The 60,948-nt window shown below is 38.7% G+C and overlaps 8 protein-coding genes across 25 annotated transcripts in view; 4 read left to right on the top strand and 4 right to left on the bottom strand.

The window, feature by feature from the left end:
- Nucleotides 1–760: 760 nt before the first annotated feature.
- Nucleotides 761–12,536, top strand: LOC113638458 (ran-binding protein 3-like). 5 transcript variants are annotated; one of them, XM_047804941.1, is made up of 15 exons: nt 761–1,309; nt 6,739–6,797; nt 6,924–6,948; nt 7,316–7,381; nt 7,531–7,593; nt 7,787–7,816; nt 8,253–8,318; nt 8,397–8,485; nt 8,591–8,688; nt 9,497–9,575; nt 9,673–9,757; nt 10,230–10,351; nt 10,443–10,563; nt 10,818–11,138; nt 11,359–12,536. In XM_047804941.1, exons 1-15 carry the CDS (start codon nt 1,153–1,155, stop codon nt 11,400–11,402), a joined length of 1,425 nt encoding a protein of 474 aa, XP_047660897.1. In that variant the 5' UTR covers nt 761–1,152; the 3' UTR covers nt 11,403–12,536. The 5 variants fall into 5 exon arrangements, with proteins under 5 accessions (XP_047660897.1, XP_026995485.1, XP_047660896.1 ...); XM_047804940.1 differs by lacking the exon at nt 761–1,309 and adding an exon at nt 4,471–5,347; XM_027139684.2 differs by lacking the exon at nt 7,787–7,816 and having other exon boundaries at nt 764–1,309.
- Nucleotides 12,537–13,484: 948 nt separating this feature from the next.
- On the bottom strand, nt 13,485–17,300 carry LOC113638304 (methylosome subunit pICln-like). Of its 5 annotated transcripts, none has more exons than XM_027139338.2 (7): nt 17,011–17,300; nt 16,395–16,531; nt 15,159–15,287; nt 14,973–15,077; nt 14,693–14,866; nt 14,449–14,518; nt 13,485–13,767 (listed from the first exon to the last, which is right to left on the bottom strand). In XM_027139338.2, the coding sequence occupies exons 1-7, from the start codon at nt 17,127–17,129 to the stop codon at nt 13,761–13,763; spliced, it is 741 nt and encodes a 246-aa protein (XP_026995139.1). In that variant the 5' UTR covers nt 17,130–17,300; the 3' UTR covers nt 13,485–13,760. The 5 variants fall into 5 exon arrangements, with proteins under 5 accessions (XP_026995139.1, XP_047660900.1, XP_047660899.1 ...); XM_047804944.1 differs by having other exon boundaries at nt 15,165–15,290; nt 17,011–17,299; XM_047804943.1 differs by having other exon boundaries at nt 13,485–13,801; nt 15,159–15,290; nt 17,011–17,296.
- Nucleotides 17,301–18,205: 905 nt separating this feature from the next.
- Nucleotides 18,206–30,951, bottom strand: rsf1b.1 (remodeling and spacing factor 1b, tandem duplicate 1). 2 transcript variants are annotated; one of them, XM_027139587.2, is made up of 16 exons: nt 30,692–30,951; nt 28,200–28,291; nt 27,517–27,609; nt 27,214–27,419; nt 26,854–26,999; nt 24,341–26,763; nt 23,654–23,932; nt 23,462–23,566; nt 23,274–23,353; nt 23,083–23,137; nt 22,891–23,003; nt 22,742–22,809; nt 22,410–22,620; nt 22,049–22,284; nt 21,689–21,868; nt 18,206–21,600 (listed from the first exon to the last, which is right to left on the bottom strand). In XM_027139587.2, exons 1-16 carry the CDS (start codon nt 30,843–30,845, stop codon nt 21,035–21,037), a joined length of 5,007 nt encoding a protein of 1,668 aa, XP_026995388.2. In that variant the 5' UTR covers nt 30,846–30,951; the 3' UTR covers nt 18,206–21,034. The 2 variants fall into 2 exon arrangements, with proteins under 2 accessions (XP_026995388.2, XP_047660820.1); XM_047804864.1 differs by lacking the exon at nt 30,692–30,951 and adding an exon at nt 29,762–30,643.
- Nucleotides 30,952–37,934: 6,983 nt separating this feature from the next.
- LOC113638407 (mitochondrial uncoupling protein 2-like) lies at nt 37,935–44,601 on the top strand. The gene is made up of 11 exons (XM_027139565.2): nt 37,935–38,089; nt 38,226–38,332; nt 38,522–38,710; nt 38,827–39,034; nt 39,434–39,631; nt 39,731–39,832; nt 39,928–40,108; nt 40,427–42,901; nt 43,038–43,188; nt 43,911–44,101; nt 44,324–44,601. The coding sequence occupies exons 3-8, from the start codon at nt 38,585–38,587 to the stop codon at nt 40,539–40,541; spliced, it is 930 nt and encodes a 309-aa protein (XP_026995366.1). The 5' UTR covers nt 37,935–38,089; nt 38,226–38,332; nt 38,522–38,584; the 3' UTR covers nt 40,542–42,901; nt 43,038–43,188; nt 43,911–44,101; nt 44,324–44,601.
- On the top strand, nt 43,965–45,784 carry ucp2 (uncoupling protein 2). The gene is made up of 6 exons (XM_027139562.2): nt 43,965–44,101; nt 44,473–44,689; nt 44,764–44,961; nt 45,042–45,143; nt 45,220–45,400; nt 45,489–45,784. Exons 1-6 carry the CDS (start codon nt 43,976–43,978, stop codon nt 45,601–45,603), a joined length of 939 nt encoding a protein of 312 aa, XP_026995363.1. The 5' UTR covers nt 43,965–43,975; the 3' UTR covers nt 45,604–45,784.
- Nucleotides 45,637–49,127, bottom strand: dnajb13 (DnaJ heat shock protein family (Hsp40) member B13). Of its 6 annotated transcripts, none has more exons than XM_027139556.2 (9): nt 48,968–49,127; nt 48,577–48,680; nt 48,038–48,199; nt 47,476–47,624; nt 47,244–47,357; nt 47,000–47,059; nt 46,445–46,582; nt 46,293–46,369; nt 45,637–46,057 (listed from the first exon to the last, which is right to left on the bottom strand). In XM_027139556.2, the coding sequence occupies exons 1-9, from the start codon at nt 49,033–49,035 to the stop codon at nt 45,904–45,906; spliced, it is 1,026 nt and encodes a 341-aa protein (XP_026995357.1). In that variant the 5' UTR covers nt 49,036–49,127; the 3' UTR covers nt 45,637–45,903. The 6 variants fall into 6 exon arrangements, with proteins under 6 accessions (XP_026995357.1, XP_026995358.1, XP_026995359.1 ...); XM_027139557.2 differs by having other exon boundaries at nt 46,445–46,558; XM_027139558.2 differs by having other exon boundaries at nt 48,577–48,638; nt 48,968–49,124.
- Nucleotides 49,128–50,802: 1,675 nt separating this feature from the next.
- On the bottom strand, nt 50,803–53,740 carry mrpl48 (mitochondrial ribosomal protein L48). Of its 3 annotated transcripts, none has more exons than XM_027139573.2 (8): nt 53,608–53,740; nt 52,330–52,382; nt 52,209–52,240; nt 52,017–52,099; nt 51,765–51,934; nt 51,517–51,619; nt 51,126–51,215; nt 50,803–50,936 (listed from the first exon to the last, which is right to left on the bottom strand). In XM_027139573.2, the coding sequence occupies exons 1-8, from the start codon at nt 53,608–53,610 to the stop codon at nt 50,862–50,864; spliced, it is 609 nt and encodes a 202-aa protein (XP_026995374.1). In that variant the 5' UTR covers nt 53,611–53,740; the 3' UTR covers nt 50,803–50,861. The 3 variants fall into 3 exon arrangements, with proteins under 3 accessions (XP_026995374.1, XP_026995375.1, XP_026995373.1); XM_027139574.2 differs by having other exon boundaries at nt 53,598–53,731; XM_027139572.2 differs by lacking the exon at nt 53,608–53,740 and adding an exon at nt 53,032–53,289.
- rab6a (RAB6A, member RAS oncogene family) overlaps nt 53,736–60,948 on the top strand; it is a 7,837-nt gene continuing 624 nt past the window's right edge. The window contains exons 1-8 of one of the 2 annotated variants that reach the window (XM_027139576.1): nt 53,736–54,054; nt 56,535–56,593; nt 56,698–56,751; nt 57,841–57,946; nt 58,513–58,624; nt 58,794–58,887; nt 59,624–59,690; nt 60,366–60,948. The exon at nt 60,366–60,948 is cut by the window's right edge and continues 624 nt beyond it. In XM_027139576.1, coding sequence (XP_026995377.1) covers nt 53,985–54,054; nt 56,535–56,593; nt 56,698–56,751; nt 57,841–57,946; nt 58,513–58,624; nt 58,794–58,887; nt 59,624–59,690; nt 60,366–60,430 — 627 coding nt within the window. In that variant the 5' untranslated portion in view covers nt 53,736–53,984 and the 3' untranslated portion in view covers nt 60,431–60,948. Of the gene's footprint in view, nt 54,055–56,534; nt 56,594–56,697; nt 56,752–57,555; nt 57,662–57,840; nt 57,947–58,512; nt 58,625–58,793; nt 58,888–59,623; nt 59,691–60,365 lie in introns of both variants that reach the window. The other variant, XM_027139575.1, reaches the window with a different exon arrangement.

Here is a 60,948-nt window from a genome sequence, read left to right as displayed (position 1 = left end):
ATATAAAAAATAAACTACGCAAATCGGTGTGCTTAAGTAAGCTAAACACACACACACACACACACACACACACACACACACACACACACACACACACACACACACACACACACACACACACACACACACACACACACACACACACACACACACACACACACACCAGTGATGGAAAATTCCGCACGGTCCCAGTGCGCGATTGCGCACGCGTCTAAAACCGGTCCATTCCGGTATGGAGTCAGTCTGCTGCGCGTCATGGCGGGGGTCGCACGGTCCTATCACGTGACTCAGTCGCGCTCCAAACTAAAACGTGATGCGCAACAGCAATGTAATACGTAACCCCAGAGATAGCATGAGTGTTATTTTTAATAGGCAAGTGCATCTGTAGACAACATTCAACTGTATGCATAAATTACAGCAGCCTTAAACTGTTTGTAAGGGGTTTTATTGTGAACAGACGACCAAGTTGGTTATTTTCTGGGAGCCATTTCAGTGTTCTGTTTTTCTGTTAGCTGACAAATAGGGGAACCTTGTCCTGCAATCTGACATGAAAAACAATAAATAAGTAAATAAGGTTAAGTAATATCCTTTCTTAGAGCTGGGTATAAACAAGCTTATATATATTATACACTTTTAGATATACAATTACAAGGAGGAAGAACATTAACTCTAAATAGGGGGGTTTATACACAAAGACAAAAAAATTAAATAATAATCAATACATACAAAGGCGTGTCACAAAAAAAGGTTGGAATAAAAGATAAAAGTCCACATTTGGTCAAACTCAGGAATGTTTTGTTTATTCTGAATTGTGTTCAGTTTCATTATTTAAACGTTTCTAATGGGTGTTAAAACGTCCGGCTGTATAATTTGAGTAAAACAAAAGTCCAAAGTTAAATGTATTTTTCCTCCATAGGAATAAGAACCTGTGGCCACGCCCCCTGGATGGGAAGCAGTATACGCGCGCGACGTGCGAATCCGTTCACATTGTGGCGCAGGATGTTCGCCGGTGTTCTGTCGTAACTGTCGGTGGATCGACCTGCCAGTGTTCAACAGTCCGACGTTTGCGAAAGAGAATTTTTCACTTTGATTGTTGTTCTGGTGCGTGGTACAGGCGCGCGTGAACTTGTGAGCGCGCTGACACGGAGAGTTATGAGAGCGTTTCCTCATGCAGAGTGTCCGGATATCATGTCTCTGTCTGCGGACCGCTCAGCACACGCACATTCGCCCTCCGATGGCGCGCGCGGATCCGTGACATCTACCGTCGCGCGCCGTCTCCAACCGGGCACTGCGCACGCGCCGCCAAAGGGTACGAACCTTTCTCTGTAATCTAAACACATATGTAATCTATATTTAGTTTTTTGATGTCGATTTGTTTTGTATAGTTTTGAAACTGGACCAAGTGGGCGTGTTTTTTTTTTTGTTTGTTTTTTTGCATGCACGAGAACACATTACCAACACAACCTGAAAATCTTATGCTGCTAAACTTATAAAGAGCAAAAGACAGAAAGAAAAAGCACCGATCTAAATGAATTCGGTAATGTTCATACCTTAACCTTTACTCTCAGAGAAAAAGTACTAAACTACTTTTCCTGCTTTCTCTTCCTCTTTAAATCCATTTCTAAACCAATCGATGGTGACAAATTGGTGATTCCTGATGCTTGTACAGCTCTAAAAGTTTCAGGCTGTATAAATTCTCATTCATTTACAAAAACAAGCTTACATACAGTAGCTGTACTGCACACGCCCAGCATAAACAGAGGTCACTGTAGCAATGCACAGATATACATTTACTATACACTGTTGTGTAATATTTGCACAGTAATTAAGTCTGCAATACAAGACATTTGGATTTATTCAGTGTATTGCAGTCACATATCACACTTGGCGGAGGTGTGTTGTCCTAGGAGGCCATGAGCTCTGAGGGGAAGTTTAAATGGCATCAGATCAAAGCAGCTTAATCCAGTTCCTCAGCAACGTCAGTATGAGCCTGTTTGCTCTAGTCTAAGACTGTTGCTGTTCCTTCCCCTCTGAAATCAACCAAGTATTGGCTTTCTCCCAGTGCTGAATCATTTCATGCTAAAATGTCCCACCCTGGTATGTCTGTAAGGCATGTGGTGACAACAAGGCTAATATAAAATGGCTTTTTTTGTTTGCTGATACAAAATATTTTTGTTGTTTGATTGCCTCAAATGGGTCCTCTGGAGTCTGTGTTCAAATAGCTATGATAGTCATACCAAAAACCAACAGTAAATAGGATAAAAAGTTCTGAGGGTCTAATTCTCTAGAACTATATTCAGTCAATATGTGTTTTAAAGAAAAGACACGCCATCAGTTTCTCATGCTAATAATATTCGAGATAGTTTAGATCCATGATTCTCAAAGTGGTTTATAAAATTCTTATATTATATTATATTATATTATATTATATTATATTATATTATATTATATTATATTAGAAAAAATTGCAACTCACCATGATCACAGTTCTTAATTTATTTTTGTGCTTTTGTGGTTTATTAATGGTTCATCTGTCTGGACAAATGAATTGAATGAGTTGCCTGTCAATTTGAATCTATTCATGAATTTAATTCAAATGTGTTCTGTGACTGGAGCAGTTTGGCAGTAAGAAGCTCTGTCCAATAAATAGCCAAAACATCACTGTGCATATTTAAATAATGAGGTAACGGTTGGATTCTATTCATAAAATGAATCTGCATTGAGAGATTTGTAGATTTTTTTTTTTTACAGTTAAACATCTGCAAAAACAATTGAGACTATCAGGGCTAGACAACCATATGGTAGAACCATTGCTTTATATTTCGTCAAGGAAAACCAATAAAGTACAACATGGTTCAATCTAAACCACTGAAAAAAACGATCAAATACTACAATAAATAATAAAGCATAATGCTGAGATGATGGTTATGCTCAGGAAGAATTCTATAACTGAAAAGAAATCTTGACCCTTATTTGGTGTACTGACAGCCTCTGTGATCAAAGTGATCAAGCCATAACCTTTGGAGAAGCCTTTACCACCTGTACGTTCATAGTGCAATAACACTGAGCTCAGCAAGACTTCACATATGTGTAGAGTGTTTAGTTTTTATAGTTGGTGTCCCCTGGACCTCTGATGTTACACAACAAAACAATCTCACAGAGTGTCCCAAAGTAAATGCAGCTGCACTGACAATACTAAAGCTGTTCTTGTTCTTGTTCTCACTTTAGACTTAGAAAATATTAAGGAAAGTGTACAGGCTTATATCCAAGTTCCCGATGAATGAAGCCTCTTGTCCACAAGGCAGTGATCTTTCAGAGCAGGGAAACCCATTGTCCAAGCATTGGCCACTGCACCCATTGCTGTGTAGTGCTCTTTTTCTCACCCTTCACTTCTCTTCTCCCTCCTTCCAGGTTTAAGAGGAACGATCTGGTTGAGGCCAGAGAGTCCCAGTCTGTATCTACAGGCAAAGTGTGCCACTCCCCCTCCCTAATCATCACACTGCTTCCAAACAGGGGGGAGTTAATCTGATGCCAAGTCAGAAGTTCGTAGATCTGAGCCACAGCTGGCATCAGAGTTTATTATGCATTCAGGGTCTGCCAGGAGAAAAGCCATTTTTTATGGGCTATGTCACCGAAGACGTGGGGAAGAAAACAAGACAGAACAAGTGAAAACTAGCTTTGACTGGAACTTTTGAGGGGAAAAAACTTTAGAGTGGTAATCAATTTACGTTACATAATGAAGGCACATACAGCTAACTCAGTGTTTTTTCTTTGGCAAATGATTTTATTCAAAGCAACATGTGGCTCAAACAGTGGGACTTAAACTCAACCTACCAGTAACTGGCATTGAAACGAACATTTTTCACATTTTTATTCTCTTCCTATTTCCATCCTGAATGATTTGTTTAAGATTTGTGAAAGATTCTGATCTGCCGCGTTTTAGTTTTAAACACCATTCAAAGATATGCTGCTCTATTTTTACTGTGGTCTACATTTTCATGTTACTTAAACTCAACTACCTGGTGATAGAAGTACTGTAGGATCTTTTTTTACCTAAAGTCTGTGAACTTCACTCATCTCCTAATCTGTACTCTCTGCTCACATAAATAAGCTTCCAAAGCTTCAACTTTCATGTTAACATCCAAGAAATTTGCACCAGAATCACTAATCAGGTGATTAGTGATCATCGTTAAATGTAGACGCAGTGATTTTTAAGCCATTACACTTGACTACACTATTTGGTGGAGTCTCTAGCAAATGTGTGCATTGAAAGAGAAAGGGATGTATTTGTTTCAATTTTGAGTTTCAAAATAACCAGCTTCAGCTAAAATTTCTGACTGTAACAGTTTGCTTATTGGTGCTTCAATATATTATATTAATCCAAAAACAGAAGAGTAAATCTGAATCTAATCTCTCCCTGTGCTTCAATGCGAACAAGCTGGCTCTGACTCAGGCACTTGTCATTTTCAGATGAAAGCTCTTAACCTTGGAGCCTGCAGCTGATATGTGGGCTTACAGAAACACGTCATGATCCACCCGCTCATGCTGCTGCTTGTACAGGGATGTTATACGTGACTGCTAGTATGACATGTACTGTATGTGTGTACTGTACTTGTGTGATTATAATATTATGAGGACACAAAAAGTTAAAAGTTATGCAAGGTTGCATATTTATTGCCCTTGTTCATTCATTCAATTACAATCAGTAGATCATGTAGCAGTAGTGCAGTGCATTCAATTGGTCAAGATTGGTTAAGTTTCACATAAAAACATCCGTGAGCTCTTGTGTCAGTCAGGATGGTTTAGGATTAGGTTTCCAGGAATTGCTAATCTCTGGAATTTTCACGCATAACATTGTCTAGCTTTTACACAGAATGGTGTGGAAAAAAAACATCATTAGAGCATTCAAGAAAGCAGTAACTTAAAAAGCAGAAGAGCAATAATCTGAGGATATAGTGGACAAGAGCTCATCAACAATAAACAGGCCAAAACTGTAAAAATAATATAAAATAGACTGGTGTGAGCCTAAACACTCTATTCCTCTGTATCTAATAGCAGTTCTGCACATGACTTGCTCGTTAAATAAGAGACTCTCAGATTATGCCATCATGTGTAGAGTTTATTGTACTGAAGCTGTTAAACGGTCACCTTTATATTTCATTAGGACTGTGCCAAACAGAGTGAATGCATTCACCATCTGCTGTCAGGTCTGCTGTTATTTATCACTTAGCACATGGACGTCAGCATGGAAATTCGCAGGGACGCTCTCTCCGGGGACAAATAGTATATTTGAAAGATGCAATATCCAAATCGAGGAAGAGCCAAGCTTTGAGCATTGCCAAAAAGGGTACGTGTGATTAGTCAGTGTTCCTCTTTGACAGAAATAGCACTTCAGTAGAGGTGGCATGAGGCCTACTGGCTGGATGGTGTGGATTTTGATTATGTAATACTATGAGAGAAGGTTAGTCATTAGTATGTAGTTTAGTTTGTTTTTAATCTTTGTTTGATATCGTGTTTATCAAAAATATATCTGTGACCAATATCTATTACATTTGGATGAACATTAAATAAATGACCCAGACAGGAGAACTGTCTCTTCATTTCCAAGTGAGACATGTAGCACCTAGACTCTGACAGCTTAAAAGTCCACGAGGAACTTTAGAGTCTATGCTCCACCTACATGTTAGGAGTCAACTTTTTTCCATATATGAGTTGAGTGACTGGAACGGTGGTGAATAAAAAGTTGCTGCATAGATAAAGGGATTTGAAAATGCGATTTGAAACCCCTAGCAGGAGGTCAGATGCAGGATAATCTCTGTGACTGGAGCACAGTGTGGCTCATGATGCGTCAGTTGGCCACGTAAAAATATTACAGCTAAGCAAAAGAGCTGTTGTGTCATTGGTGGGTTACAGAGTAACATCGCTTGGATCCAGTTCTACAAACATATATATATATCTTTTTTTTTTAAAATTTCAAGTAATCTCTGGTTACTGGAGATAGACTATACCAGAAGAATGCTGTATATTTTTAGCTGCAGACAAGTCTGTGCTGAGATTAGTTTGACCCAGGGCCAAGTTAAGTGTCAGTGTGGCTCACACCTCCAAGGCCCTTGATTCTTGTGAACATGATGATTGAGGGCTTGCGTAAGGATCACCCGAGCTGAAGGACTCCATTCATACAGTTAGTAGGCAGGGCAGGAGTATTTATAGCTTTAAAACATACACTTTTAATTTACATATAAACCTTACATATTAAAGTATGTTCCCTCATATACTTTGTATGTTTAATATATATTTAACCCATATTTATTGTACATTACATAACTTTTTAATAATATATTTTTTAACTTAAATACGATAAATAACAAGAAATGGATGTGGCCATATGATAACATATCAGTCTAAATGGAACTGGCCATTTTCTAATATTTCTAAATGGATAACTTAAAATGAGTCAGAAAGACTTGAATTTAAAAAAAAAGATAATTAGCTAAAAAGCTTAATTACAAAGCTGCAAAAGGAGGATTTTGCCTTCAGGGTAGCACTTACCGATCTAATTTCCCATTGTAGCATAGTTTCCTATTTTCAAGTGCTTTTATTTACTGTACATGTTGTTCAAAAAATATCATAAACGTGTGCCCAATTTAATTGATTTCTATGATTAATTGTTACTGGATTTGCGTGCGAAGAGTCTATGGCTATTCTTCACAGTACAGCTCTTTTGTTTTTATATTTCAGATAAACCCATACTTGCTGCTCCGATGTTCGTCTTTCAGAGGATGACATCTGCAATGAAGGTAAACGATGAACAAACGTTAGTAATCTAATAACAATCATTTACAAGCAGCTACATTTAAATGTACAGTACATTTACAAAGTTTGTATTACTGAGGCTGAATCAACTTTATGTGTGTGTTTATTAGAGGACAGTGGAGGAAGATGGGAATGGTACGTTTGTTACACAACACATAGTACACATAGTCACGAATCACTGCTGAAGGTGGAGGCAAGTGCGAATTCTTTAATTCAGTTTGCAGAAAATAATAAATTGGCAGAAGCACAAACTATGGCAAAGCAAAGCAAATGTTCCCTAGATTACAGGAACGCTCAAGAACTAGGCTAAAAGCATGCAGGTTTCTCTCACAAGTAACAAACAATAGCTAAAGACAGTGTGATAAACAGACATTTAAATAAAGTGACTAATTATCGAAACAAACACCAGATGAACCCAATGAATAGAGGAAATGGGAAATGTGTAGCCTTCTGTTTCGAGTCATTGATTTCATCATTCATTATTGCTTTCTGCTATTTTTAGGATCGTGTGTCAACAAACGCATCAGATTGCTCACCTATCCTTCTTCGAACAGTCGGAACAGAAAAGGTCAGAATTTGAAAACAAAAAATTTCTCATTTTGCACAAACACCACTTTCTGACCCCTAGGTATTTTAAGTCAGCAGAATATAAATTAAAAGATGCTGGAAAGCTAAATAAAACTATCAAAATTAAACATTTTTTTTTGCCCCAAACAGAACCCTGTGGCTTTAGCAAACGTGTACGTTCAAGTTCTCTATCCTTCCCACCGCCTTTACAGGGTAAACTATCTCTCTCCCTATCTCTCTCTCTTTCTCTTACTCTCTCTCAGTTCTTACACAAACCAAGGTGCCTCTGAGGCTCATGGTGAAGAATTTGTCATACTTACATACCTCTATTTAAACCCCTTGCTAATCCAGTTTAATGATCTACTCAGAGTTCAAGTTCCAGCCCACTCCCTGTTTTGTGTTTCAGATCCACATACAGAAATGATGCTCCCCTATAGTAAGCCTTCTCTTTCAGTTGGAGTGTGTACTCTAGGCTTGTCAAAGCTATTAAGAGTTCCATACACTGTAAAGAGCAATACCAGTATTTTAGCTCTGAATGAGTGCTCGGGGACAAAGCCAAGTATGATTAACCGCAAAACAAAGAGAGGCTGCTTGGCTGGAATGCTGTGGGTTTTTTATCACTTCCTTTCTCACAGTGTATTAATGCTTGAAGCAAATGGCTGTTTACATCATGGCTTCTCCCAGTCATTAAGGTCACGGTATCGCAGGGTGGGAAGTCTTGAGACATTATTAGATACATTTCTTAAGAACCAAAGTCATATTCCAACCGTAACAGAAATAGTGTTGCTTTAGTACATAGGACAACAATCTGAGTTTTTCCCTGAAAACAGAAATGAAGTGTAACTGTTCTCTCATTTTGTTTTTATGTGTAGTCCCCAGATCCAATGTGTTTGTGTCCTCCACCTTGCACAATCCGAACCAAGTATCTTCCCCTGCACGTTAGTATCTTAATCTTCATCTTGTAATTTAAGGAACACCACTGAATGTGTTGACTTCACTTCCGGTTGTGTTTACAGCATCCCTAGGGGGCAAGATAAAGAATACACTGTTAAGACCGGCTTCGCTGGTGGCACCTCACAGCCATGATGTGTCTTGTATTGAACAGGTATTAAATAAAATTTTATATTGTCCAGCTCTGGTTTCATTTATACATCTAACATACGTGTTTTCGAAAAGGTTCCATTTGTGTTTCTAAATTGTGTTCCTCCAGGTCAGCCTTAATGCAGATGGAAAGTTCTCCAGGGTTACGATTGAGCTCCAGTCCTCAGCCAGTGCCCTGGACCAGTGGATGTTACCGCAAATGAGCAGGTCAGCTTGATCTTAATGAGGGTTAAACAATCAGGAAAATAATCGTATAATATTACAACAAACTATAATGGATGGAAAAATGTCTTTACTAATGTAATACATGCTTGAGTACAACAAATAATAAATAATTAATACTTAATTATATAGGGAAAATGAAAACTAATGATGATAAATATTGTTTTATAATGAGTTTACAACTGTGTAAATATACAAATTCCACAGCAAGGATCAATTCTACTTTTATTTTAGATTTATATATCAATATTACTCTTTGAAACTCTCTCTCCTCTGATTGGTTGGTGGCTTTTGCCTGTCACTGAGTATTTCTGACTTCTTTTGTGTCTAAATTTGGAGCATGATGATGGTTGACATCTGAGCTGATGCTATAAGTGTGTGTTTCTGATGGACTCAACAGCAGTTCAGGAACATCACATTATGTAGCAAGGATTCTCCCTGACTGAATAATTATATCTTGTAAAATCCGTGACAAGAAAATTTCCATGCAAACTGGTATAAACTTGTATTTCTAATCTGATTAAACTATTAATAAGAATATTAATGTCACTCAGCACGGCCCAAAATGAATCAGTGGTGTTAGTTTAAAACTCTGCATACTGAAATAAACATGAATGAACAGTAAGAAATAAGCAAGTTTTTTGCCTGAATACATGTTACACGAGCGGAAAATCTGTGGAAATTTGATTTGACACCAAGTATCTCTTTAACAGCAGGTAATTTTAATTATGCTCCGGAAATGACTTCCAGAGTAATTCAGACTCTAGTCTGAATCCTGGGATTTCTTTTTCAGAAATCTCTCACAGACTAATTCTGCTGTCAGGGAAAATGCCCAGTTTGTGTTTGGGGAGAATATGAGTGAGAGGGTACTGGTAAGTCTAAAATTAGTTTTATTTAATGCAGAATATAGTTATCATGTGCTATTTTGTAAGCGGTTTGCTGGACTAATGTACATGGATTGTCTCTCAGAGTCCACCTCGTAGTGAGGACAAGTCTGAAACAGACTGCAGCTCGACTGACTCGGATTCCTCCTGCACAGAAGCCTCTAACACAAGTATGCAATTTTCTGTGGTTATGAATGAAAATTGGACAGATTGTACATAAATGCAAGTCTTTTAGGATAAAGGTGCCTTAAAGAGGATCTAACTGTTTAAGCCAAAACACTCAGTTGAATATTTCCAACTGTCAATCATTCAGTGGCATTCCAAAGCATTTGAAACCACCTAGTGGCTGAATTAGTGTACTGTTTCACCACAGAGTTATATCATGATCTAAATATCCTTATTGTCTATGGCTTAATATTACTCACATTACAAGGTTAAACAATTCTGACACTCATACATGTGTGTGTGAGGCCATTATAGGCCTGTACTTCTAACATCACGTCCCAGTGTTTATTCCTCTTTTGCCATAGCAATTAATTAATTAATTGGCCAACAATAAACAATGCTGTTTCATTTAATGTTGTAGAACGGTTTTACTGTAGTGAAATCTGAAGGAACATTTGGTGTCTGCTATGTCTGTAGTGACAGAAAACAACACACTATGGGAATCTGCTGCTGCCCACACGGCCGCCTCCAGGAGACGTTGTCTGCTCAAACAAGTGCAGATCTTCACAGGAGAGGAGAACGAGAGCAACGTCATCCAGGTCTAAAATTTTGCATTTTCATTTTGTTTGTAAATGTTAATGGTACCACCGGTGCAGGCTGTTCTGAGACTGAGACACTGAATCCTTTTAGCTGACGTGCAAACTGTTCGTTTTGGAGAGGGGAACCCAGTCATGGAGTGAGAGAGGGAGAGGGTTCTTACGACTGAACGACTTGCAGACTAAGTATAAGGGGTGTTTGCAGTCAAGGATGGGTAAGTGAGAAAACGATACTGTAAATGAAACCGTTTCTATTATTTTGTCATTTACCTTTATACTTCCTTGTGTATTTTTTTTACACATTAATGCATTTTAGATTTCAATGAAAATGATAAGAAAATAGAAATGCTTAGACAAAGGAAGTCCCCTGTAACTCTCCACATGATGCTGCCACCACCATGCTTCACTGTGGAGATTTTTTTTGTTTAACCTCGGATTTCACTGTGTGTCTGAAATTGTTTCTCCACAGTGATGAGGCACCAGGGCAGTCTGAAACTGATCCTGAACACTAAGTTGTACCCGCACACACACCTGCGGCGGCCAGCACGGAGGAACCTACAGGTGACAGCCACTGACCTGGAGACCCATAGTGTACGTGTGTTCTTGGTCCAGGCCAGTGCCCGAGACATTGCCCGCCTTTATGTGGCTATTCATCACAGACTGGTGGCACTTCGCTGTAGTACTGCCATGTACAGGGACCGCGATGGACACTGCAGCAGCGAGGAGGACAACGACAACAATGAGGAGAAGGCTAACAAGGAGGCGGTCTTAATCGCACACACCAGATCTGGTAACAACTACAGCTTCTATATCATATATATATATATATATATATATATATATATATATATATATATATATATATATATATATATATATATATATATATAATTAATTCTGTTTATCATTTATTAACCATTTTTATAGCCTCCATTATTAAAAATATAAATTACAATCACCTTTCTCATAAGTTTACTTATTATTATTATTATTATTTGTCTTCTCTCCAGGGGATTGTAATTGGAGGAACAGTCATTCCAGACTCCATCCGTGAACGTCCCATTCAGCCTTGATTGCCATAATTCAGCAAGATTGCCATCATGCTTCTAATCTCAGACATTTTATGAATATCCGGATCTTCTGAATTTCAGCAGTACAGAGGTTTTTGTTGTGTAGCTGCATGAAATTACTGCACAGTATTAAACTTGGCTTTTTACCAAGATCAGTTCTCAGGTTGTAGACAGTGATGCAATATATGTTTTTTTTAACAATCTTTTTAAATAAAAGAAAAAAGAAAAGAACCAGGCACAATCATGTTCGTTTTGTTCCACCTTCAGATCATTTAGACCTGACCAGAACAATTCTTCAGAACATAATTTCACTTTTATTTTGGTTAATTTTTACCACTAGAGCAGTAAAGTTCTTTTTGCCAGAAATCTGCACCATTAAGATCAGGTTTCAGAAGATCATACAAGACCGAATTTAAGCTCTTTGGTGACGGATCAAGATTAAACAAGGATTTATTGGCTGATTGTAAATTTACTCAGTTGCACCTTTACGTTCATACTAAACCTTCACAAGTTTAGAAACTCTTTTGGATAACTGCGAAACAATATCCAATTATATTTCTATGCAAACCTTAAAAGCAAATCCAGAGAGAATGTAAAATGGGCCAATTTTGGGACTACTACTTCTCTTATTATTTTTTTTATTCTCTGATTTCTTCCATAGCACTTTGTCAGAAAGGGGATAAATGAGCGATGCTTTCTGTTATTGAAACAATAACAATAACTTGTCTGTGCCAGTTATTTATAATGTGATTGACGGATCTCTGTGCTCTATTAACAAAGGATTTCTGTTTTCATTCTACCTCATGAACAGTATTGTAAACCTGATCTCATCTTCTGCACTGATGTTTTGGTCCTATGAAGAGCCGGTCATGTTAAGAAAAGCTTACTACCTGAAACCAGTGTTTGTATTTTATTCTCTATTGCAACCCTGAAGGTTTAAAGGAGAAATTCAAATAGTGTCTACAGCCACATTTCTGTCTGTGAATTGCATTTTTATTGGAAAATCTGCAAAAACTGATGTTATTTACTACCTATTATACTTAAACATTAAGAAGAGCATTTAAGAGTTGTATATTTTTATATGTATTTAACTGATTAAATACCTAATTGTAAGTACATTTGAGGCTGTGTCTCTTTTTATGAAATCTCTAACTTGAACCTGTGATTTACTTTTATAGTAAATTAATCAACATCTTCTGACCAATCAGATTTGAGAATTCAGCAGCCTTATGGTGAAAAGCTATTTGAATTTATTAATTCGTGAAAAAGTAGATCATAGTACTGAAGGCAGCAATTCCCTAACACCAAACATCACACCTGGTCTTTAACATTTTTAAAATTAGTTAATGAACTAACATACCATTTTTCCTGCGATGATTTCATTTCCCCTACAGAAGTAAAAAAGGCTTGGCACACCAAACCTGAGGATTCATTTCTAGAGAAGCTTTACCGTATTGCACAACTTGATCAGTGTAACATTTAAGCAAAGCAGCAAACACTGTGTTCCAACTACAATAATCTGACCTTTGCTGAGAAATCAACATTCCAACTACGGTGCTCCTCAGCACTTTCAGCTAGTAATTACTCTGGATATCTCGTGGGGGGAAAAGCTGAGCTGAGTTTCCTGGGCAGGCTACTTCACTCGTTTAAGATTGTATCTGTAAACTGTAAACCAGTGGAAAATAAGCACATACCACATACACCCTTAAGTCTTGGAAGGAAAAAAAAGTTGAAATATATTGTTCAACATGCACAAGAAAATTGTCAGATTCAGCTTGTGGCAAAACATTTAGAAAGGTGTATTTAGACAAATATGCACAGAAGAGATGAATACTCTAAGCATCCAAGCTTATTTCAGGCTCTGTGATGCAGAAAGTTGTCTATACAGCATATTAAAATGCCACAGAGAGCTTTGCTTTTCTGCCAATGCTGGCTGGGACACTAAGAGGAAATGAGTTTTTGAATATGGGGGACCCCCCTACACACACACACACACACACATACACACAAACAGAGCAGCACAGCATAAAATTGATTTCAGATAAAATTTCCACTTTAAGCCCAAGTGCAGGTTACATTTGGCTTTATTTAATACATTACTGAAATCAACATATTAGTACGCACGGGTCTTTGTCAGTAAAAAAAAAAAAGGTCAGTACAAAAGTTACATATAAAATGATGATTTGACTGTATGACAGCATTGCCAGCAAACAAAATAATGGAGGCTGGTGTTAGCTAGTAATTGTGCAACGAGTTAGAGTTTTAACATTCACAAGGCCCAGTGCTTTGGCTTCCATTCCACAATTCAGTGTCTCGGCCTGCTAGCTCGATCCGGCTCCGCTTCAAGTGCTTCTGCCCGAGAGAAAACAAGAGGCTCACTGTTCTGTTTGTAGGACAGCGAACAGAGTCGACACAGATGATTAAATACTGGCTCCACGAGCTGTGGCATCATGTACAGCATGCACACTTGGAATAAACCTACTGTACAGACCTCGATGGAAGGAACTAGATAACAACAATTTTAAGCTTGGCTCATAGACCAGATGATTAGAACTGTATTTGATGGCTTTCATTTTTCATAGTACTGATGGTGGAGTGCAAAGATTTGATCAATCCAAGGCTGCATCATCAGGAAAATATTATGACCCTCTCTGTTCCAGATTCTCATTTGAGGAAGGAAGTGTCTGACTTGCAGTTTGTACAGATATATCAGGAGAAAAGTATAAAAGAGTGTCCGGAAATACTACAAATGTGAGGATCTAGAAGCTGTTTAGAGGATATAGATAGAAGGTATTAAGGGCATACATATTATTAGCAACTTGATCCATCATATTTTAATATCGTATCATACTTACGTTGAATAAATGAACATCTGTGAAACCTACTACACTCAAAACAGATTTACTGCTGTAAATATAAATTATACTCACTTTTTTTTAGCCTTTATGGTATGCAAACTTTTGCATGGTCTCTCCAATCCCCATAAATATATCCCCATGCATTTAGTCACACCTGAACACCAAAGCTTACCAGTGGTCAACTTCAGCATCGTCAAACTGCCCTGAGATTCCAAGAGTACCTGAGTCAGTCTTTGATTCTTCTGTGAGAAGAGAAACGTTTAAAAGGAAGGTTAAAAATAACCCAAAATATTTCCACCCTTTAAAATTAAAACCGTTGGCTAATTGTAATGACTGTGTGAATGCGTGTTATTATTGCAGGCTGGAAACCAAACCATCACACAAATGTGCTTCTATGCTGTAAAAGTGCATTGAACCATTTAATGCAGCTGCTGCTGCATCCTCGGTCCTGACTCCAGCCATGCAGCACTGTGGGGCTGAGGACTGACCCTCTATCCCTTCCAACCTGTCCAGTGTGGTCTGGCCTTCCATGGTCAGCTGAGACATGCCCTCCTCAAACGAGTAAGTGGGCATGTCGATCTGGCCCTGCTCTACAGGCCAGTTATATATACATATATGGAAACAAAAATAGATGTAAGTTTCAAGCTGCAGTTGTTCAGTCCGTCATTGCAAAATTATTTTTATGAATAGCCGTACCAGCCTCCTCGACATCATACTCGTCACCATCGAAATCAGAGTCGGAGTCATCTGGATCGGGATGCAATGCTTGGCATTCAGACATGGCCACGAACATATTCTCCACTGTAGATCAGAAAAGATAGAGGTAATCAGAAAATATTGATAAAATGAATCATTCTGAAATGGGGTGTATGAAACACTTACAAGAACCTTTATCATTTGGAACAAAGCGGATCTCTGTAAACGCGCCTGTGGAGAGGTCATCATCATCCTCGTCATCATTGCCGCTGCCATCTGCTTCCTCTTTGGCTTTCACCTCATCGTCCTTGGAATCTTCTTAAAACACAAACCACAGCAATACAGCAGACGAGATCAATCGTCTAATGCTTTATAAACACAAACGATCTGCAATAGATTACATTTCCTACATCAGTAAATATATTTCAGTAGACCATTCAGTACTCTTAAAAAAAAATACAGTAGCAACTGAGTGACTCCAGGCTTTTGTAAGAGATCCTCTATTGTGGTTCATCCGGTTACAAGTGTTTAGGCAAATTATTTAGCTGAAAACAGCTCAATGCTCCAGAAATTAGATCACAATGGAGAGTGTTTTTAAGAACTTTTAAAATTTTATTTATCTTATTTGATGAACAAACAGGCAACATGGCTTATTGATCCAAAAAGACACATTTAAAGATGAATTAATGCTTAAAAAAATAACTGTTTGCAACATTCAGTCATCTTAGTAAACAGTTACTGAACATTTCTAAGCATGCAATTTCATAACTGGTCTTCATATGAAACACCTCTTTTATAAGAACCTTTCACATAAAAAGTAAAGGCCTTTCAATCCCTACTGCCTTTGAGGTCGGTATGCACTACCAAGCCATTTGTTGCCAAAGAAGAGCCTACAGATTCTTCAGATACATGCTGTCACAAAAGAGCACGAGAAAGGCATTAGAGCATGAAGATTTTCCCAAGAAACAGTTGGCTTTTTTCCATCGGAAAGACAGTTAGACCATCGTTAAGACTTAAGCATGTGGATAGGAAGTCTGCTTTCATCAAGACCACACACCAAATCTTGTCTGCATACACACACTTCTCAAATAAACGTAAAGCATGTTATTACGCTCGCACACTGTTTAGTCTAATTAAAAGTTAGGATGCATATTCCAAAGTCTAATGTCATGTTATAAGCCACAATGGGAAAAAGTGCTGCTCTTTTATTTTTAAAAACACCTAACTGAGAATGTAAGAGGTTGTCAGTCCATAAAATGTAAATCAGTAGCCATTTCTTGAGCATTTATAATAGATTTTCTCCTCCTGAAATATGTGAACCAGGCAATAAATTCTATAAATACATCTGACTCAGTTATGTTCGGTAGTGGAACAGAACAGCCCATTTTCCAGTCTTTATCTTCATTCAGTCATCATTCATACCTTCACGTTTGGAGTTGACTTGCACGTACAGATGCTCCGCAGGATATGCACTAAGGTCACGGGAGATAGCATGAAGGCTGATAGAAGGATAATCTAAAGAAAATCCTACTCCAGACCCATCGACCCAAGAGACACGACTGTCATAGGAAAAGAAAAATCATATTCAATACAGTACTGCCAACATTCGAAGCCACAACCATTTTTCCATGTGGTGCGTTAAGGAAATAATAACAGTTTGAGAAGCCATATAAATATTCAACTCCTCTCTACTAGACACTCATGGAAAAAAATGTTTCACAGGGCATTTGATTTTGGGTGGATAAAGGTTAAAAAAAATACTACCATCTGTTTGTTTATTAAAATATTAAATACAACAAACAGCATCTCTAATATGTTGCATGAAAAGCAAAACAAATCATTTCTATTAAAACTAAAGAAATAAATAAATCCCAGCCATTTTGTTACTTTTAAAGAGTTTCCACATTTTACGTAGAATTTTCAGAAGAAAAAAAACAGGAAAAAAAAAACAAAACACAAAACTGCACGTCTCCTTTATAATATATATATATTTTTTAATATTTCGACAGTCTTCTCCAGCGCTTGGGTTCATCTTTACCTTTCTGCAACGCAAAGAGTTCCTGCCCCGAGTCTTTTCCCGTCCAGCACGGCGGTAATGTCCACTTCCTCATGTCTCACTCCTTCTCTTGGAGGAGAAACATTTTGCAAAACGACCATTCTTTCAAACACTAGCCTCCTTTCTACCTTTACTGCGCTATTTAACCCGGTAGTCTGTGCGTTTCGGGAGTCTAAATGAGGCTTTAGATTTGTTGAACCATGGTTTATTTGAGTAAAACAGACGCGATGCTTTCTCTCTTTCTCTCTGAATGGAGTTGTGTGTTTGGACCTATACACTACTGGTGGTGTGTTTTAGGGGCGGGAGCTAAATAAACAGGCTACTTATTCGAGTTATCTTAAAAAAGCCTCCATTAGGTTATATTTGTTATCCTAATTTACTTAAATGTGATATTGGACTTCAAAAAGTCCAGGAAGTCAGGTGAGCTATAACCTGTTTTTTTTTTTTTTTTTTTTACAGGTCAACTGCAGCTAATAATGTCCTTGTTCTCAATATAAATTTAATTCAGTCTGCTTTAATTTACATACATTTTAAATGAAATAACTTAAATAAATTAGCCGTCTTGATTTTTTTTCCTTCTTCCACATTTACAGAAACTCCTCCCCTTAAACCTCAGGAACTGGACCAAGAATGTAGGCTGATCTTTAGCTATAGTGTGATGTGAAGATTGTAAGATTAATTTTGTACGGAAGTTTATGGGAACACTTACGGGTGTGCTATTGTATGAAAATAATCAACGATACGTTGGCGTGATTTGGGCCCAAGTTGACCAACCATTACAATTTTTGATATGTTCATCAGTTTACAGTTATTATCTTAATGCAGGTATAAACTGTGGTTCCCTCACAAGCGTCTCTTTTTTTCAATAGTTAGTAGAAAAGAAATTCCATAAAATTCGTAAAAAATAAATCTATTTTCTGAACCACTTGTCCGACTTGACACATCATTGAAGCCCACGATCCTGGAGGTGTGAGGCAAACATGCTAACCAGGAAAAATGCATGTTGCACAAAATAGCAGAAAGCATAAATTTCCTGTCTTGAAAACTTACTGAATGTTACAAAGTTCTAACACTGGGAACTCAATTCTTTCCGACACCCTATCTAAAGCTTCATCAACCTGTTATCAAATTTTTGCTGTAAGGCAAGAAGAAACACAACAAATGTCTTTGAAAACAGTCCCAAAAGTAATGGTGTGATACCCTTTTATTATGACAAATGTACAAGATTGTATTTATATGAAAGAAATTACAATACAGTTAATAAAGTAAAATATAAAGTAGAACAGAGACAGTTGACATATCTAAAAGCTAAGGCCTGAATCATACTTCATGTGCACATCTGTCCAGGCCACAAACTACAAACAAACCAAAGACAGTTTATTGGCACAAACTTTCTTTCCTCATGTAATCTTTCATTTAGGTAAAAAAAAAAAGGGGGGGGGGGGGAACAAGTATCTTTATATAGTTAAAATGAAAATTTAGGACTTCTTCAGTATCCAAATACTTCTGAGGGAGCACAGCAGTTTCAGGGGTCTTACTCAGGCACAGCATGTCAAACTGCGCTAACTGATTTAGCCTTGATGGTCTACGCGTCTCGCACTGTGCACACAGAAAATGAAGACAAAAGACGAACGCGATTAGGAGATCAGCATGCCAAGCTTACACGTTATTTTACAAGACATTTTACAAAGCTCTTTATCTTGTTACCACCTTTTTTTTCCTGAGCCCAGCTGTTACAGCTCACATACTCACAGGATTCCCTCTAAGTACAGATTACATATGTACAAAGTTCTAGCAAGCAGTGAAACAAATAATACCACCAACGAAAGATTAAGAAAAAAAAGGGTGATTAATGTGAGAGTTTGGATTAATACAGACAAAAAACAACACGAGTTCAATCCATGAATCCAGCTTTGGAGAACATAAACATAAAATAAAAAAATAAAAAAGAAAGAAAAAGAAAAATGTATAAGAATCACATCAGACAGAACGAACATGCTGTAATTCACTTTAGACACTTGAAAATTGTACAAAAGTTACACAACCTACTACAAAAAAGAAACTATAAACAAGTGCAATCATAAAGGACTGCTAAATATATATCATTCAGATGATTTAAAAATGCTTCTAACTATGTTACAGCAAAAAAAAAAAACTACAGATATAGTACACGCAAGGATAACATCATATTTTACATTTCTATGTTCATTACTCGTTCCCACTGACTCCAAAAGTCTTTTCCTGCCAACGTTACAAACTCATTACATTTGTTTCCCCCCCAACATAATCTGTTCTGTGCTGAAAAAACAGGAAGGTTTTGATTGCAGGTTAGTCAACATAGTGTTTGACTTATTTTAATATCACCACAGGGGGACCTTCACCCCCACAAAGGTAGGCAAGAGATCATAACAGTAGCTTGGTGGACAGTGAACATTTCCATACATTTTGTTAACAAGAAAAATATATTGCTCAGATATTGAAGGAAAAATAGTAATAGTCTGTGTGTGTGTGTATGTATAAACAACTTAACATGTTAATATATAGTGCAGGATAAGAGCAAAACAGGAACACACAGGTTGTCGAGAGATGCTGTGATGGATCTTGACATTCAGAAAAAGAAAGAAAAAGAAAGAAAAAAGTGAAGACACCCCTTTTTTATTTTTATTAAATACTTGTATTAAAATGGAGATGAATATAACTTGCATGGAATCCACAGATAATACATTAAACAACATAAAACTTTGTTTAGAAGGATAAATGAGACCCACCCTTAAGAAAATATCACTAGAAAATAAGAAGGGAAAAATAAGAAAAAGGTTTTTGTTCTGAACAGTTCAAGTTTTACACATATACACGGTGATATGGATCACAACTGACACTTTTTCAAGTTGGCCTTCGATGCACTGACGAGCTGCCATAGTGTTTGTTCTTCTAGATACTATAAAAATGCAGGGGAAAGAAACTGCTTCTAAAATAGCATAGCATTATAATAAAGCACAAGACCAAATAATGGAGCATTTCTTTTAGCAAAGTCCCTAATTCATCAAAATATTTTTGATTTTTCATATTGTGAAATCCCAAGAATTCTCACTTGTTGCCCTCATGAATCCAGACATGATTGAACTGCAATTAAATAACAATTTCAACGAATAAATAATAAAACCAACAAAACCAAGCTTAGGCTTTTAATCAGAGACGATGTGTTCCTTAAACAAATCCAACCAGCTTCAAACCAGATGTATATTTGCCCAAAAAAAAAAAGGAAGTGGAGTTAGTAGTAATAGTACAGTATAGAGTATCTAAGTATCTAGTAGATGGATTTCTTAACAGTCAGAGATTTGGTTTTAAGAAAAGCTGGTAACCATGTCTTGTCCTTGGCTCGGATGCATTTCCTGACGGCTCTTTTATGCTTTCATTCGGTTTAACTTTTGATATCAACCCAACCTCTCCCCCAACAAATCCACAACAGTGTAGAACAATAACACATGGGTACTTTCTGACAACAAAGCAAAAAAAACAAACAAATGTCAACAATACTGATTTTCGGAAAAGAAATGGCTACATTAGTGTAAAATAGATGCTCGAAAAGGTTCTATGTTTTGCAGAGGCTTGGTATATTATTCACAAAAGGTTAAAAAAATAAAACCGTCTTCGGCAATCTTTTAACTATGGGCCCACTGACGACATCTCTGTTTGGTGAAGTTATTTACATCTACCTGCGACTAACAGGAAGGCAAACATGACCTTCATGCGGTAGCTTAGATGGATTGAAATAGCAAGCAACATTGAGTCTGAAGACTCCAGTACCCTGCTCACTACATCCCCAGGATCATCACTGTTTCTTGCAGAACACTGAGCGTTCTGTAAGGGGCTCTGTGTGGAGCGTGGCAATGAGACAAAAGCAAAAACAATAAAAGGATATAACTGAGAAATGTAATGGGAGCTTGGCCACAAATGGAGAGACAAAATTACTCTGAAAAAACATTTAATAATAAAATGACATGTCTTACAACTGTTCACTGTTGCAGACATAGTCTACAAGGTCTGTGACCCCCAAAAGATCATCCTCGTCTTCATCCTGCGGCGCCATCTCCTGGACAACCAGGCCATTGGCGCCAACAGGCACGGGCTGTGGTGTACTGCTGTTTTTCAGCCCTATCTGACTCATAAGTGTAGGGTTAGCCATGTCAGTGGCAGGCCGAGAGATCAAACCCTCCAGAGTTTTCATAGGGCTCTGCCCGTTAGTAGGAGAAATTTCCAGGTTATAGTCTAGAGGGCTGACCCCTTTCACTACGGTGTCCTCTGCCTCTTTCTCTGTGCTCTTCTTCTCCTTCTCTGCCTCCTCCTCGTCACTGTCGTCAGAGTCAATGCGGTTTACCCGTTTGCGGACGGGCCGCTCTTCTTCCTCGGAATCATCTGAATCACTGCTGTTGTCGTCATCGTCCTCGGACTCCCTCCTGCGCTTCAGTGACAGACGCCGGTGTCGTTTGCGAGACTCCTCTTCGGACAGGACGGCTCTCTGCTTTTTACTCTTTCCATCTTCCTCTTCAGATTCCATGGAGTGGAAGCTCGCTGCAAAAATGAAAGTAAGAAAAAAAATGCTTTAGTATTGCGACAATAACCAAAGACAAATTCAGAACAAACAAAGTGTGAGACTGACCATCGCTCTCGGAGCTGGATAAGCGCCTGCGCTTCTTGGCTTTGTCCCTGTTGGTGCTGCCCTGGGAGGCATCAGAGTCAGACGCCTCACAGTAGTTGACCTGTTTTTTCAGGCTCCGATGGGAACGGCGTCTGCGCATGTCCAGGTCGCTGTCACTAAACTCACTGGAACCCTCGGTCACTGAAGATTGACATTTTAATTGATTTTTTAACCGTTGTATCTGAACACTATTAGGTTCTAAAAGGACTGAATGATATCTATTTCAAAGCAGAATTTTATCTACAGATCGCCAATCAAACAGGTGAAAGGATTTGCATGGAGAGTCAGAATAACTGCTGAGACATTCAAAGATCTCGTTACCTATTTCTTCCTCCTCCTCCTCAGTCTCCTCTAGCTCTTCATCATCAGAGTAACCTCTGGGTCTGTGTCGCCTGCGGGGTCGCGTCTTCCACCGTTTATTCGGCCTCCGCTTGGAAGGAAAGTTGCCCGTAATTGGTCCTTGGCCATCGCTGCCGAAGTCGCTGTCGTCAAAGGACTTTGCCTCTGCGTCACTCTCCACGTCGTTATCGGACGCCAAAAAATCCTCCTCCTCGCTGCTGCAAAGTCCAATTTAGAGAAGCAAAAAATATGAGGCCTTTTCTAAATAAGCAGCAAGCGAAACAATGAGGTTTTAAAAGGTGGATTTGAAATTGTAAAAGGCATCAGCAAATTTCTGTTGTACCTTTCACTTAGGCGGAACTCTTCCTCGCTCTCCTCTTCGTCCATGGTGCTGTCGCTGTCCAGGTCGTTGAGGCGCCGCCGTTTTTTCCGCCGCTGTGCAGCATTTGGACGCTTGGCCCTCCCATTTTCTTTTCCTTCATCCTGCAAAATGATGGACATGTCCTTCCCTCTGAGGCCTGTGATATTAGCCATGTCCTTACCACGGCCTGCTCCTACAGACAAAAACCACAGCAGATCACACGTACTGTCATATATTTCGAACGACTGGAAAGAATTAGCTGTTAAGTCAATAGCAATAAAGATTATTCTAGAAAGGAGTTTGGTGACTTGTACCTCCTCCCTCTGCCTCTTTGATATCTTCCTCAATCGCCTCCTCGATAGCTTCATCAAACTCGTCAAACCTAAACACAGTGATTTTTAAAAAATATTTGAACAATGATTTGCAAAAATAATTCGACTAAGATTAACCAGACAAATTATACCTGTAGCTTATATATTTTTTGGCCCTAGTTGATCTTCGGCCCCAGGACTTTTTCTTGACCTCCTTCTTCTTTTCTTTCACTACCTCTTCTTGTTTTTCTTCCTCCGCTTCAACCTTATCATTCAAACAAAATGCAAAATAATTACTGCAAACCTTTAAGAGATTACGTAACTATAAAGCGAATTACACTTACAACAGGCGTGATTATATTTTCGACGCTGATCCCAACGTAGACCAGACGCTCTTTCCTGAAGGACACACCAGAACGTATTTTAGTATGTCGTCATTTTAGACGAAAAAGCCCACAATTCCCATTAACAGGAAGCAGACATGACTATATTAAAACAGATTGATCTGTGAGCACAACTAGATGTAAGATTTTACCTTCGCTCGGCACGTTCCTTCTTTTTAAGTGCCACGTCTAGATTCTGTAATTGTTCTTCCAGCTTGTCACAAAGCAGTTTCTGGAGGGAGGGGGAGGGGGCAACAACAACAGTATTATGGGTTATACCTCAGAAAGGGTTAAATAGATGGTTATCTAGATGGATGAATGAAATAAAGCTAGGACTTACATGCTGGCACGGTGGACAGAACCATTCGCCATCAGGGATGATCATGAGAGGAGGCCGGAGACACGCTGTGTGATAGCCGCTGTCGCAGGAGTCGCACAGCAGAATCTGAGAGGACACGATAATCAGTACTGCACTGCATACGTACTCTAGTACCACCAAATCCTACATGTAGACAAATCTGGTTTAACTCACCAGCTCAGGATGGTTAGGCAGGCCACAGTGTTTGCAGGGGTCATCATTTGGTGGGAGGTCATCTGAAGAAGACGTAGAAGTATCAGAGCTGTTCCTCTCTTTGTTGCGGTTCCTCCTTCTCTTTTTTTTCTCCACCTGGTAATCCTCATCACTGTCGTCTTCCTCGGTCACCTCTTCTTCACTTGAGCTCTCGACATCCTCGTCCTCGTCTTCCTCGGAACTTTTCTTTTTGCGTCGTGTCCGCAACCTGGACCATCGCACCCGCCTCTGGCGTCTTCCCTGTTCGGAAATTTTTGGTTTCAAGAGTTTTTCTTCCCAAAGCACGTAACATATAAATATCAAAAATAAAATGATCAGTTTCGTGGTATCATGGACCGTTTTAAAACATACAACCTGTTCTGGAAAATGTAAGGAAACTTATTATGAAAATACTCTTTGTACATCCATAAACCATATAATGTCTGTATTTCTCATGTCATTCTAAGCTAAGAGAGAGAGATAGAGAGATACAAGTATAAAGGCAGTGTGCTAAGCCAACAAAATAAAAGTGCACCCCTGAGGCCAAAAATAGATGTATTTATTTTTAATGTTGGTCAGCAGTGCCGTGTTCTTCTATGCATTTGATAACGGCGGGACATCTGATCGTACACCTCAACAACCCGAACGAGCAGACTTATTCAGACAAACCTTTGGTTTAGCTTGACCTTCTTGCTCAACCTTCTTCTCTCTTGGCTTTTTTTGCACTGTGTTTTCTTCTCCCTCCTTTTCTTGATTTTCCTCTTTCTCCTTCTCGACTGAAGGCGTGACCTGTTTCTTGTCCACCTTCCGGTCTTGGATTTCTACCAGCTTGGCTGTTGGTCTGCAAATCCTGGGCGAGCGCCTTAGACATCTCCCTTCGCTTGCCTCAGACTCCGAGTCGCCCTTTCCCTCTTCTCGCTGCAGCTCAGCCCTCCGTCTGTGAGCTGGGACCTTGATTTTCAGACGGATTCCTTCTTGGTGTACTTCAGGCCCAGCTTTGCTCTCTTCCGCTTCTCCTTTACTGGTCTTCGTCTCTTCCTTTTCTTGAGTCTGATCTGCCGTAGGTTCGCCACTGAGGCAAGCCTCCTTCTCGGAAGTGCTTTTCTGTTCACGGTGTTCTTTCTGGTCCTCGCTGGATTCCTCTGTGGAAGCCTTGCTCTCCTCGACTGGATGCTCATCCTGCACAATCTTCTCACTGCAAGCTTCCTTTTGAGGTTCAGCATCACAAGCGTTTGACGTGGCATCAGAAAGATCTCTTTTAAGTGCCCCTTTCTGTTCTGTTGCCTCTTTATTATCTGGGGTTGTGTCGTTATCCTTGGTGTCTGCTGTAGTAACTTCCACTGTCTTCTCCTCGTTCACTGCTTTCTCGGTTTTGGACACTGCAGGAGAAGGAGCTTCCTCTGGTGTTTTCGTGGCATCCTGTTTCTCCTGATCTGCTCCTGATTCTTTCTGGATAGCAACTGAATCAGTTCCTTCTGTGTCTGGCATGGCTGTATTATCAGAAATCCCGTCATGCTCTGATTTTATAGATTCTTTGGCTGCAGTTTCTGTATTTGTCTCATCACACGGCGTTGATGTTTCACAGTTTTCAGTCTTCTTGTTTTCCTTTACCGAGGATGGGTTTTCCTTCTCCTTAGATACATCTGAATCTTCAGGTAATTTCTTATCTTCCTTTAATGGTTCAGATTCTTGGGTTTCCTTAACTGGGATTATATCCTCTTTAGGTTGCTCCTGTGTGTCGCACTGCTTTGCGGAACTTGATTCAGGTTTTTTATCACCATCCAATAAGGCACAGTCCTCAAGAGTTGTAGAAGATGCGTCACCGTCAGGACTTTTGTTTTCTTCACATGAAGAAGGCTTGTCTGCTTTTTGGAGATCTAGTCCGCTCTGTTCATGAGCATTGCTTTGCTGTTTTGTAGAGTCTTGTGATGTAGATGTTTCAGTCTCCATGGGGGCCTCAGTCCCCATCTGTGTTTTATCATCTTTTTCAGCATCTGCTTTCTCGTTCGAGGCTGCATCGCCAGACTCAAGGTCTACTTCTTCTCGCTTCTGATCCAGATCTCTCTCATTAGGACATGGACTTTCTTTGAAGGTCTCTGGCTCCTTCTCATCCTCAGCTTCGTGCGTAGGTTTCATAACACCAGTATTCTCAGGTGCTTCCTTATCGAGAGATTTTGAACAGTCTTCCGCGATTTCCATCTTGTCCGACCCGTCAGCGTTTTCCGAATCAGCTTGTGAGGGGATTACTTCAGAGATCACTTCACATGCCTTTTCAGTTGTTTGATCCGTTTCTTTATATTTTGGTGAGGTTTCTTGATCCCCCTTTGAAACTGCAGGTTCCTCCACATCCATGGATTCCTCCATGCTAGTCTGGCTCTTAGCCGTCGTGTCATCCTCTTTCTCCTGCGTTTCTTCATGTCTCTCTTCTTGTTTTTTGTCAGAAAGCTGCTGTTCTGTTTCCTTGACATCTGCTTGCTGATCTTTAGGAATAGCTTGCGATCCTGTTTGCTTTATCTGCAAGTTGTCGCTCGCTTGGCTGCTGCCCTCTGCTGCTACAGCAGGTGAAACATTCCCGTTATGATTCTCACTGCTCAACCTGTTATCCTCGCCGGCGGGCTGAACTTCTTTAACGGCTGGGTTGCGCACAATGATACTGCTGCCACCGCTTCCACAACTGGTGGTGTCAAAATCCTCACTCCGTTTCATCTCACGTTTTTTCAGGGGCATTTTCGCCTGTTGGTCATTTTTCAGAGCTTTCTGTATCTCGTCCGATTTCTTTTTCACCTCCCCTGTGTGTTCTGACGGCAGTGGTGCAGCAGTCTTTTCTGATGTGGGCTCTGATTTGTTGTTGATTGGTTTGTCTTCTTCTATGGGCTCCTCTTTGACTGCTTTGGTAACGATTCCCTCGACTGCAAGGGGCTTCTCGGATCCTATATCTTCTTTAGTGTCTTTGTCCGTTAGTGCTTCTTTTCCTTCTGCATTTTCCTGCTTTACACTGTCAGTTTGTGCTAAGGTGACATCTTTTTCAGGATCATCTTTATCAGTTTTGGGCGATTTCCCTTCATCCAGACCTTCGTCTTTCTTAGTCTCTCCTGAAAAAGAAAAAATGGTCCCGGTCCACATCATCTGAAAATTTTCAAATAATGAAAACTAATGAAAGACCACAGCTTCATTAAACATACCATCATCATCTTTTTTCTTGTTTTCTTCAGTCTCTTCGTTTGGGCTGGTGCTAGATGGACCTTCTTCCTGTTCCTTTTTGACCAACAGTTTGGGATCGATCTGGGTCTTCAGGAGTTCAAGAATCTGTGCCAGATCATTTCTGTTCCTGTATAATGAATGATAAATTTAAGCATATCATGGTCATTTTCAATCCTACTACTATTTCCTTGGCACAAAATATTTACAACTTTCCACTTCTTGGATTTAATGTATTTTACTGAGCCTGAACAACCGAATCATGTTTTATAACAGATAGTAATTTTCCAGTATTATTTAAAAACATTTGGGACTATTTTCTAGCTGCACTGTCACACACACACCTAACTATACATTTCCAGGATGAGCCGTCTAAATCATCCTGCTCCTCCACGTACACCCTCACGTTGTGATCCTGGTCAAGCTGGAACCAGTACATGAGGCCATCTTTATCTCTGCCAATGGGCTGGAGACGCATTTTATCAGGGTCTTCTTCATTGATGGCCGTCTTGAACTTGACGTTGTCATCAAACTGGCATTCGCACAAGTACTGAAAGAAAAGAAAAAAGGTTTAACACTATCGCCAGTACTGTTCAATAATTCAGTAACAATGAATGCATGTATGAATGGATAAAGTTGTGTCACACCTTGAGAATTCCAGTCTTACACTCCACGGTCATCTCACAATATCCCTTCTTCTCCAGTTCCCATGCCCAGGTGGTGTTGAAATCCTGGCAGACCTGTTAACAGCACAAAAGTACTCTTTAAAAAAAAAAAAAAACACACAAATAATGTTCATCATCTATTACCCACCAAGGCATACAATTAACATTATAGAAATACAAGAAAAAAGAAAACGGGACTAAGAAAACATTCAATAAACTTGAAATAAACAAAATGAAATACATATAGTATAAACAAACAATAACCCAAGTAGTTTAGGAAAGCAAAGTTAAGAGAGATCGAATTAATTAGTATTATTGTATAATTGTAATTGTATAGGTTAAAGAAGTGTTTAAGAAAAGTGTTTGTTTAATTAAAAGAGGCAACTAAAATATTTAAAAAATAAACAGACATGATAAATATACAAAAGGTAGAAAAATTAGGGCAAATAAGTAAATCCTTGCTTTAATATTTAATAAAATTCAAAAATAGCAATTGATTAATTTGAAAAATTTGTAAAAAATTATTTAAATTGTATAAATGACAACTAGGAACACTTTTTAAAATGTTATAGGCCATTTTAAAGTGTTACTAAGAAGAAAATACATTGTTTTTCTTGTTTATTGTACTTCCTAAAAGCCAGAAAGAAAACAAAAACAAGGTTTACCTTTACAAGATATTTCTCCCATCTGTCTGCGGATACGGACTTGCCTATTTTCCGAAGCAACTTCACATGGAGGTCTACCAGCAGCTTAGGAACTGAATTCGCATAAAGCAGATCGTATTGTGAATGTAAGAGAAGAAACCTTGATAAAAATTAATCTTGCTATGTTTTCAGTACAGTAAACTATAGTACATTGTCTACAGTACGCCATGACAGCTAGTCAGCAGTGCTTTAACTCAGGATTTTGTGTCGCTCTTAACCTTTACCATGACAATGAAACAAATCGGTAACGGGTCAGCCGTATGATATTATTTCAATTGAAGTTGTTATACTACTAGAGAACTGGACAATTTCTATCATTTCGAAAACACATCTAACAAAGCACATTGCTCTGCATGAAGTCCTTGATTCTTTCCTCATTCAATACTTTAGATGTACACAACATGGGCAATGCCAGGTCCACCAAGGGCCCCTGAGCAAGGCCCCTGCACCTTAATTGCTCAGCTGTATAAAAATGAGATAAAATGTAAGTCACTCTGGATAAAGGCATCTAAAGGAAATTGTGCCCTCTGTGTACGCTCTTTCTTTCTGTTTTAAATATATGCCCCTAATGTCCTTCTTTCCTTCTCTCTCTTTGTGCATGTTCACATATTCATTTTTAATGTTTGACATCCTTTTTTCTCTCTCTATCTATCTATCTATCTATCTATCTATCTATCTATCTATCTATATCGCTCCCTCTCATTGTTGTCTCTCTCTCTCTCACCCTCTCCGTCTCTACTTCTGTCTGTCTCTCCCTCGTATTGGAGTCTCTCTGTCTGTCTCTCCCTCGTATTGGAGTCTCTCTGTCTGTCTCTCCCTCGTATTGGAGTCTCTCTGTCTGTCTCTCCCTCGTATTGGAGTCTCTCTGTCTGTCTCTCCCTCGTATTGGAGTCTCTCTGTCTGTCTCTCCCTCGTATTGGAGTCTCTCTGTCTGTCTCTCCCTCGTATTGGAGTCTCTCTGTCTGTCTCTCCCTCGTATTGGAGTCTCTCTGTATGTCTCTCCCTCGTTTTGGAGTCTCTCTGTCTCTCCCTCGTTTTGGAGTCTCTCTCTCTCCCTCGTATTGGAGTCTCTCTCTCTCCCTCGTATTGGAGTCTCTCTGTCTCTCCCTCGTATTGGAGTCTCTCTGTCTCTCCCTCGTTTTGTAGTCTCTCTGTCTCTCCCTCGTTTTGTAGTCTCTCTGTCTCTCCCTCGTTTTGTAGTCTCTCTGTCTCTCCCTCGTTTTGTAGTCTCTCTGCCTCTCCCTTTCTCTCCCTCGTTTGGTAGTCTCTCTTTCTCTCCCTCGTTTGGTAGTCTCTCTTTCTCTCCCTCGTTTTGTAGTCTCTCTTTCTCTCCCTCGTTTTGTAGTCTCTCTTTCTCTCCCTCGTTTTGTAGTCTCTCTTTCTCCCTCTTCTTTACACGTACAGAAGGAATATACTCTATTTCTCTCTTTCCCCTCACAACCTTTTTTTTTTTTACATGTACACACAAGCCACGTACATGTCTTCCACCTTATTCCTCACTCTTTTCACCCTCTCTCACTTACTCTTTTTTAAAAAGAACCACATAAGGTAACAAGGTATCCCTCTCGCGTTTTCTCCTTCTCTTGGTTTACCTTTATTTCTTGCTTTCTCACCCCTTATTTACATGTACACCTAATGCTCACGTGTGTGTGTGTGTGTCTCCGTAGACTAGCGGTGGTGATCAGCTTTATTTACTTCTGTAACTTGTTTACAAGACGTAAAAGATAGTTAGCAGTGCTGTCTGCAGGACTCGGTGTCGCACTTTTAAAAGCCCTGCCTTAACCGGACGAAGCTTTTTCGCGTCGATTATTCTAATTTAATCAAATTGCATTGATTAAACGCCAGCGAAACGCATTCCCGTTATTTTGACAGCGCGTAACGCAGCAAAGCGCCGTCCTCCAGCAGGAAGTTTACAAGCTATGCGCATGCGCGGTGTCGCTGGCTGACCACTTCATTGCCAAATTATTATTCAACTGAAAATAAACTGTGCACGTTTCCATTTCTGCGACGTTGCGCGGCTTTGTTTCCCCAAACCAACTTGTTTCCCAGGGTGAAAAACAAACGCGACTGCTCACACGTTACGACTCAACACATCACCTAAAGGAGCTCCTTATTTGTGCTCTGTGTGGGGAGCACATTCGCAGTGTGCAGTGAGATAAAGCCTGGGCTCAGTGAATAAACCCTCCGCCGCACAAAGCGCGACTGATGCGCCAAGACACGACGCGTGAAGCCGAAACAAAGTTAGAAAACGTGAATAAACTGCGAGCGTGTGAAGTTCCGGACGTTATGGAACCGTCGCGAAGACAACAAGCGAGCATTTGATCGAGTTAAAGCGTCCAAAAGCACACAATAACACCAAGAGCAAAGCACGAACGATTTTACACTCACGCAATGGAGGTGTAAAAGCTTTCCCTCCCACATCGCAGCCTACAACACACAAAAGTCCAGCTAACCTGTGGACGTTTCCTGCAGACATCGCTCCAGCTGCGGGAATGAAAGCTCAGGCAGATCCAAAAGGGCTCCATAGCGCTCTAAAAAAGAGCAGATCACGGCGAAGCTTGGGCACAACCCGGGGGAAGAACCCGCCGCTGCCGCCGAGGCAGCCATTTTTACGATGGATGGGTTGGAGACTGTATGCTGGAGGACCAATGACTCCCCACAATGCAACGCGCTCGGTGAGGCCAGCGGCCCAGTGGTGGTGTTTTTTCCCCCCACCCGCATACCGACAAACCCCGCCTTCACACTGCAAACACTTTTTTAACAATACACAGATTGTACAATCAACATACAAAAACTGTGAACACAGAAGATCAAAATACTACACGCTGTATTATTATATATAGAGTACTCGAAAGTTCTGACATCACATTTAGCACAAATGAAAATAAAACAAGTCGTTCTTTTTAACACGTAGTTGTCTTGTACATAAGCTTCAAGCCCCTGCTTTCTTCCTTTTTCCTTTCTTTTATTTACATAACTTAATATACAGTACATACATAATATAGTTCTTTCGTTGCTTTCTTTTACATATACGGCACCTACACAAATTACATTACTATATATTATATTCCCTGTTGTATCTGTATTATTCTGTTTGTAAAGAAACGAGTAGTTTCATATAGAAAACAAAGGAGGAAAAAAGGTCACGTAAGAATAATAAATTAGCACATTTGTCTTTTCGATTAGACAGTAATAGTATGTACGAATATACAATGTTAGTGTTAAAAATGCATTAAAAATAAACGCAATAAAAATTTCTTTCATTGAAAATACAATTTCTTTCATTGAAAAGCTCTTTTTCTTTTTTTTTTTCTTTTTTGCTGATTCAAAAAAATGTCAAGACGATTGTGATTATTTTGGTACCGTATCAACCAATCAGAGACTCAGATTTAGATAAGGAGGCGGGGCTTTGGAATAGAGGTGGAAAAACAAATAATAACGTGGCCCAGAGGTCTTTGCGACAGACTCGTGTAAACAAACCAGTAAATAAATAAGAAATTAGTCCGGACTCGGTTAACGAACACGAGTAAGATCACTTCCTGCACACTGGATCATAAAACAGAAAATCTAAGAGAAATATTCGGCCAAACAATTCGCATTTCCTAATTCCGTAGGTTTTCTTGTGCACTGGCTACGGAAATGTTTGCATTTATTCCTACAGGGAGATCAATTAATGGCTGAAAAGTGAACTGATTATTTTTAGTTTATTTATGTATTATTATATATTATTTATTCATTATTTAGTTTATTATTGTGTTAGTATCCTGTATGACAATAGTGATATTTTATGAGTTAATCCGTTAATTAATATCTATAATCTCTATTGGCTTTTATTAATTAAAAAAAAACTTTAACACGTGGTTTATATGCAAATAAACAGGGGGCGGGATCATGACATGTCAAATCGCGGGAAATCAGATTAGCGTTTGAAATTAAACTCATTTTAGTTCATTAAACATTTCATTTTGACATGATAATATTTTGTACCTTTTTTCTTTAAATGTGGCAAATAAATATTTCTTTATGAATGAAATATTTGTTTTTGGTTTTTTTAGAGAATCTGGTGCAATTTTTCTTATTGAATGGTGCTGTATTTTTGTTGTCACTGAGAAGTTTGTGTGACGTGATGATGTCACAGGGTGACGTTCTGATTGCTCGTTCACTTACAGACACATTTTAATATGATGATGATAATGACCAGGGATCGGTCTTAGCTCTTAACTACATTAGAGCAAGAGCTTACTTTTTATTTTATTTTATTATTATTTGTTATTATTATTATTATTATTATTATTATTATTATTATTATTATTATTATTATTATTATTTACAAATTCCTAGTGACAGAAGTAGTTGAGACACTGCAGCAAACTTTGGATTTAAAGTTCCAGGTATATGACACCGTTGTTCTGATTTACAGCTGAGACTCGGTTTAGGAGAGACTAAAGGATTAAAGTGCTGCTGCAACACCCTGAGTACATAAGAAAGCCACGAAACAAGTCTAAATCCCACTGTGCCACTATCATCAGGTAGTCTGTCATAGCATTGTGGGTAAATAAAACGGAAATGTAAGCTATGAACGTCAGCTTGATCATTCTATTATTACATACAACATAGATGCATTTGAAGAACACACGTTAATCATTTATATCAATATGCATAATGTTTTTCAGTGTATATACTTTTTTATTATTAATTGTGTACTTTAATTTCCTGAGCATATAGCATTAACCTGTATCCTCAAAAAAGATTACATCTTTTGGACTTCATGCATAGGAGTATTAACCTGAGCCTTAGTGAGCCAATAAGAAAGCACAGAAATCATGACATCACGTGGAGAGCTTATGTCCGGATTTTTTAACTGGAGATCCAGTCCATATCATGCCTACAGATGCCTACAGATAAGTATGGTGCTATTTGGTACTACAAGTACCTCTGCTGTGGGGAGGAAGTCAGGATTCATTGTAATGTGTTGCATGCCTGATAGATAGATAGATAGATAGATAGATAGATAGATAGATAGATAGATAGATAGATAGATAGATAGATAGATAGATAGATAGATTTCAGCTATATAATATTAAACCGTCGTTGTGACATGTATGTGATTAAACAAACAAACAAACAAACAAACAAATAAAAAAATATATGTGCTATTCCACACCTATCCAGCAAGTGGCAGTGTACATTAGGTTAATGATTCTCTTCCGCATAACACGCACACAGTATATCAGCTATATTGTATTTATTTGAGAGAGAGAGAGAGAGAGAGAGAGAGAGAGAGAGAGAGAGAGAGAGAGAGAACGATTGAGTGAGAGATGGAGATTGAGTGTGTGTGTGTGTGTGTGTGTGTGTGAGAGAGAGAGAGAGAGAGAGAGAGAGAGAGAGAGAGAGAGAGAGAGAGAGAGAGAGAGAGAGAGAGCAATTGGGCGAGAGAGAGATTGAGAGAGAGAGAGATTGAGTGAGAGAGATTGATTGAGAGAGAGAGAGAGATTGAGTGAGAGAGATTGAGAGAATGAGTGAGTGAGAGAGAGAAAGCGCGAGTGCTTCATATTATCTCTCCAAATGTTAAGATGTAGCTTATTAGAGCTTATTAACTTATAGAATAATTAAATGATTAATTAATAGGTGGTACAAATTAATGCTTTTTTTTAACCCATTCATTCATCTTCAGTAATCCCTTAAATACTGGACGTGATGTGAGAAACATAGCGATGAGGACACAGATGTCTGATAATCTTGGAAAAGTTTATTTAATTATCATTTTTAACATCTTCTCCAGTTCAATATAACAGATCGTTGCTTACCTTGTGAAAAAAATATTATTCCAAGTAAAGAACGTAAGGATAGCATAACAGGTTATTGACTAGTGTAGTACATACAGTATTCAGTATTGTGATGTATTAATTAAAAACACTTTATCCTATAGTCTGTCCACAAATACTCAAAGCTCTAAATACAATGTATAAAAACGTTCCACACCTTAGCAGTTCAGGCACGACTGTATTTTTTATTTTTTAACAATCCTGTTATTTGATCTCATAATCTTCAAGCCACACATGTTCTTCCTGTTGCTGTTGCAAGTAAAAGGAGGGACATTACAAAACAACTGATATTAGCAATGCTGGCTTTTTTAGCTGACTCACAGCTTAGCCCAGTAGGGAGGGACACTGCATTCCTCTCATGTTCATATATGAATGAACAAAGAGTCTTATTTTAGCTTTAGCTATAAAATTGGTATATCAACATCTAATGTTGTGTACATATCAAGGTATATCAAGATTTAATTTACAAATTCAAATGGAAACTTTGGTAACACCTTAACATAAGATTCACATATAAGCAACATATTAGAAACAAATGTTTGCATAATGATAAATACATGCACCAATGCTTAATGCATCAGGCACGTTTTGAAGCCATGTATGAACAGCCATTAATTTTCACAAAAGTTAAGTAGTGAAGTATACTGTATATTAGGCTAATTTAGTAATTAAGGACAATGTGCAATGCAAAGCCAACACCTTAACAATAAGCTTTGAGATCACCACCCACTTGTTCTGTATGATGTTCTAAATGTAGTTATGATGTTGATCTCACAGGACACAGGACTGTAGTATATGCTAATTGAAATAGTTAAGACCTGACTTGTGTATAAAAGTTGAGTAGAAATGTGAGTATAAAACACTGTACTACAACATATACATTATATATTTCATATAAACATTTAAATAGGGTGCACCACCAGACACCTTCCCAACAGAAATCTCCAGCAAATAGTTTCTTCTCCGCCCAGCAAAGCGTCTGTGCCCTGCATTCTGTGTTTACTCCTCAGTTACATCTTAAAGTAGGTCACTACTAGGAACTGGCTCCTCTGAATGGATTCACTGTACCCCTATCAAATCGCACAAACCAGGACACATCGAACTCTTTCTTTTATGTTTCTTTCACCCTTTGATAGCTCAGTCAGAAAAACAGGTATAACAACAATGAAAATGAATCATACATTTTAGGGTATAGGTGAGAACTAAATGTCTCACGTCACTGACATTGCTATATATTCTAAGCACTCTTAGCTGCACATGTTAAAACTAACCAGTGCTGGGCTGTATGTTCAAGTTTCACATTCAGATCTTGTCAAAGGAATGCTGCCTATGCATTTATTTCTGTTGTAGCAATCTATAGATATGTTAACACATTGTTCTTGTAAATCTCTTCAACAGTTTATCGATACTGGCATGTCTCGTCTCGTCGAGACAAGGTTTATATTGGTTGTGTAAGCAGGTCAACATCTTTGTTGGTCATCACTTGACTTGAGATTCATAATGTAAAAAATGTTGAATGTTGTTCATAAAGAATGTTTATACAGGGTTTAAATTTTTGTCTACTTTTGTTATCTCCATATCATTTTCTATTACCTACAAGGAAGTGCTTTTTTAAAACATGTATATATTTTTTCCTTCAAGGAATCTTCATTTGTACTGGTTGTACAGGTTTCATAGTCATTGTTAATATTTATTAAAGTACAGTGCTAATAGATTTTACTGTATCCAAAGAAAACAGGACTTTCTTAATGCTAGATGCAGCTTTCTGCATGATTGCACCAAGTCCACCAGGGCACGTTTATCTGAAAGAAAAAAAAGCTTTCAGAGAGCAGGTGAGCAACAAAAGGACAGCAAAAAAAAGTGCACTTTAACCAGCAGGAGATTTTAGAGATTAGTTTCAGGGTCTATACATGTTACACCGCTTGTGAATGAAAAGAGGTGTCCTGGGAAACTCTGAGCCTGAAATACGACCAGACACAGCACCAAGGAAACCCTTTGAATTAACAAAGATGGAAATTAGAAGACTGAACATTGCTTGCGAGCCAATTTCTTGTCATTTCTATAAGAATATTTTTTTGGTACACTTCATAAAGAATGTGAAGACATATATTCTTGTGCAAAGGTGTGTTTCTTGTGTTGTTTCAACCTTTCAAAGTAATGTTTATCAATTGTACATAATCACTTTTAGAGCCGTTTGCTTTCGTTCAATGTACGATGTTTCATGACACAAGAGACAAACCTGAACTCTCACCTGGTTGTATTCACAGACACATCAGTTCACATTAGTAGAATTATCTTTTTGATCTTGTAAGAGCGGCAGTGCCAGCTGTTATCTAAGGAAAGCTGGAACATGGCTGCGTCACACAGAAATACCTGGATCCGGTTTCAGTCTGACAGTGAAGGGAGGGGTCTTGTGGATCAAGAAAATGAGGTTGTTTACCTCTTTGGGGATCTGAAAGGTCACGAAATGTGCTGAGGAAACTGGTTTAAACTGGTGTAGCAGAACCTTATGTGATCTGTTAATGGAACGTAAATGGAAATGATGGGTTTGTACATTGCTTCAAGCGAAACAGGAACATATTGTTGATTCAAGTTTGGTGTTAGTTTTGGGGTGGCTGAGGATATAGGTTTACAGTAAATGAAAAAAAGAAAGAAAAAAGAGTTACTCGGAAGTGCCACTCAATGCATGCCACTGCATTTTGATCATACATGTGATCTATAAGCTACAAACTATTTTTTTAAGGGGAATAACCTCTAAAACACTTATTGTAATTGCATTTCCTTTCCTGACTATTTTCTATTTCTGGCATATGTATTTTTACCTTCTGTATAAAACCCCAATATCATAAAAAAAAATCTTTGTGCATACTTTATGAACAAAAGGGTTAAGGAAGAACATGACATGAATCCTCTGGTCGTTTTCTTTTGATTCATACTTTCACATGCAGTACCAGGTTTTTCGTGGAATTCACCATCACTTCCTTGAAGCAAGTCCTTCTTTGAGCACTGCTAGCTTGCATGTGTCAGCTGGGTAAAAGGGGTAAAAGTCTTACATAGTTCTTGATCTTAAACATGGCCAGACAGGGGAACCTCATTTCCCCTTCCCTTGTCATGAGCATAGTTCTAGGAATTGGCTAACATGCACAGAGTTTCAAAGCCTGGGGCGTTACTCAAGATTATGAGTAACAGTATTAAGATGTTGAATCAAGAAGTTTCTGCTTAAACTAGGCTAGGTAAGGCAGTATTCTCATGTGTAAATAGATTTAAAAACATACTGTAATAATACATAGGCGTGCACGATATAAACCGGTTTTGTGATCCTAAACAAAGAGGAAATATAGTTCATTTAGAAATACAAACAAACTTTAACTTCTCATGTCCTAATATTTTCTCATTATCATCATCTTTGGTTCTCTTTCCATTCATACCAAAACCAAAAGAAAAAGGATCAGTTGCTATTAAAACGAATGTGTTAAGCCTGCTCCTTGCTAAGATGTCAAAAATGTACACGAGGCAATTAGACCAGCCCCTGTGTTGACAAATAAGGATATAGTGATAAAAATTTAGTACACCATAAATGTGTGTCAGTATCTATCATTCAGCTAAAGTACAAATACATAAGCAGTATTAAATGTTATGGAAGGTTTCAGAGATATTTTCTTGAGCGTGAAGTAATGAATAACCTCCCATCTAATTTAAGATCTAAATTATAAAAATGTTTACATCTAGTCTAAGTACAAGGGTTGACTAATTTATTTTCTTTTTTGCATGCAGGGTTAGTAAACAGTCAGAAATGAACAGAAATGTCTGTTGTAAACAGTTGAGTTAAACTTAGAATAATACACGATGTTTGGAACATGTCACCTGACTGCACGCCTATAAATTGCAGGAGTCGTTTGACAGCTCACAAGAAACGTCCGAGCTCAGAGGGTTGAGGATCGCTCTGTGGAATACTACCCTATACAGGATTTATCACAGCATTTTCTTCTTATAAAATCTTTACAATTAAAAGATTTTTAAAATAAGGTAACTCACTCGAGCATGCCGTGCTTTCTTAACTCCATTTTTTGGACTTGGCATAGGACTCAACTGTATTCACTGCTGACTCAAATTGGGTTTCAGTATTTTATTTTTAATTTGAATTGATCTGTTTTGCTTACAGTGGAATGCTGCTTTGGACTATTATTTTCTCCATTTTTATGGCCAAAGTTAGTAAAACTCAAAGGCAGCAAGGACAACAACAAAGAATTCAAGTTGAAGAAACCTGAGGTAAGTGTTTGCATTCAAATACCTGTCTGATGAGGTCACGTGATTATAGACTTTCATAAAGTAATCTGTCTATCCGTCACTGATAAAGATGAAGATTTGTTTATTCACCATTGATAAGGTGATCATGTTTTTAAAAAAAAAGAAGATTATGCCACAACTATTCACTTGCTCTTTATCCACCTGTCATAGGTATTTGGAAAATAAAGTCATTCCTAAAAATACAGTCAACAAATCAAGTGACTGTTTAACAACATGGTTGGCATCAAGCCCACAGATCTAGCTCCCACAGCCACTGTGAAGTTCTTCGGTGCTGGAACAGCAGCCTGCATCGCTGACTTGGTGACCTTTCCCCTAGACACAGCCAAAGTCAGGCTCCAGGTAAAAAACTGGTTTAAATTAATTACTAAATGAATAGGCAATGTTGATTAATACATGACACCCTAATTATTCTTGTTTTTGTTTAATCCTCTCATCATGTTTCATGCTATTTTCAGATCCAGGGTGAGTCCAAACTTGTTCCAGGAGCAGCAACAGTGAAGTATCGGGGTGTGTTGGGTACCATCACCACCATGGTGCGCACGGAAGGGGCACGGAGTCTCTACAACGGGCTTGTAGCTGGGCTGCACAGGCAGATGAGCTTTGCATCTGTTCGCATTGGACTTTATGACTCGATGAAGCAGTTCTACACTCGAGGATCTGAGAGTGAGTGCTGAATTATACACATATGCCTATAGTGTTTTGCAAAAGTAATCGCACCCCTTATAACACGGAAGTGATTAGGATTAGGTAAAATATCTCATAATGTAAAATGGGTTGTTTAGAGGTTAATATAGTTTGCAAAACAATTGTCAAAAATTCTTTGTGCATAAGTATACACCTCTTAAATTCTTTCTGGTTCAACCAGCCATCATAAGACACTCATTTCTTAAATGGAGGCCACTTCTGGGCAAGTGTCATATGATCTCAATATAAAAACAACTGTCCCAGGAAGCTCAGAACTCAGCATTAGAATTTTGATATAAGTTTGTTACACTACAAACATTGGAAAAGTTTATGCATAGACTTCAAATGTAAAGATTTGACTCTATATCTTTTCCACAGATGCAGGCATTCTGAGTCGCTTACTGGCTGGCTGCACGACCGGGGCCATGGCTGTGTTGTTTGCGCAGCCCACAGATGTAGTAAAGGTACGCTTCCAGGCCCAAGCGCGTCTATCCGATGGAGCAAAACGTTACAATGGCACCATAGATGCCTACAGGACCATTGCTCGTACTGAAGGCATCAGAGGGCTGTGGAAAGGTAATGCTTCATGAACTATCATGTGCTGCCTAAAATAAGATCGTCTGGTGTCATAGTAATGTGATTGTGAAAAATAATTGTGTTTATATTTTATTTCAGGTGTCATACCAAATATCACAAGAAATGCTATTGTGAACTGTGCTGAGCTGGTAACCTATGACATCATCAAAGAACTTATACTAAAGTACAATCTCATGACAGGTAAATAACCTTGAGAAACATCATAGTGATGATTGAATTACTTGAAACAGGAGTATCTGATTTTGGTATATATAAAAATTTGTGTCCGGCCGCAGATAACTTGCCCTGCCACTTTACGGCTGCGTTTGGAGCTGGATTTTGCACCACCATCGTAGCCTCTCCAGTGGACGTGGTGAAGACTCGCTTCATGAACTCCACTACAGGCCAGTACAGCAGTGCAATCAATTGTGCCTTCACCATGCTGACCAAGGAAGGACCGACTGCCTTTTACAAAGGGTAAGGAAGATTTTTATTGTGGTCTTAGATCCCATTACTGTGGTCTTGGACCCCACTGCACATGACAATGAGATTTTACTTTCTATTTCTCATTTCAAGCCTTAATCAGAATCTTGTTAGATCTGAATTTCTAAAAAATCTTTTATTATGTACTGAAAATTAAAGAAACAATTCAAACAATAAAATATAAAGGTAACATCAACCAATCAACCAGCTTAAAATTACTGTGATACATATCACTAAAAACTGAACCTATTCACTTGTATTGTTTCACCATGATTTTTAATGAATGGTATTTACTTCATTGTCTCAACCCAGGTTCATGCCCTCGTTCCTTCGCCTGGGGTCCTGGAATATAGTGATGTTTGTCTCGTATGAACAAATAAAGAGAGCCATGACCAGAGCACAGCAATCCTGGGAGGCTCCATTTTGAACTGTTCTTTTCAAGACAACAAAACAAATATGGATACAAAAGATATATCACTATCAGCTGGACAATGTTTGTGTCAAAATCCTGAATGATGATGGAAAAGAGCCCTACCAGAATAGAAGTGAACTGACATATATTAAAAATTAGGCCAGAGGTCGTGCCTACTGATCCTGAAAAATATATAAAATGTACAGAAGATGATCCTGTGGACAAGGCCAAGTACAGTTTGGAACACTTCCCAAGCAAGACAACACATTTTCCTTATAGAGCTTGCATTATTTTTTGTCTTCTCTATAGAACTTGTTTAAATGCTTTTGTCCCATAGGTATTCAGGAAATGTGATGTTTAATGTGATGTTTACAGATTTGTTTACAAGCGCTACAAATTTTGGGTCCATAGACAGTGCACTGTATGTAACTATTATAAACAGATATTTTTAGATTTGCTCTACATATAACAAATGTTATGATATTTTTATACAATGTGCATTCCTGTTAATAAAACTAATCATGTAAATGTATTCATTCAGACAATCTGTTTAATTAGGATAGTTTGTTTAGTTTGATTAATGTCTTCATACAGTCTGTCTGTACTTCCACTGCAGTGAAAGTGATTTGACTTGTAATAAGGGACAAGTAATTTTATACCTATAAATAGAGCTGATGTAAAAATGTTACGTCGTGAATCATCCCAATTTTAACAGTTCCTGGGTGTGGAAACATACGTGGTTTGTTTCCACATTTCTTTAGTTTTCTGTTATTAATCATCACCAATCCGCATCTGCTTAGTGTACCTCAGTCTCCATAGTGCGAGTATAAAAACAAATTAACATTACCACGAGAATGTCAAGCTAGCTACCACATCCTTTCACGCTGCTCATTTGTAGAGTTGTCAGTTACTCAAAACCAAAACAAAAAAAATGCTTTACATTAAGTACCATTTTTGTATTATTCCTATAAGTTTAATTTGCTAATCTAAAATTGCTTCAGATTCAAGCAAACAAATATCAATATAGTGGTGGTAAATTATAGCAATGTCGTATAAAAAGGTGATGGGGTTCTCCAAAAGGAAATGATGAAGGGAACTTGCATGAGAAGTCAACAATCAAGCGCGTTGGCTAGACTTAGTTTAGATTTATTCAAGGTTTTGTTAAGTAACAGTGTGCAAGTAAGAACTGCATGGAAGTTAAGAGACACATATGAGTTAGCTGCAATGTTTTTCTGCTTAAATTAGTGTACAAATAAATCTACACAGAGAACATATTTTGTCAGGAGATGCAATTGATTAATAATGTGTGTGTGTGTGTGTGTTTGTGTGTGTGTGTGTGTTATCATTTAACATTGTGTAATTTAAGTGTTTGTATTGATGCTGTTGTTTGTAGGGAACATAGGGTAAAGACATGCAGATGTTTTGCAATCAGTCAGGTTAATGAACAAACATTTCGCTCCACAATTGCATTTTTAAGTTAATGTAACACCTGGACACCACATGGAACCGTTCTCCAAACGAATCCCATATGTGCTTCAGCTGTGTCTACTCACTGTGACTCAGCAATTCATTTTATACATTTGGAATATACTCTGAGCAAAACTCCAACTACATGTGTGTATATACTGGCACAGTAGATGATATAACATCTGATATATCATCATGTCATATATGCCCAGGGCGTTGTTTGTGACTCTGTGTGATGACAGCACCTCCCCCTCTTCAGTACTTTTTTTTGTTCTCTGTGTACACAGTGTTCTATTTCCACTCACTCACAATCTTTGAACTTACTCTAAAGTAACACATACGTTTTGTAATGCCCATGTGAGCAAAGCAAGATCGAAGATTTTTATTCTAACTCTAACATTAACACACCATGCTTTCACAGGGCTCACTTTGTGCACGGGTTCCTTGTCATGACGGGACAAGTTTGGATCTTTTATTCCCAGTGAAGTGAACAGTGTACAAAGATATTCCATACAACTTTGTGTTTTCAACTTTTCTGGGCCCACTAATAGTCTCCAACATAGTTTTGTCCATATACTGTTTTGGTATTTTGTCCATATAATGTTTTATTGTCATTGCTGATTAAATTAGACCAATGCATTAAACAGATACTATGGAATTTGTATGAATATTTCAATGTTTTTGTCAAGAAAAGTTTATCTGGAAATGTGCCACAGTGCGCACGCGAGGTACAGGAACAACATACTGTGGGTGATGACGTCAAGCGCGGAGGAGGGTGGGGGTGTATAAAGCCAGCTGCTTCCTTTGTCCCTTGTTTACAGGCTACTGTTCGTGTTAGCTGTGAGTCGTGTGCTTTTGAAAGCCGTTTTTCTTTGTTAAACTTTATTTTATTTCGTTTCCTGTTCACGGTAAGTCGTATTACTGTCAAGTATGATGTACAAATTTTATAGGTCATATTTAACACAGTTTAAGCGAAGTTTTGACCTGTAGACCGTCGAGCTAACCGGCAACCTGTTTTGTTTGTTTGTTTGTGTCCTTCCTCAGGAGTATGTGTTTTAAGTGTCCGTTTTCTCAGCTGTTTTCTATGGAAGAACAAGGCAACCAGATTATAGGTGAAAGTAATTTCAACGAGAGGGACGCTTTTAGAGAATCTTGACTTTAACTGGCTTCATTGCCCGGGGTCTCTTGAGTGGAGGTAATTTATTCTTTCTTATTTATTTATTTACTTATTTATTTATCTATTTATTTATTTATTTATTTATTTTTATACATACTTCTCAGCAAATACACTGAGAATTAACGCAGTGCACATGGCATGTAACTAGTACCGCATGCGTTCTGCTTTCAGATATCTTTCACTAAAATGACTCAGACTTTTCAGTTCCTGTTTCATTGTTTGATCAGTAAGCAACTGACATCATTTTTTTTTTTTTTTTTTTTTTACTTGTGGGATGTTAAATAAATTAACAGGTGCAGGCCTCAACATTACTTTCTTAGTAAGTTTCTGAGCAGAGACTTTTTTTTTTGGGGGGGGGGGGGAGTGTTTCAGTTCTCCACAAGTTCTCAAGGGATTTTATGTCTCTTCTGCCAATATCTTTCTTAAGATCTGGTTATAAAGCATCTTGCCTCCAATGGTAGCTGTCAAAAACTAGAATGATGTGTGTGATGCGCTTTCTTTATGTCCATGGGGAATTGGATGTTTCAGAAGCATGTCTCCAAGAATCGAGTACCTCTGATTAGGATGCCTGACACACACCTCATCTAAAAATAAACTTAAAAGGGGATTTTAATTGTACTTGTTAATACATTACAGGCTCAGCATTGAGCTAATAAAATAAACGAGTGCACACCAACATCAGAGACCAGTGTGGTGAACGTTTGCTTATTTAGATTTTTTTTTTTTCCCCCCTTCTCCAGAGCTGGGTGGAGTTCACCTATCTTGTTTTCACATCATTCGTCTTCAAGATTCCTATTCCAGCAAAATGGTTGGCTTCAGACCTGCAGATGTGCCCCCAACAGCTGCTGTCAAATTTATCGGTGCTGGTACTGCAGCATGCATTGCTGACTTGGTCACCTTTCCTCTGGACACGGCCAAAGTTCGGCTCCAGGTAAGGGTCAAAGAAAAGAGAAAAACATGACACTTTTCTCCGCAGCAAAAACAGAAGGTCTTTTCCTCCATCCATCTTTCTTCCCTCCATGCAGCAGCATCCGCTTTTTTGCCTGATTGAGTTTGATAATGATCTCCTATAAAACTCTAAAAGTCACACTGACCTTGGCTTTCTCCTATTTTTTTTTCCTTCCTCAACTTCCAATGTGCTTCTTTGCACTAGTCATGTAAGCTGAACCAGGAGCTTAAGCCCTAGGACCTGTGCAGATCCTGGACTGACGTCATGGACATCGTGTGGCTGGAGACTGTCCCCTCTTCCAAGTGGCCCTTAGAGTCTGTAAAGTCTTTCCATGCCCCTTTTGTTCTGTACAGATCCAAGGGGAATCCAGTGGTACTGCGAAGGCTAGTTCTGCCCAGACGATGAAGTATCGTGGTGTGTTTGGCACCATTGCCACCATGGTCCGTACGGAGGGGCCATGTAGTCTGTACAACGGGCTGGTGGCTGGACTGCAGCGCCAGATGAGCTTCGCTTCTGTCCGTATTGGCCTGTATGACTCGGTTAAGCAGTTTTACACCAAAGGATCTGATCGTAAGTTCATAAATGCATGGGATTTGGTCATTGTTCATTACATTGTACTCAATGTAAAATGTCTCTTTTCCTAGATGTTGGGATTGGTAGTCGCCTGCTGGCAGGCTGCACCACTGGTGCAATGGCTGTTGCTTTGGCTCAACCAACAGATGTGGTGAAGGTGCGTTTTCAGGCTCAGGTTAGTGCTGGTGCTGCTAACAAGCGCTACCAGGGCACCATGGATGCCTACCGAACCATTGCAAAGAAGGAGGGGTTTCGTGGACTGTGGAAAGGTAAAGCTGAGACTTGCAACATCTGTGGCATATTTGTGGCTCCAAGTTGGATACAAGTGTAATTACTAATTATTTTTCAGGAACTGGCCCAAACATCACCCGCAATGCCATTGTGAACTGTACTGAACTGGTGACTTATGACCTCATCAAAGATGCTCTTTTGAGAAATACACAGATGACTGGTAGGCCAGTATTTAATATGCATCTTTTTATATTTTTAATAATGTACCAGTAACAACATTTTATTATTCCTTACAGATAACCTTCCATGCCACTTCACATCTGCATTTGGGGCTGGTTTCTGCACCACAGTGATTGCTTCTCCAGTTGATGTTGTGAAAACAAGATACATGAACTCTGCCCATGGCCAGTACAGCAGTGCCCTGAACTGTGCTCTGGCCATGTTGACCAAAGAGGGGCCTATGGCCTTCTATAAGGGGTAAGAATAATTGGATTTATCACTGATTGAATTACTTGCAGTGATTGCTTGTTTGTTTTTTAAATAAACCCCTTAATTCTGCCTACAGGTTTATGCCTTCGTTCCTGAGGCTGGGCTCCTGGAACGTGGTGATGTTCGTCACCTATGAACAGCTGAAACGTGCCATGATGGCGGCTCGCCACAATTGGTCTACTTCTCGTTAGGTCACTTAGGGGTTTTGTGGTGATAAGTTTTTATAAGTTTCTTCCTCCCCTTAAAAAAAAAAAGCCACAAAGTTCCATTCATTCAAGTGTATCCTGGACTAGAAAGCTGGTCTTTGATTTTATTTCTCTTCTGATTTTAGCTTTTTAAAAAGCAGGCTAATAAAGTTTTTTTCTAAAACAACTTTTATTTTTCAAAAGCAGAACTGGTTTTTTTTTTCCTCCTTCCATCTGCTCACATCTGCAATACAAAACAAGATTGGGGAAGTGGGTTGTCTATGAAACAAGTTTCAGGAAAGGAAGTCACATAGAAAGGGCTTGCTTAATAAGCAGTTTCTTCTCAGTTGAGAGACTCCGTGGGAACTGGGTATTAAACTGGAGGATCAGATCTCCATGTGCAGTCGTGTTGCCGGATAAAGGCATTCCCTCTCCAGTCACCAACTTCCTGTACTGTGGACTATAAAACAGGTTATTTTAAAAAGCTTTCTTGATCTATTTCTGGTGCACTTAAGCCCTAGGTACAGGGTTGCTGATAATGCCCCAACTATTTTTGACCAAAGTAGGAGCAAGGTTTTGTTTTTACACTGATAATTTAAAAATAAATGTATACAAGTAAAATGTTCTTCACAATATGCAGTCAATTATGTACCTGACAGTGTGTGAGAGAGAACTGAAATAGCTGCCATTCTCACCATACAATCTCGTTGACAGGAATGTTGAGAAGTCTGCCATCTAGTGTCTCCACATCCACCGAAAACCCAGTCAGTGCCTGTGAAGCACAATGACTCCATTCACTCAAATCAAATAATATTTAAGATCCTGCAATGACCCTGATTGGCTTTACCTTCTCCAGTGATATGTTTTCTGTGTAAATCAAGTCATCATTTTGACGGACAAACAGTGGGTGAGGTTTTTGACGAATGATGAAAATTATGTCTGCTGGGATGCTGTTTGGCCCCTGTAGGATACAATGGTACAGCGTCTGTCAAGAAGTCAAGTCAAGAAGTCAAGAAGCTTTTTTATTGTCATTTCAACCATATATAGCTGTTGCAGTACACAGTGAAATGAGACAACGTTTCTCCAGGATCAAGGTGCTACATAAAACAAAGACAGGGCTAAGGACATGTAAGTAGTCTTAGCCACATAAAGTGCAACTGTGCAACCTGGTGCAAACAGTGCAGGACAAGACAAGCAAGACAGTGCAGGACAAAAGACAGTGCAGACATTAAGTTACAAGACAATACAAAAAATGCAATACACAAAAGACAATAAACAGTAACAGAAACAGCGCCGACCGACCGGTGTAAATACTGAATGTTCAAACAGTATTTTGTGCAGTAAAAGAAGAGCAGCACTTGGTCAAGAGAGAGAAGTAAAGAGAGGCTTGGGATAGAATTACTTTAATATAGCTGTGATAACAGGAACGCCTCCACAACCCATTATAGCTGTTGACAAATTGCTGTGGTATAAAAGAAATGGAAAAAGAAAAAAAAAAATTAAACATTTCATGTTAATGGAAAATAATCATTTGGGGTAGTAAAGCATCACACCCTCACACTCCTCATGGATTATTTTCCTCTAACATGCCCCCTGCTATAGTTATTGACAGGATTAGAAGCACACACAAAGGAGCAATCTGTCACCTGATCTCCCTCTTTTGGGAATGTAATCCGTGTCCCTTCCTTCCAGCCTGGTTTCACAGTGATGGTTAAAATCTTGTCTTTGATGCTTGATGTCTGACCGTCTTCATTCATTACCTGAATGAATAATCTACGTTTAGTTTTGCAGAATGTGTCTGTAATAATTACAATAATACACACACTCCTCACCAGGGAAGTATTTCTGTCTATTGAGTACAATGTCAAAACATCTTACACGTCGCGATATCTTGATCTTTTTGGTGCATCCGTGGAAAAGGTCCTCTAAGGCTAAATGCATTTCACGCTCAATGGGTGGATCCTGCCTTTTCATCTTTCGTCCACGGAGACCTCCAAAAGCCAGCTCCTCTTCTGAGGTGTGAAAATCTGAGGAGATGATAAAGATGTCAATCGACTTCAGTCTAAAATCTTTTAAAAGTGCATCAATAGGAATGAATCAACTCTCAGTGCCTCATTTCTCAATTTTAAGGCAGCATGAAAGTGGCCTAATGTTTAAAGCAAATCCTGGAGTCTATCATTTAGAATTTTTATTCCAAAATCACCTGTGTTGCTTCTTGATGGTGAGCACGTTGTAATAGTACATCAGTGGTTCACATTTACAAACAAAATTAAAGTCTATTAACCCATTATTTTCCTAGAAACATCCTTCTTTAACACTCTTGATTATTCAAGGAACCTGTAATAATCTGCTGAATACATTGACTTATAGATAAGAAGATAAAGTTATACTTTATGACCCAAAATGTGGAAGAAACTAAGCTTGAACTGGAGTAGCTTACCAGCAAAAGGATTATCTCCGCCGAAGAACTCTCTGAAGGTTTTCTCAGGATTTCCATGATAGGTGTATCCAGATGACCACGCGCCACTTGCTGCTGACTCTGGAGGAATTCCACCCTTGAGGCCCTCTTCTCCAAACTTATCGTACGTGGCCCTTTTTCGAGCTGCAGGGTTACACTACTGATCAGCTCTCTTATTAAAATGTAGGTTGACATTACATTTTGTTTATGTTACAAACAACAAGTGGAACAATCAATTCACGACCCTTACGGAAAAGACGTACAGACATCAGATGTGACACGTGGTGTGTATTTTGATTTCTATGAATTCACATAATCTCAAGATCAAATGGTATAATGTCTGTAAGATTTGTGTATATGGAAATAACATTGGAACCAGCAGATGAGAAAATATTTTGATCTTTAAGGTTCTATTAGTTCTTTCATCAACCTCTGCTGATACTATTATTATTGTTATTATTATTATTATTATTATTATTATTATTATTATTATTATTATTATTATAAGATTGCCCACTTACGGTCACTCAGAACATCATAAGCTTCTCCAAGTTGGTTGAAATTCTCATAGGCATCTGCCTGGCTGTTGGTTTGTGGATGATATTTCAGTGCTAGTCGACGATACCTGATATTTATTTAAAATAAAATATATATATATAAAATGATATATTATCAGAAACACTATTTTCTGGTAGCAATTAAATCATCTACAAACCAAGCACAAAAATATTATAGCAGATCACTGAGCTATCTTAACGTGGCTTTGTATAAATAGTGCACTATGTAGGATGTAAAAGACACTATGAAGGATGTGCGCTTATGCACATACATTATATACCAGCCGAATGCTGATGCATTCGGTTTTAATGATTTAAAACAAAAAGAGACAAACATATTTCTTATACGTCTTACGATTGTTTCAAGTCCGCGTCAGATGCGCCTCGATGAACTTCCAATGTCGTGTAATAGTCTTTTCCCATTTCTCATTTAATTGTGTGTCGTGGACATTGAAGGTTTAGCGTTTGTTTCGGTTGCTAGGTAACGTCGCTATGGCGACTTCGCTTCAATCAGAATCAGAACGGGCTTTATGTGTGGCTCTGTATCGTACCATTGGTACCAACTTGTACCAAACGGTAACAGTTCAAAAAGCGGATTGACTTGGATGTGAGGGATCCAGAGTGATGTTCTGAGCCCTTTTACTCACTCTGGATATATAAGGTTCTTGAAAGGTTTTTTTTTCTCTACAATGTTGTTGATGTGAGTATCCACAATGCTGTCCATGATGGTGAATGGGGGTGGTGCAGGGTGTTTTCTCCTGAAATCCACTATCATCTCCACTGTTGTATCGTGCTCCAAGTCGTCTCCGTCTTTGATGAAGCCTATGACTGTAGTGTCGTCTGCAAACTTAAGGAGCTTGACAAATGGGTCATTAGAGATGCAGTCGATGGTGTACAGGGAGAAGAGCAGTGAGGAGAAAACACAACTTTGAGGGGCACCAATGTTGATGGAGCGGCTGTTTGACATGAATTTCCCCAGTCTTGCTAGCTGCTGCCTATCTATCTGACAGAAGGCTGGTGGTGATCCAGTGACAGATAGAGCTAGGAAAAGAGCGCTGGGTTAGTTTGGTCTGGAGGAGTGTTGGAATGATTTATTAAGGTGTTGCAGGATGTAATGCAGTCCCAAGTTTACTGCATCATCCATGGACCTGTTTGCTTGATAAGCAAACTGCAGGGGGTACATAAAGGGTCCAGTGAAGTCTTTCAAATAAGCCAGAACCAGTTTCTCGAACAACTTCATGATGACAGTTGTCAGAGCCACATGTCTGTATTAGTTAGATCATGTTATCTTGGGTTTCTTTGTGATAGGGATGATGGTTGATGATGGCATTTGAAGCAGACATGGACTTCACACAGCTCAGGTGTTCACACAGGTGGTGTTGTTCTGTTCCTGTAATCTGATCATCAAGTTTTTGTAAGGCCAGGCTCATGTGCACTTGAGGTGGTATGTAAACACTCACAAGAATGAACCATTGCAAGTAGAACGGCTTACAGTTTACACTGGTCGGTCGGCGATGTTTCTGTTACTGTTTATTGTCTTTTGTGTTTTGCATTTTTTGTACTTTTTGTATTGTCGTAACTTTGTCTGCACTGTCTTTTGTCCTGCACTGTCTTTTGTCCTGCACTGTCTTGTCTTGTCCTGCACTGTTTGCACCAGGTTGCACAGTTGCACTTTATGTGGCTAAGACTACTTACATGTCCTTAGCCCTGTCTTTGTTTTATGTAGCACCATGATCCTGGAGAAACGTCTTATTTCACTGTGTACTGCAACAGCTATATATGGTTGAAATGACAATAAAAACTTCTTGACTTCTTGACTTGAGTTAATGAAGAGTGCTTCTAGGTCTGGACAGCACATCTTTAACACGGTTATAACTATACACCACATGTCATTTTGGTAGCAGATATGTAGAATTCACAATAAGTTGATTCACAATAAACAAACTCCTTTAAATTAATCAGCCTCTCTCCATGCTAATAAGTTAGAAGTTTATTAAATGAGCTAAGCTGCTAAGTGATCCTAAGATATGCACTGCCCAAAAATTAGTAATGATACTAGATCATCAAATTTAAAAAGATCTTTAGAACAGTGAAAAAAATGAAACTTTGATAGAACCCAATTTAAACCTATATTTAATATCACAGAAAAATCAGGAATTGAAGAAAAAAAAACCATTCCATAACAATACATATTCTCACACATTTATTAACACACATATTCTAACAAATCCCATCTTCAGCCAAAGTGTTTAACTCATTTGTGCTAGAAGTCCTTCGAGTTCTGGTCTAGCCTTAAAGCGAGCTTTGTAATCTGCCTCAGTGTGCTGAAAAAAAATAAGAAAGAAGGAACAAAGTTAGGTTTTAGTGTCAAAGTTGGGGTTTAGTATCAAACATCAAATCTCAGTGCAGCGGTTACATCGCATCCACAAGAGACAGAGGCTAAAATAAGTGACCTTCGAATATGACACTTTTTATTAGAATAAAAACAAACAAAATCAGCCTGTTGTGTTCACCTCATTTATGGAGAGCTGAACTCCCTCTGGTTGGTTTTTGAGAAGGACCTCCAGGAACACTGGAGCCAGCGTTGCCTTCATTTGACTGATCTGCAAGAATCAAGAAGCAAGAACTTAATTTTAATGCCTTATTGTTCCTTTAGCAACAGCTCATTCACTAGGGCTTGAACAGTGGACACAGCACATACTACAATCTAAGACTATTAACTGATAAGTGTTGTTTATGAGATATTTATTTGGGGAAAGAGCTCATGGGAACAATTCCACAATATTAAATCCAACTATAACAGATAAATATTATATGTAAAAATAAACAATATTCTGTTCATTATTAATGTGTTCCAAATTGCTGTAGTATAAGTATATATTTTCTTTAAGTTACAGCGTTTACCTGAACGACCCGCTCGTGAGTTTTGAGTATGGCATCGACGTACATCTTGGTGCCCTGTTCAGGCATGACCAAGATTTCAGTGCTCTTAGTAGGCAGGGCGTAGCTTCAGAAAACAGACAAGCAAAATTGTTATCGCTCAGCACGTACTTTTTTTTTTTTTTTAAATGTCCTTAACCAGTCATGTTGGTGTTCTGAGTATTATGGCATTATGTACTTGGGATATCTTGTATCTCTAATTGAAATTGTACCTTTCGTTCACTTTGATATCAAGACTGTTGCAGAGTTTATGGATGTGCTGAGCATAGTGTTCCACCAGGGTCATGTCATAACCGGAGACAGTCACGTTCAGCACACCGTATGCAGTGTCCGTCGCTGCCTTGATCTCCTTCATCTGAACTTTTTCCTTCTTCTTCTTTTGCTAGAAAAAGAAATTGTAGCGTCGCTAAAGCACAATGTATTTAAACTACAAAAATTTTAGCACTCGTGCATAAGACACTCACAGTTTCCTTTGGAAGTAGATACTTGTATCGACCAATCCCATGTGAAGGCATGGATCTGTACTGTCTCTCAGGCACAAAGACACCTACGGTGAAAATGGATAAAATGAACAGACCTACTCAGTGGTTCGGTGTGATTATCACAAGCAATTCAGAAAAAGATTGCAGTTGTTTTTTCTTTTGTAGTCAGATTACCTGGAGGCACTGGTTGCTTTATTACAGGCGATCTGGAAAAAATAAAGAAAGACAACATTCTTTAAAACATTTACCAATAAACAGTCATTTAATTAAAACTAATGGAAGATAGAAGACAAACCGAATAAGCGATACAGCCTGCACCAAGGCTCGGGTGTTCTGCATGAGCAAAACCTGCATAAGGACATTATTAAAAAGTGTTTTTTTTATTATTATGCTAGGTTATGCTAGGTATTATGCTATTAAACAGCTGATTAAAGAGTTAACAGCTATGCGATCATGTTCTTAAAATGAATCCATTACTGATATTTACTACTAATAAAAATAATTGCAACATTGATAACAAAAAAAACAATAATAATGATGATGATAATAATAAGGATAAAAATAATAATAAAAATTACTATAATAATAATGATAGTAATAATAATAATGATAATAATAATAATACAAACAATAATTATGATAATAATATAGTTATAATGACAATAATAATAATAATAATAATAATTGTAATAATAATAACAACAATAATAATAAGTATTATTATTATTGTTGTTATTATTATTAATAAGTATTATTATTATTGTTGTTATTATTATTACTATTATTATGCCCAAACAGCTCCTAAACCTATTTTTTCAGTGCACTACATAGGGGCTAAAATACCAACCCTATTCCCCCTATATAGTGCATTACATCTAAAATATAAACAAGTCGTATTTAGGATTCCGACACAACCAGAAGCCACGTGAGCGCAGAGATGACCTTTAGGACGTATCAAATTAATCATTAGGGCGTTAATACAAAATAAACACTCTACCTTTCCTGTTAACGCATTCATCCCTTCAGTTAATACGATTAAATTCCACTTAGACTGTAAATAAACACAAAAGTATCCGTAAATGTAAGATTTTATTTATAATCTGCAGCCGGCATTTCCGCTGCGTCTCTTACTCGCGTTTAATAAAGTGTTTACTGCATAATAGACGGCAGCTTTTAGCGCCCTCTAGTGGTATGGCGAGGGAACTACAAAACATTACTATACATTTACATAATAAAGCTAAATTAGAACCGAGTAAATATCGTTTATTAATTAACACCCCCAAAACAAACAAACAAACAAACAAACAAACAAACAAATAAATAAATAAATATTTTGCATTCGGTATTATATAATATACACTTTAGTGAATACGTTATGTAAAATTGCAAATAAATATATTTTTGTTGTTAACTGATGTTTATTTTTATTCTTAACACTTAATTATTATTATTATTATTATTATTATTATTATTATTATTATTATTATTATTATTATTATTAGTCACTGCCTGGGCTTGGACCCGATGACGCCGTGACGTGGCGCCTCACTGTGACAACCAAACCTTCACTTTCCATCCGTCATCCCTCCTGAGACTTTTCAGTAGTTAGTTTGTACGTGTAACGCTACGTTCAGTCACGGACGAGCCGCTGAACAAATGATTCTGAATCTTCAAGGGCACTAATTCGCGATTTGGGATACTGCCCTGTGCGCGAGCCGTCAATCAGGAATACAGCCATCATGTTCGGTTGACGTGTTTTCTGACTCCGCCTCCTTTTAAAGCCCAGTCCGAGTGATGGAGTCGCAGTCAGGCGTCTTAGAGTGATCTCAAACTTCGCTCGGACTTCAACCGAATTTAGGAATCATTTTAGATATATTTTTTAGGAACACTTTGAGCTAACAAGCTAACAGCTAACAAGCTAACGTGCTAACAGCTAACGACCGAGCCGTCATGTCTACTGCAGGGGACTTTGGGAACCCGCTGAGAAAATTCAAACTGGTGTTTCTTGGGGAGCAAAGCGGTAAGTTTTAGTTTTTATTTAAAAACAAAACAGCAGCAAGCTTTGGAACTTTTAACCCAGTTCAAACGATCTAGCTCCGGTTTTTTCACCTATTCGTTCAAATCCCGCCTACTGCGCTCTGATTGGCTGCTTTTCCTAGTTTCAACCAATCGCCCTGTAAATCAAAACTATGAACCAATCTCTTCGCAGGAAGTCATGGAGTCTAGCCAATCGTAGCGTAGTAGGCGGGATTTGTCAAAAATACACACGGAGTGTATATAGATTTTTTTTAAAAGTACGTGATTTAATTTATTCGTCTTTTTAATGAGTGTGTTTTTGTTAATAGGCCGTAATATTAATTTGAACATCTTAGAGACGTATCCGTGAATGTTTGCTGAAGAAACTATAAACGCTAATATTTACAGTTATCGTCTTGTTTATTATTTATTTTTTCTCCTATGTAAATTCAGTGCAAATGCTGCATTCAGGAGCTCTTTTATTTCAGGTGGAGATTGTGAGTCATGTTACAGACGAGGGAAGAAAATAACTGAAATAAGAGCTGTACGGATTTGTTTCGCAGTGTTTATGCGTTACTTTATATACATACAGAGTCGACACACAACGAATGCACAAATTAATAAAAAAAAAATACACGTGGCTTTCAGACAGTGTTGGGATTTTAACGTACAGCCATTTGTTGAACGCTGCACGAGCTGTATTCAAGAACACCTAAATAAACGCGGTGTGTGTGTGTGTGTGTGTGTGTGTGTGTGTGTGTGTGTGTGTGTGTGTGTGTGTGTGCAGTCACATAGTGAAATCACTTTAAGATATGTGTGTGATGTGCATCTCTGTGGACCTGCACTTTATCCAGAAGAAGATAATTCGTTATTATTGATGCAGATGAGGTTTCATTATGCTACACGATGGAAATGGTGCGTTCAAGCGCAACGATAATTTCCAGAATAGAATTAACTTTATATGAGACCTCAGAATATCCCAATACTAATTTCTACAGTGAAAATGATTCACTGGTAAACAGTTGTTCGTGGTTAAGTCTGAGTCATAATCCCATTTGTTTACCTAATCAAAGTGCTTGCTTAGGATTGAAACCAGTTGCTATTTGTTTTACAATCTATTATTGAGTTTTGTCACCTTCCAAGCCGCAGAGACCGAGCGTGGTGTGCACAGGTAGAAGAACAGTGATTTAACGCTGTCTCGCTCAGATAAACCCGACACACAAGCTGCCATTGATGGAGGAGCATAAAAGACTCTGCTGTGCTCTGTAATGTGCTACAGGGTGTTTTTTCCTTCATGCAGGCTTGATTACTCGCAGAATCCTTTTCCTATTGCTTTCTCGTTCCTCTCGGTCCCACGCTGCTCTGACTCGAACCCTTCATCCAGCAGCTGCTGCAGCTTTGCCTGCAGGAATCCCAGGAATGACCCCAGTGTATAATTAGCCCAGGCTATGTCATGTCTTCGGCCCCCTTCGCCAGATTGTTGTGCTTCTTGTTCTTTAAAAAGTGAACCAACAAGATTCTTAAGACAAATCCATCGATTTCAGGTAATCATGGATCCTGCCCTCCTCTGTCCTTTCTGCATCTATCTGACCAGGTTTCCAGGTCAGAGAGCAGATACTCACCTTCTTACATCTCTTGTTTTTATCACTGGGTTATAGTGTTACATAAGGTTTATAGAGCTGCCAAGACCTCCCGTATCCTGTACGAACCAATTTAATCCCCTTCACTGCATCAAAGCTTAGCTTATTGTTTTCATCATAATTTCGAAATAATTTGTGACAGCTACTACTTTAAGTCTAAAACCTGAAAACTAAGCTGGGAGGACATGTGTAGTGAAGCGATACACACATGATTTGAATCATGATTTTAATTAATTTCTCAAGATGATTCGAAATTATTTTTGGCTTCTTTTTTTTATTTCTCAGTCCTAAACGATACAAACAGTATGGATTTTTATCAAAGAGCAGAAAAAGCAGAGCTGAGCGGACGACTTTCCCCAGTGTAATTAACATGCTGTGTCTTGTTATTATGGTGTTTCAGATATAATCATAGTGCAACGCTGGTATCCAGCATGTAATTAGAGCATATTTTACTTCTGAGAACTATTCTCCTGACTCAATCAGTGGATCAAAAAACACAGTTTTTTAAATGTCTTTTATAGAAAAACGGTCAGAAAGGAAATCTAAAGGCAGCTGATTTTGAAGGTGCCTTAAATATATGTCAAATGAACAGCAGTGTCACAGGAATGATTCTTTTTGTGGCATAGAAATGTTCAACAGTGCAACTTGGCTTCTCGGATGAAATGGCTCTCTCCATTTCATCCGTCATGGTGGTTTTTGTTGTATATGAACAAAAGTAGTCTGTGTTCAATGTCTTGTGAGATTATACCTCAACCACGGAGGTTTTTATAAGAGAAACATCTCGGCTTTATGTAGTCTCCGAATTACATTTGGCTGACTGTTCTTTTTTTTTTTTCTGTTCCAGTTGGAAAGACTTCGCTCATCACCAGATTCATGTATGACAGCTTCGATAACACCTACCAGGTGAGACAGTACGAGGGCATCCTGCCGTCACGTCACGTCTATCCACTTTGTGCTTGTACATACGAGCTCCTTCTCTTGACGTGACGCTCTCGTTTAATTTACAGGCCACGATAGGAATTGATTTCTTGTCAAAAACGATGTACCTCGAGGACCGAACAGTGAGTGTTTTCTTTTCATTCCTGCACATGAATTTTGAGAAATGCACACAAATGCTGTACATGTTGTACTTTCATCACAAATCGTGAGAAACAAAAAAAAAAGTGCTAGACTTTCTGAATATTTTACTGACTTTTCCCGTTCTTATTGCTTTAAGTAGGTTTCAGTCTATCACGACTTAATAAAGTAATCCTTTTACTGTTTACTATTAATCACAAACTGCCTGATGTGATTAAGATGAAGACGTGATCAAACTTGACACGTCTTCACTGATGTAAAGTCTTCAGTACAGTAGTAATTCCTCCTTTACTGCAAGCATGGGAACTGCAGAAGCTCTGGGCTTGTGTGTGTGTGTGTCTGTGTGTGTCTGTGTGTGTCTGTGTGTGTCTGTGTGTGTCTGTGTGTGTCTGTGTGTGTCTGCCCCGCAATCTTTGCTCCTGCACTACGGGACACGCACTTCATCTTCCTTTCATTCTTTTCCCAACCACTTACAATAAAAGACACTTCAGAAATCCCATCCCATCTTGTTATTATTATTATTTGTAATCAATTATTATTATTATTATTATTATTATTATTATTATTATTATTATTATTATTATTTATAATTTATTATTGTTATTATTTATAATTTATTATTATCAGTCATATTATTTCTTAGATTTTTTTGTTTTTGTTTTTTGTTCTTTATCTTCTCATTTTACTCTTTTTGTTTATGTATTTATTTATTACTGTCCGTTTGTTTTGTTGTTTTCCCTCCGTTCTGTTTTTCCCCCCTCATGATTTGTCCCATCCATCGCACACAGATTAGGTTGCAGCTGTGGGACACGGCGGGCCAGGAGCGATTCCGTAGTCTTATTCCCAGCTACATCCGTGACTCGGCCGCCGCTGTCGTAGTGTACGACATCACAAGTAGGTACCTGGGGAAAGGCTGCTTCTCTCTCTCTCTCTTTAGCTCTCGCCCGCCTCTACCCCGCCGCCTCGCTCCGTCCGTTCGCTTCCGTCCTCTCTTACTACTTCCTCTTTCCCCTCCCTCTCTCTCCTCTTTGTCTTCCTGTTGTATCTCGGGGGACTTTGGTGGGCTCGCGTAGGTGCGCCTGCAGCTTTGGGACACGGCCGGGCAGGAGCGTTTCCGAAGTCTCATCCCCAGCTACATCCGCGACTCCACTGTCGCCGTGGTAGTCTATGACATCACAAGTGAGTGACGATGACGAACGGGTCGGGCAGGAAAAAAATTCACGGAGGTGGACAAATCGGTAGCCTTCGCATCCCATAGATTCTGTGTCAAGGCTACAAAGAAAGATGTAGACAAAAGCTGGAGGCAAGGCTTTTTTCTGTAGGTCACACCACACGACACAGAGCTTGTTCAGGAAAGGAGAAGGACACTGTACTGCACAGTCATCACACTGGGAATTAATCAGTAAAGTAGTTTGTGTATTTGTAGGTGTTATAAGCTCTGTATGAACTTTGACGTAGAACCCTGTTCCACCTTCGGTACATTGCTGTAAAGAGGAGAGGTTATTTTTTAATTGCTGGAGTGGGTTAAATCCTGTAATTCTGTAACCACCAACACACGAGTAAGAAGTCTGTCCTGTTTTCCTTTCCTTCCATTTGTCCCTGTCTGTTTTTTAACATCGTGTCTTCATTTATTGTTGTTTTTTCCCCCATTAATGAATAAATAAGTAAGTATATACATGTCTTGTACATGTGCTCTTTGTAGAATTACATATAATATTTGTACATATTTATTTCTGCGTTGCCAGATGTCAACTCCTTCCAGCAGACCACAAAATGGATCGACGACGTCAGGACAGAGAGAGGAAGCGACGTCATTATCATGCTGGTCGGGAACAAGACGGATCTTGCAGACAAGAGGTGTGTGTCAGCAGGAAATGGCACACTGCTTCCTGTCTAACGTCTAAACCTTCAGCTTTTTTTTTTATGTTATGTAATGAGTACGACTTGAAAGTGGGAAAAAAAATCGAAAGAGAAGATGAGAGGTTTATAAGATTTATTTATTTATTTATTTATTGGTTTACTGCAGGCAAGTATCTATCGAAGAGGGCGAGAGGAAAGCCAAAGAGCTGAGCGTAATGTTTATCGAGACGAGCGCTAAAGCCGGCTACAACGTCAAGCAGGTGAGTTAAAGCTGAGATTCTTCGGTCCAGGTCAAATGTCAAACCCTAGTTAAGGATATGATAAGGACATGTGGTTGAACGGGTTGCCAGATATGTACTTAAAGATGAACAGTTGTATTTTTGTAGATATAATTAAAATATATGTGTGAACCTGATTGACTCGATGTAACTGTATGGTCGCATGTTTGTTTTGTTTGTTTTTGATTCTCTTGACTCTTGGAGCATCTTAGATACAGTGCATAATGTGCATCAGTTTTGTTTTGTTTTTTTTGTTAGTCCTGCTGACAGATTGTGAGCTTGCTGTTAAGTTTGTGAAAGCTCGGTATTCAGCACCTCCTCTGAGCAGCTATTGTCTCCCCGGATCAGTGAAAAGATGTGGAGTCAGGGCTGTGCACTGTTACCCTGCTAAATCTGAGTCTTATGCTGAGCTTGGGCATAATCTGCTGATTCATCCTCTTCAGGCTCGGAGGCAGCGGCACGAGGAACGATGCCTCGTAGCTGTGAATCATTCGTTCATTGTGGTTGAGAGCAGTAAAGTCATACAAAGGATTCAGCTAAAAATAATCAGTTTTTGAGATCCATTGTTTCCTCAGTGCCTGTGAAATGTATTGAAGATTGTTATTTTATTAGATTGCGTGGGCACACAGAGCTTCCTCTGGGATTACACGTGATTGACAGCCGCCTCTGTGTAGATCTGTGGACGCAACAATAGCACCTTGTTTGTTTTTCCTTTCAGCTTTTCCGGCGTGTGGCTGCAGCCCTGCCTGGTATGGAGAGCACACAGGACAAGAGCAGAGAAGACAGTATCCTTTACCCGAGAGTGTGTGTGTGTGTGTGTGTGTGTGTGTGTGTGTGTGTGTGTGTGTGTGTGTGTGTGTCTCACTCACACAAGCACATGCTGCTTTGCATTCATTTGCCTGCATAAACCCTGTGCATTCCTTGTATCTTTCTGTAAGGTGCAGAGATGAACAAACGTAGCTTACTGTGATTCTTAGTCATCAAAATGTCACCAATGTTGTTGTTTTTTCTTTTTACAGATACTTACTGTTTAATTTCATTTACATGATTTGTTAGTTGTTCTTTTGAATGCATTTCGCACTGTGATGTAAGTCATATAGTGAGATATTATACATTTAGCAGCACTTAGTTACCGCTGAGAAGATAAATATTTTCCTCTGACCCTCAGTACAGGGAAAAGTCTTATCTATAGGAATCACTCAAGCTCCATAGACGCCTTGGATGAAGTTTTGAATTGAATTGAATTGATCTGGACTTTGCCCAGCAGCTTGTTTGTGCTGCATGATTAAATATTGCCACACTCTCTATGCTAGCAAAGTCATGCAGAGATAATAAAATTAGGTAAAGGAGTAAATGTTTAAGAGGGATGTTTGAGTGCACAGGTGAACATATAAGTCATCATGTTTCTGTCATTGTTATTTTTCCCTTCATTTGTTAATTGCTTAACTGCTCGTCCTCAGTGATCGACGTGACGCTGCAGAGTCCTCAGGAACAGCCTGTGAGCGACAGCGGATGCTCCTGTTAAACCTTGTTCTCTCTTTCTTTTTCTCTCTTTTCCCCCAGTTCCATCCATGAACCTGAAGAACACTACTTTGTCCATCCATCCGTCCCCCTTATCCCTCCACCCCCTCTCGGCACTGTGCTTTCCGCTGACTCAGTCATGACCTTAAGCTCACCAAGCACAACGTGAAACACATCCCATGTCATTTTTCCGTTAAGTTTCTACTCTTTTTCTCCTTTTTTTTAATAGTAATTATTTTATTTATAGATTGTATGGCTAATTGCGTATGGAGGCTTGCATCATGAGTGCATTTAAGTGATCTAGATTGTGTCTAACGTGTGAGCACTGAACAACCGCATTTCTTTTCAAACGATCTTGACAAAATAGACAAATACTTTTCGGCCGCTACTGATCAAGGTATTGATCGAAGGGCTATATTCACATGACGGGCTAATACCAGTGCAAATCTCCTCCAACACAAACTCGTGTTGTTTACAAATTGTTGACAATATCCAAGTCTGTATATTGAAAATGGATCAATG

Source organism: Tachysurus fulvidraco, chromosome 20, assembly GCF_022655615.1.
Source record: "Tachysurus fulvidraco isolate hzauxx_2018 chromosome 20, HZAU_PFXX_2.0, whole genome shotgun sequence".
NCBI lineage: Eukaryota > Metazoa > Chordata > Actinopteri > Siluriformes > Bagridae > Tachysurus > Tachysurus fulvidraco.
Note: the sequence above shows the minus strand (reverse complement) of the source record. Positions and strands in the feature narration are given on the sequence as shown.

Bases quoted from the DNA above. Each gene is read 5' to 3' on its own strand.
- LOC113638458 (XM_047804940.1), top strand. From the start codon at position 5,185: ATGCATTCACCATCTGCTGTCAGGTCTGCTGTTATTTATCACTTAGCA. The intron at 8,689-9,496 runs GTCAGCTTGATC...TTTCTTTTTCAG, and splicing joins ATGTTACCGCAAATGAGCAG to AAATCTCTCACAGACTAATT. The intron at 9,758-10,229 runs GTATGCAATTTT...CTATGTCTGTAG, and splicing joins CACAGAAGCCTCTAACACAA to TGACAGAAAACAACACACTA.
- LOC113638304 (XM_027139337.2), bottom strand. From the start codon at position 17,129: ATGGTCGTTTTGCAAAATGTTTCTCCTCCAAGAGAAGGAGTGAGACAT. The intron at 15,291-16,394 runs GTATGAATGATG...TTGTGTTTTAAG, and splicing joins AGTCAACTCCAAACGTGAAG to AAGATTCCAAGGACGATGAG. The intron at 15,078-15,158 runs GTAAGTGTTTCA...TCTGATCTACAG, and splicing joins TCCAAATGATAAAGGTTCTT to TGGAGAATATGTTCGTGGCC.
- rsf1b.1 (XM_027139587.2), bottom strand. From the start codon at position 30,845: ATGGCTGCCTCGGCGGCAGCGGCGGGTTCTTCCCCCGGGTTGTGCCCA. The intron at 23,354-23,461 runs GTAAGTCCTAGC...CCCTCCCTCCAG, and splicing joins TCTGTCCACCGTGCCAGCAT to AAACTGCTTTGTGACAAGCT. The intron at 22,621-22,741 runs GTACAAGTCACC...TTTTGTCTGTAG, and splicing joins CAAAGAGGCAGAGGGAGGAG to GAGCAGGCCGTGGTAAGGAC.
- LOC113638407 (XM_027139565.2), top strand. From the start codon at position 38,585: ATGGTTGGCATCAAGCCCACAGATCTAGCTCCCACAGCCACTGTGAAG. The intron at 39,632-39,730 runs GTAATGCTTCAT...ATTTTATTTCAG, and splicing joins CATCAGAGGGCTGTGGAAAG to GTGTCATACCAAATATCACA. The intron at 40,109-40,426 runs GTAAGGAAGATT...GTCTCAACCCAG, and splicing joins CCGACTGCCTTTTACAAAGG to GTTCATGCCCTCGTTCCTTC.
- ucp2 (XM_027139562.2), top strand. From the start codon at position 43,976: ATGGTTGGCTTCAGACCTGCAGATGTGCCCCCAACAGCTGCTGTCAAA. The intron at 44,690-44,763 runs GTAAGTTCATAA...CTCTTTTCCTAG, and splicing joins TTACACCAAAGGATCTGATC to ATGTTGGGATTGGTAGTCGC. The intron at 44,962-45,041 runs GTAAAGCTGAGA...ATTATTTTTCAG, and splicing joins GTTTCGTGGACTGTGGAAAG to GAACTGGCCCAAACATCACC.
- dnajb13 (XM_027139556.2), bottom strand. From the start codon at position 49,035: ATGGGAAAAGACTATTACACGACATTGGAAGTTCATCGAGGCGCATCT. The intron at 48,681-48,967 runs GTAAGACGTATA...AATAAATATCAG, and splicing joins GACGCGGACTTGAAACAATC to GTATCGTCGACTAGCACTGA. The intron at 47,060-47,243 runs GTGACAGATTGC...TTTATACCACAG, and splicing joins TCCCAAAAGAGGGAGATCAG to CAATTTGTCAACAGCTATAA.
- mrpl48 (XM_027139572.2), bottom strand. From the start codon at position 53,052: ATGAATGCGTTAACAGGAAAG. The intron at 52,383-53,031 runs GTAGAGTGTTTA...GTCCTTATGCAG, and splicing joins TGAATGCGTTAACAGGAAAG to GTTTTGCTCATGCAGAACAC. The intron at 52,100-52,208 runs GTAATCTGACTA...TTTTCACCGTAG, and splicing joins AAAGCAACCAGTGCCTCCAG to GTGTCTTTGTGCCTGAGAGA.